A 60,948-nucleotide genomic window follows, 5' to 3' on the forward strand; every position below is an offset into this window, starting at 1 on the left:
GTAACAAATAACCCTTATAAAAATTTTAAAAAAGTACTTCTTACACAAATGCTTATTTTTACTTAAAAAACAAACATTAAAAAATGCTGATTAAACCTGTGAGCAAAAAAACTTTTTCTTGAGAATGACCCTCAAACATTGCAGCGTTAGATGCCAGTAATAGTATGTTAAATGTCTGTCATTTTCAGCCCGAGGTGCCGTAACACACAATTATCTGCACCTGTTCATGACAAGATAATAAGATATGATAAAAGACTGTCGTCTTTCCATCAAAGGGCTATTTCGCCATGTAAGAAAGGTGCCTTGGGGTAAGCATTTGATAATGGCCGTGTTTTTGCTTGAAGATATATGGATAGATAATATTACACATTCCCAGAGGTTCAAAACTCAGCAGTTTAATGATTTAGAGAGAAGGCACGATGTTATCTGCGGCTCTTGAATGAGTTTAAGAGTATGTGTGCGTGTTGACGGTGAACCCCAACGCCCCTGGCTGTCCTAGATTGACTCCTGAAACTTTCACCATCCACACTAAAGCAGTTCTGGACTTTGCTTTACACAGATAAACAGAATTCTTTCCCTTCTGTTTAACTCGGGCCACCCGAGGGAACACGTGGCCTTTTTTTAAAAAAAAAAGCTGTTATCGTAATGACTTGACCCGTGTTACGGTCATTCTAGAAAACCATGACCATCACTTTCAGATTGACCCGATGTACTGTAGTGCATGACTGTTACGTGCTTATTGATGACTAAATGATTACAAAATCTGCGTTCAAATTTGTGTCAACAGATGCATTTAGTATTAAACAAACTGAACAACAATAATAATTCACCTGAGCGTATATTAGAGCATTCTTCTAAAACATTTATCATTTTAGGGGCCATTCACACAGGACACATACAAAACAACTAAATGGAGCATAATAGAAAAAGAGCAAAATGTAGTGGTAGATGCTGTTGAACTACACTTAACTAAAAGTACCTGAAAGACTGTAAACTAAAGTCTTAAAGGGACTGTTCACCCTAAAATGAAAACTAAGTCATCCTGGTGTTGTTCTAATGCCGTATGCCCTTCTTTCTTCTTTTTGGACCACGAAAGGAAAAATTTTAAAAAAAATGTCCCGTTCAGCCACATACAGGCAGTGAACAGTAGGGATACACAATATATCGGCCGCCATATTAGAGGTTGACCGATATGTGTTTTTCAGGGCCGATGCTGATACCGATTATTCAATTCAATTCAATTCACATTTATTTGTATAGCGCTTTTCACGATACATATCGTTTCAAAGCAGCTTTACAGAGAATGCATATCAACATTACAATTTGGAGACTGCAGTTAGCTAATAATGTAATAATTTAGGCGATTAACATACAATCACTGTTATTGAGTGGAGGTTTATATATTTAATTGTTAATAATTTAATTGGAGGTAGAAGCAAAGAGCTCCTGGAAAAATGAATTACATATTAACAATAATTAGGATTTATAGAATGTGAATGTGCGTGTTGATCCAGATGTTGCATCTTCTGAAGTCATCGCAGGAGTTGGCGCCGTCTCTTCCAAAGATTACTACAGATCAAGTAGACTGATAACCGATATTTTGAACCGATATACTGTATAATGTCTGATTATAAATTAAATTATTTTATCGGCAAATCGGTTTTGAAAATGGCCAATACAGATAACCATAAAAATGCTTAATATCGGTGCCGATAATCGGCCAGGCCGATAAACATTCGACCCCTACACCATATCGGTATCGGCCGATATGTGTTAATTTATAAAAGACTGTACCGCTTCTTTCCGAAAACAGTCAAGCTCCTGGAGGTCACGAGTCAAAATTTGGATTTAGATTTATCGGCCAATATATCGGTTATCGGTAGGGCTGGGACAATAAATCGATGCATTGCGAATTGAGAAATGATTCTGGATCGATTCTGATATTTTCCGAATGCATTCTCTCTCGAATTGATTCTGAGCTTAGTTTTTAACAGCAGATGGCACTGTGTTATAGAAACAGCCGTACTCTGCTTGCTTCCAATTCCTTACACACACCACTTGAAACTTCTGTAAAATAATCATTCATAAAGTTTGAAAAGGTTTAAGCAAGTTACAAGAGTGTTTGCAGTGGGCTGTTTATATTAATCTCGTGTCATAAAAGAATTTGGAGGTGTAAGTACATTCTCAGACTCAGCCGAACACACGAGCGCTCTTCTTCATGAGCATTTCAGTATGCGGTTAAAAACTAGCCTATCTGCTGTTAAAAAATAAGCTCAGAATCGATTCGAGAGAGAATCACGATGCATTCGGAAAATCCTAGAATCGAGTGATGCATTGATTTATTGTCGCAGCCCTAGTTATCAGCTTTCAAATATAAAAATATAAAGAATTATCGGTTATCAGTATCCAAAATGTTCATGGGTCAATGATATGATGGGTCATTTTTTTTGTCTAAAGGACTTAATAATAATAAAAACAAAGATATGACATCCAAAGTATGTAAGGTAGTGCAACTAGATCTCTTTTATTGAATCCAAAAGGTTATATTTAGCTACATATAAAGGTATTTTAAAGATTTTGAAGTGTCAAAAGTTCATTCGGTTTAACTGTCCTAAGGCCAATACAGCCATTTCATTTGTGATAAAAATATCTTAAAACGTTATCCAGAGAGGAACGCACAGATCAACAAGCAACCTGCTAAGTTTTGGAACAGAGATAGCAACTTGATGTACCTTCAAAACATTTCGTAATTTGTGTTGAAACTGTGTCAACACACGTATTTAGCATTAAATGAACCGAACAACAATAACAATTGACTTGGTTGTATCAGAGTGAGATAAGACTGACAGAAGGTCGCAAGCAAAACACTCCCTCACAATTACGCAAATATATCAAACATCCCACAACCACATAACTATAAAAATACAACAACAACAAAAGAAAAACAGCATGTCCCTTCAAATTCACATGACGCACGATCATGAATTGCTTAACGTGCATGAGAGCGCGTGTAGGAGGATGGTGGGAGAGCACGTTGTTCATTAAGGCTGACGTTTTGGCGGCATTTCAAGAGGGAACTCCAATGGCATGGCTGGGCTCGATGCCCACAGGGAAACACTATCACTCAGTTTCATCTCACAGCTGTGTGAATCACACGTTCACCTTCAGCCACCTCAAAAACGATAAAGACAAACGCTGCATGGCATGATGCTTATATCTGACCTCCTGATTCTCATTTAAAAGCACAGACAACAGCGTTTTCTGAAAACATCAGGCAATCAAATGCTCCATGATCCTCTCCAGTCCAAAAAGAGCACATACTGAAAATAAACTTCGTGGCATGACAAACATTATTGACATACACTTACACGTCATCATCGCCTACTAGTCATAAGCAATAATGAGGAAGACGGAGGGATGCTGTTATTATAGTTAAAGTGATTTAACTAACAATAAAGTGAGATATCAGGGGCATTTTACTGCAGATTGTGTAACAAGCCAGACACAATGTGAAACATGGTTAACGCTTTAGTTTACGGTCCAATTCTCACTATTAACTAGTTGCTTATTAGCATGCATATTACTTGGATATTGGCTGTTATTAGTACTTAAAAAGCAGATATTAATGCCTTATTCTGCATGACCATATTCTACATCCCTTACCCAATACCTAAACTTAACAACTACCTTACTGAGTATTAATAAGCAGTAATTAGGAGTTTATTCTAATTCAAATATATCTTATGCATCAAATATATCTAAGAATATTGATAGTAAGAATTGGACCCTAAACTAAAGTTTGACCGAAACATGGTTTGCAGAGATGATAAATTATAACTAGGGCATTTTCAGTGAACTCAAAAAACTTATGCATACCTTGAAAACATTCCAGGATTTTTCTCCATATAGTGGACTTCAATGGGGACCAACAGGCTGAAGGTCCAAATGTCAGTTTCAGTGCAACTTCAAAGAGCTCTACATGATCCCAGACGAGGAATAAGGGTCTTATCTAGAGAAATGATAGGTCATTTTCTAAAAAAAAAATAAAAATTTATACACTTTTTAACCACAAATGCTCGTCTTGCACTGCTCTGCGATGCTCCACACATTACGTAATCACGTTGGAAAATCACGTGTGACGTAGGCGGAAGAACCGATCCAGAAGCGAACGTGCAAAAGACTAAGTCAAACGCCGTTTACAAAAAAGGCAAAACAACTAAAAGTAACTGAAATACTGTAAACTAAAGTCTTAAAGGGATTGTTCACCCTAAAATGAATACCAGGTCATTTACTCATCCTGGTGTTGTTCTAATGCCGTATGCCCTTCTTTCTTTTTTGGACCACAAAAGGAGAATCTTTAAAAAATGTCCCGCTTGGCCACATACAGGCAGTGAACAGTAGAGATACACAATATATCAGCCGCCATATTAGGGGTCGACCGATATGTGTTTTTCAGGGCTGATTCTAATACTGATTACTACAGATCAAGTAGACTGATAACCGATATTTTGAACCGATATATATGTCTGATTATAAATTACATTATTTTATTGGCAAATGGGTTTTGAAAATGACTAATGCCGATAACCATAAAAATGCTTAATATTGGCGCCAATAATCGGTCAGGCTGATAATTGGTTGACCCCTACACCATATCGGTATCGGCCGATATGTGTTAATTTATAAAATACAGATACAGCTGTACCGCTTCTTTCCGAAAACAGTTAAGCTCCTAGAGGATTTAAATTTAGATTTATTGGCCAATATATCGGTTATCGGTAGGTCTGGGACAATAAATCGATGCATCGCAAATCAAGAAATGATTCTGGATCGATTCTGATATTTTCTGAATGCATTACGATTCTCTCTCGAATCAACTCTGAGCTTAGTTTTTAACAGCAGATGGCACTGTGTGCTTTAGAAACAGCTGCTTGCTTCCAATTCCTTACACAACCTTCTATAAAATAATCATTCATAAAGTTTGAAAAGGTTGAAGTGAATTACAAGAGTGTTTGCAGTGGGCTGTTTAAAAAGAAATTAAGGTTTTATCTATCCATCACGCCATTGAACATGAACATTTTGGATACCGATAACCGATAATTCTTTATATTTGAAGGCCGATAACTAAAAAATAAGCTCAGAATTGATTCCAGAGAGAATCGCAATGCATTCAGAAAATCTTAGAATCGAGTGATACATCGATTTATCATTCCAGCCCTAGTTATCGGCCTTCAAATATAAAGAATTATCGGTTATCGGTATCCAAAATGTTCATGTTCAATGGCGTGACGGATAGATAAAACCTTAATTTCTTTTTGACTGAAGAAAGAAAGACTTAAACATCTTGGATGACATGAGGGTGAGTAAATTATCAGGAAATTTGAATTCTGAAGTGAACTAATCCTTTAACATTTTAATTGGACATCAGGAAAAATAATAAATTGGATAAAAAATATGTTATGATATGACCCATTTAATAAACAAATTAAATGTGGTTTGGTGTCAGTAAAACACTGAGATGTTCCAATAAAAGAAATTCACGTCAAAAGTAGATAGTTCATTTAGCGCACTGAAAAATACAGCCATTTCATGCATCTTGCAACTTCCAAAAAAATGCATCTTTTCCAAAAATGATTAAGTTATTATTGAGTACGTTTTGCAAGAACATACTATTTTTCTACACTCTTTCTACTTCACAATTTCACGTTTATCAAAATGCGTTAATTGCTATTTCTTTGTAATTATTTGTAAAATTTACTGGTAATTTCTGAGTTGAAATAGTGTAAATCCTAAACCAAATTTTTTTTACAGTGCTCTAAAACTCCATATAGTCTGTCAGAGATATCAATATGAAACATTTTGCATCAAATACACAACATCTAAGATACTTGAATGAAACACAAAATACAATTAACTAAAACTAAGCTTCCCTTAACTAGCTTTAAACATTTGTTTAAGGTGCAGAATAGGTGATTGCATCCTCTACTTTGCAATTAACCACCAGGAATTTTGCCTTTCCTCTTTCCCAGAAATCCTACTAGAAAAGTACATCACTGAAAATTAGGTCTGCACGTCGTCTTCTTGGTAGCCAATGCTCAAAGTGTACTGTGTTAATCGTTCATGGACGTACCCTCAAACGACACCTGTCCGCTCAACAGGTTTACCGCTCGTCCTGCGAACTAGCCATTCAGAGATCCTCATTCACACCACGACCAGAAGTTTTTCAGGACTGTATCCTGGGTGTACTAGAGAAGTACACTTCCTTACCGAGAACTAGTTAATCCTGAGCATTACCCTCATTGCTATTTTTAGAGACGTTGAACGGTGTTTGGATTGTCTGCGTTATGTTTAACGGTCTGATTAAGTGCGAGTTGTCAAAACACTTAGAGATCCTTCTGCTGGTTACATAATGAAAGTTTAACTCAGCGAGACATGTAAGGAAAACTCATTGAAATTGTTTAACTTACTGTGCATTTAACACACTCCACAATACCCCATATTCCGGTTTAGGCTCCACTCAGAAATGCTCTTTCCAGGAATAGGGATTTGATAGCATGCCTCTTATTGGCTATGATCTTAAACTGAGCACTGTACAACTTTATTAAGGTTGCTTTACAAGGGCAAGAGAACCGGAATAGCTCCAAGGGGGAGCGTTTATACAAGACGAGCAGCCAGACACTGAGGACTGCTCTACATGTACAAACTTCTCTGACAAGCTGGAGAAAACATAAGTGAATGAAAACAAAACTAAATGCAAACACTTTTTACATTTGTAATGAATCATTAGTGGTGTTTCCTAAGGCTAATGACACTCTTACTGTTGATCATACTGAGAGTTGGCGATATGAAATAACTATATTGTGCAGATTGTTTTATCATGATTCAAACTCAGCCATTTTTGCTTGGTGGACCCAAAACATATCTAGAGATCAGCTTCTGTTTTATAAAAACAACCTAAAGGACTATAACAATAGAGTTTTAATAATTGTTCTAATTATTTGCAAAGACTTTATATATAGAAAGATGGTGCATTTGTATTATTATGAATGGGAGAAAGTGCAACACACAAACGACTCAATATGGCTGAATAAGTCCCGCCTTCTAAATAAGAGCCAATCGCCGATTGGTAAAGTCATCGCGTCACTGCAGCGGCCATTAAAAGCTCCGGTTCCAGTCAGATGCGAACTTCCTATAGAGATGCCCACTTAGGACTGCACATGCGCATTAGCTTGATCCAACCTGTAAAATGCCGTTTTTTGTCATGATTCGAGTGTTTAGAAACAAAATTTATGAGACAGTTGTTGACAAATTTCAGATATGAAATTTAATCGAAAGCTTGGCCAACAGCTTTGGAGAATTTGACGTTTCCCCATTCAAACAGATAGGAGCTACATTTGCACGCCCGAGAGGCGTATCAAAGATGGCCGCCGAGTGAAATGACTTGCCTTAAAGGAACTTTGTTATTTGAAAATAGTTGGGGTCTGGAAGTAAAAACTCTTTAGACTTACTGTGAGCTATGAGGTTGTTAATCCATGGTATTTCCTTCTGTTAAAGCCGTCAGCCTGCATTATTTCAGCTTATTTTTAAAATAATCGTGTTAAACAGTGGAATTCCTGGTGAAAACTACATTACCCATGAGTCTGTAATGTTGTGATTCTCCTCGTAACGTTAGCTGCTTGGCTTGTTTCTTCAACAAAGACTATATTAAAATTTTTACATTATCATTTTAATTTAATGATTTAAACTGTCCTGCTGTAAAACTATGGACAAATAAGTTGTTTACTGTTTTATAATGTAATATTTTAACCTCTTTTGTGCACCAAATGTATAACATCGTTTCAAACAATTATATTAATTTTCATAGTGTTGTATGAGAACATTTGAAAAGATACAGAAAATTAAAATTAACTTTTTTTTTTGTCTCAGCAGAACAAGAAACATGAGTGAGTTTATCTCCTCCATTCATAAGTGATGTTCAAGACACGTATCCCAGACTGTGGAGGAAACCTCATCCACTCAGGGGAAAAACAGCTGGAGCGACTGTCAGTTTGCATCTGTCGCTCAACATGTGTGATTGGTTTTTAGCGAACGATGTGTGTAGTGATTCCAGCTGCTCGCCTCTTTGAAAATGAGAACCATTCATTAAACATACCATCTCACCAGGTGCTACTTAACGGAGGTTTGTACGGGCCTCCGAATTGAAGCCGTCACACCTGCCCGTACGGCCCACAATTTCCCCCTCCAAACTCCTCACTCCAACCGTGACCCGGTCTGACCCTCCTACTGCCGTCTGCTCTGGGATCCAGCCAAAGTGGCTGCTTTTAGATTAAAAGGCTGTTTCCCATCACCCCTTCCCCTCGCGTTCCCGACAGAGACCCACAGAGAGCTGAATTGCCTGGAGTCCTCATGCCGTCCTGATTTCCTCCTGCTCTCTGACTGAATGAGTGTATGAATCAACCGCTGATTCATTAAAGCTTTGATGAGTGATACCTATTTTATCCAGAATTGCCCAATGGTCTGTGAGAACAGTAAACCTCTGCACTAAAATGGAATTTTTAGCGTTTTCCAGTACAAATATCTAAACATTCTGATATCAATATACAGTGCTCAGCATAAATGAGTACACCCCCTTTGGAAAGTAACATTTTAAACAATATCTCAATGAACACAAAAACAATTTCCAAAATGTTGACAAGACTAAGTTTAATATAACATCTGTCTAACTTATAACATGAAAGTAAGGTTAATAATATAACTTAATTACACATTTTTCAGTTTGCAAAAATGAGTACACCCCACAACAAAAACTATTACATCTAGTACTTTGTATGGCCTCCATGATTTTTAATGACAGCACCAAGTCTTCTAGGCATGGAATGAACATTTTGCAACATCTATCTTTTTCCATTCTTCAAGAATGAGCTCTTTTAAAGACTGGATGCTGGATGGAGAGTGATGCTCAACTCGTCTCTTCAGAATTCGCCATAGGTGTTCGATCGGGTTCAGATCAGGAGCCACTGAATCACTTTCACACTGTTCTTCTTCAGAAATCCAACAGTGGCCTTAGATGTGTGTTTAGGATCATTGTCATGTTGGAAAAGTGCACGATGACCAAGGGCACGGAATGATGTTAGCATCTTCTCTTTCAGTATAGAGCAGTACATCTGTGAATTCATGATGCCATCATGAAATGCAGCTCCCCGACACCAGCAGCACTCATGCAGCCCCACATAAGGACACTGACACCACCATGTGTCACTGTAGGCACCATGCATTTTTCTTTGTATTCCTCACCTTTGCGACGCCATACAGTTTTGAAGCCATCAGTTCCAAAAACATTAATCTTGGTCTGATCGATCCAGAGTATAGAGTCCCAGTAGTCTTCATCTTTGTCAGCATGGGCCCTGGCAAACTCTAGGCGGGCTTTTTTGTGCCTAGGCTTTAGGAGAGGCTTCTTTCGTGGACGGCACCCATTCCTCTGCAGTGTTCACCGTATTGTGTCACGGGAAATAGTCACCCTAGTTTGGCTTTCTACTTCTTTAGATAACTGCAGTGAACTTGCATGCCAATTTTCTTCAACCCTTCTCATCAGAAGACGCTCCTGTCGAGGTGTTAAGTTCCGTGGACGACCTGGACGTCTCTGTGAGATAGTTGCAGCTCCATCTTTTTTAAATTTTTGTACCACTTTTGCTACAGTCTTCTGACTGATAAGTAAAGCTTTGCTGATCTTCTTGTAACCTTCACCTTTCTGGTGTAAAGAAATGATTTTCTTTCTCAGGTCTGGTGACATTTCTCTTCCATGTGGTGCCATTGCTGACAGCATGAAATGGGAAGGGGTTTTAACACCCTTTTATAGTCAACTGTCTGCTGGACACCTGTGTAATGAAGAATTAGACTCACCTGTGCTTGAATTCTTGTTAAATTAGACATTTGTAGTCTAAAATTTAGCTTTGCTCCAGAGACTTTCAGTGGGGTGTACTCATTTTTGCATCACCCTAATTTGAGTAAACTGAAAATTTTGTTCTCTAAGTTATATTATTAACCTTACTTTCATGTTATAAGTTAAACAGATGTTATATTAAACTTAGTCTTGTCAACATTTTGGATATTGTTTAAAATGTTACTTATCAAAGGGGGTGTACTCATTTACGCTGAGCACTGTACAAGCTAAATGACATTAGATATTAAGTCTTGTTTTTTCTGATTTTGATACATTTTTCAGAAAACAAGACTTAATATCTTAACCCTCATGTTGTGTTCGGGTCTTTTTGACCCAGAGAGGATTTTCTTTTTCGCAAAAATGCTAGTTGACCTTATCGCATTGGACTAAAACTTGCTGAATTTGCTCACACAGGGTATAACCACTTCCCCAAAATGTGAGAATTTTTGTAACTTTTTTTTGTGCGCTCGCGTTTTACTTTCACTTTCGCGATTGCGCATACTCTGTGAATAGGGAGCAGCGGTATTGAGCATGAATTCTACAAGATAAGACATTTATCAGACACTTTTAGGCTCTGTTGTGCAACGAATCCTCCGCCATAGTCTCGTCAGTCATCTCGTCACTTACTCTCGTCATGTGATCAGTGAACTCTGATTCCTGCTGCACTACGAAACCTGTCCTAATTGAAAAAAAAACAAGTTTGCAAAAAGATTGAATCCAATATTTGGTGATAATATAGCATAACGAGAGGCTATTTTTTTGTAGGCTGGTCATTTTTGACCAGGAACACAAGTGTCATTGTGCCATTTTGTACAAAATAAACAGGATTTCAAAACAAACTTCCTGGTTAAACATAAAATCACACTACTGTGATTAACAGTGCAATTTTTTTTCTTCCATATTTTGTTGAATATTGACAGATTTATCCACAAATATTAGTCAACATTTACTAATACATTATTAAAATCAAAAGTTGTACATTATTTAATAGACCTGAGTGAACATTTTTATCAACTAACGTTAACAAAGATTAATAAATACTGTAACAAATGTATCGCTCACTGTTAGTTATAATGTTAGTTAATGCATCAACTGGCCTTGTTACCATTACATGTCAAAATGTAATACTCAGTGTTCCAGTTTTGTTCAGATCAAACCAAACAACTGACTTTGCAAACAGCAGTAATAAGAAAAAGAAAGTGAAGGGTGAAAAACAGACAGATGTCGGAGTCAAAGATAGAAAAGCATGTGGCGTATCACCATGGAAACATTATGAACCGGTGTCTCTTTCCCCCGTTTTGGTTCACGTCATTATCTTGAAAGCATTTTCCTGGCAGCGCTTGTGACAAGCAGCTCTAGAGACAAAACATTCATCACAATAATTCCCAAAAACATTCAAAAACTGAAATAGCTGTCATTGCAGCAGCGAAGGCCTGAGAAAACCTTCTGACGATATGATGATTTTACCAATTAAACCAAAGACTCAATGGATTTAAAAGGCTATTTCGTTCGATTCTGTGGTACATGCATTAGATGTGGCCATCGAAAAAAAAAAAAAAAAAATTTATATCAGTCTACTATCAAACTTAACTTAATCTAACAAAATAAAAAACATTTTTCTATTCAAGAACATCCCTGTCTTAGAAATCGTCAGTCATGAATACATAAATTGCTCATATTATTGTATTGTAGACTAAAGCATTTGCGTTTACGGGCTTTCGAGTATTTCTACTAGAAAACACAACTCTCTCTCTGCGTTCTAGAGTGATTTTCATAGTTAATAGAGTTAAAAATGAAAGAACACTGTCTATCATGCAATATTCATAACATGGAAAATTCTCTTAAAATATTTAATATCTAACCATTCACTTCAAGTCCTAACACTGATCTAAGAAATTCTAAAAATGCAGTGGTGAAAACTGCGAATTTCAACCATGAAACATGCATCAAACCATAGAATCTTTCTAAGATTACAAATAATTCTGTCGAAAAGTAAAAGCTGTATTATTTCTCATGTAGAGTTTTCATTATTGTTCATGAAAGTCGGCATGAAAGGGAAGTTGTGCCCATCTTTTCTTCTCTATTGTGTCGTATATTCGAGTGAAACGCTTTGCAAACAAGAACAAATGTAGGGCGGGGCTTGATTTTGTCTGTGGGGACAACGTTGGGACATTTTTAAATTTGAATAAAATGAAAACTAAAAGACTTTCAAATCACATGAGCCAATATTTTATTCACAATAGAACATAGATAACATAACAAATGTTTAAACTGAGAAATTTTACACTTTCATCCACTAAATGAGCTCATTTCAAATTTGATGCCTGCTACAAGTCTCAAAATAGTTGGGACGGGGGCATGTTTACCATGGTGTAGCATCTCCTCTTCTTTTCAAAACAGTTTGAAGACGTCTGGGCATCGAGGTTATGAGTTTCTGAAGTTTTGGTGTTGGAATTTGGTCCCATTCTTCCCTGATATAGGTTTCCAGCTGCTGAAGAGTTTGTGGTCGTCTTTGACGTATTTTTAATATAATGTTGCTCTAATATACCTTTATATACCTTTCAGCATTCATAGTGCCTTCCAAAACATGCAAGTCGCCCATACCGTATGCACTTATGCACCTCCATACCATCAGAGATGCTGGCTTTTGAACTGAACGCTGATAACACGCTGGAAGGTCTCCCTCCTCTTTAGCCCGGAGGACACGGTGTCTGTGATTTCCAACAAGAATGTCAAATTTGGACTCGTCTGACCACAGAACAAACACTTTTCCACTTTGAAACTGTCCATTTTAAATGAGCCTTGGCCCACAGGACACGACAGGCGCTTCTGGACCATGTTCACATATGGCTTTCTTTCTGCATGACAGAGCTTTAGTTGGCATCTGCAGATGGCACGGCGGATTGTGTTTACCGACAGTGGTTTCTAGAAGTATTCCTGGGCCTGTTTAGTAATGTCATTGACACAATCATGCCGATGAGTGATGCAGTGTCGTCTGAGGGCCCGGAGACCACGGGCATCCAATAAAGGTCTTCGGCCTTGTCCCTTACGCACAGAGATTTCTCCAGTTTCTTTGAATCTTTTGATGATGTTATGCACTGTAGATGATTTGCAAAGCCTTTGCAATTTGACGTTGTTTTTACGCACTCTTTCACAGCTCTGCCCATCTTTACTTCTGAGAGACTCTGCCTCTCTAAGACATCCCTTTTATAGCTAATCATGTTACAAACCTGATATCAATTAACTTAATTAGTTGCTAGATGTTCTCCCAGCTGAATCTTTTCAAAATTCCTTGCTTTTTCAGCCATTTGTTGCCCCAACCTTTTTGTGACCTGTAGCAGGCATCAAATTTGAAATGAGCTCATTTTGTGCAAAAAAATGTAACATTTCTCAGTTTAAACATTTGTTATGTTATCTATGTTCTATCGTGAATAAAATATTGGCTCATGTGATTTGAAAGTCTTTTAGTTTTCATTGTATTCAAATTAAAAAAACGTCCCGACTTTTCCGGAATTTGGGTTGTAATTAAATACTGTAATCGTGTGACGCTAATATAGTCGTTGCTTTAGTTATCTTTATAAATATATTTCTAGGCGTGAATCGTTTATAGAATCTTCCGTATATGAATTCTGTCAAAAAGTAAAAGCTCTCAAATCACTTTCAGTTGCGTTTATACAAGTGAATCGTGGCGCAATATGGCACAAAAAACTATGTGACCCATTCATTTATTTTGCTGACAAATATTTTTGCAGCTGTTTATTGGGCAAGAGATGATAATTAATGTTTGTGCTTGTTGGTCACTATCTGGAAATCGAATAACACAATCAGCTTTATTTGCACACCATTTACAGAAAATTCATTCATGCAAGAAAAGCTGGAAAGTGTTTGTGAAGATGAGAAGTGTCCAGTTTCTGTGAGCCCGAGTCAATCTGAAACTAGACGACTGCCTGCCTGTTCCTGTTCAGATACAATACGAAACATTCCACTGGATCTGACAACAGGTTTACCATAACACAAGCCTGTGCGTGTGTGTGTGTGTGTGCGTGCACAAGTGTGATTTTCTGGGATGTCCTCCGTTGAGTCAACACATCACGTGACCTCACACGACCCCTGCAGGTTCAGCAGGACCGACTCTCTCTGACGCCGCTTGAAATTCAGAGCTGGCGGTTGGTGAACTTCACGCTCATTCCAGTCTGTTTTCCAAGAAATCAAATCTAGCCAATTCAGGCGCTCTTATTAACTAAAGCGAAGGCATGACCCTACAAATTTAAGGGATCAAAGACAGGGATTTTTGAAAATGACGTCATAGCAGGAGAAAACTGGGAAATATGTTCTTTCTGAAAACTAAAATGCATCTTTTCTTGGCGAACACACTGCATCAGGACAGATTCCTGTCATGGCGTCTCTGGAGTCGGTTTAGCCTCTTCCTCAAAAACAGCCTTTTCCAAAACAATCATATCAGCTCCCAATTAAATCTTAGTTTCCTAGAGGACTGTATTCCAGTTAGCTGTTTTCTACAACATCAGATAACCTGAGCGAGGTCAAACGAGGCCATATGTTCACTCTTCCTGTTTTCTGCTAGGTGAAATCACATCTTATCAGTCAGTAATCTCAGCTTTTCTTTGGCAAACAAGCTTCTTGCTCTATCACAAGCAATCATTACGCAATCCGGAGGAAATCATTTCTGCCACAATTAAGTAATCAGGTCCCTGGAGCAAAGAACGCTGAAATATTACATTTATAAGAGCGACTCATTAACATATCGGTATATCAGGCGTTTGTTTCTCTCGTAACCTGTGGCTATAAAACAATATGTGGGATTCCTCTAGAAAAACACACACACACACACACACATTTCTCTTTTTCTAAATGTCTGTGTGGGATGTTTATGATATTAGCACACGTGTACATGCATAACAATTATTGGTTTATTTCACTAACATGTCTTGTTTAGAAATGCTTTTGTTGGAGGCTTTAGGTGGGAAAAAAATTTAAATCATATTTCACTTCTAGAAAAATGAAAACGCTTAACAATTTACCATGTTTTCCACCCAAATTCTCATAAAAGTTAATCATACCTTTTACCTTTGATTTTTTTTTCCCATGGTGATTTTTCAACGCACTAATACATTTATATATATATAAATAAAAATAATTAAATCAGCATTTGAATAGTTACATTATTTCCTATTGTGATTTTTCAATGCACTAAAAAAAAAAAAAAAAAAAAAAAAAAAAAAAAATCACAAAAATAATTTAGCCCTTAAATCATTTCATTATTTTCAATGGTGATTTTTCAATGCACTAATAAAAATAAATAAATAAATAAATAAATAAATAATAAAAAAACAATAGTAATTCAGCATTTGAATAATTTCATTATTACCTTTTGTGATTTTTCAATGCATTAATAATAAAACTATTAAAAAAAAATAAATAAAAATAAAATAAATAAATAAATAAGCATTTAAATTATTTCAGTATTTCCCAATGTGAGTTTTCAACCCACTAATAATATAAAAAATAATTAATAAAAAAATTAAATCAGCATTTGATTAATTTCATTATTTCTTTTTGTGATTTTTCATATATAATAAATAAATAAATAAATAAATAAATATATATATATATATATATATATATATATTTAAATAGATCAGCATAAATGCAGCCTAATAACAAATACTTTGATGATATAAAAATATTTTAAAATTAAAATAATACATTGTTGTTGTTTTTTGCATCCCTGTAATAAAAGGAAATGTGTTTAAATGTCATAAAAATATAATCATTTCTTATTTCAGACTCAAACATGAACAAATGCACGCACACACACACACACGCACACACACACGTACACACACACACACACACACACACACACACACACACACACACACACAGTCATTTAAGGCCATTTAAAGAGTCCAGACACTGACTCACGACCCAACACAAGCGCAGCTCTACTCATGTTACACCGACCCTTAACCGGTTAATACAGTAAATGATGTCAGAATTCCTGACACTTCCTGACCGCTGATGATTTAACGCGGCACAATGCGAGTTGAGATCTGCTGCGGAGCCTCTGTTGTCTTTCCAGGTCTGCGGCCAAAGCAAACATCTGCTTGTGTTTTACCAGAGGCCACAGTGTGAGGCTATAAACTGACATGAAGCTGTCACAGGACTGTACTGCTCATTATTCAGTGTTAATGCGACTCCTGAAGATCTGTGTGTGTTTTTAAATATGTAGAAAATTAAAATGAAAAAAAAAAAAAACTATATTCCATAGGGCTCTGCTCTAAATCCTAGTGAGCCGTCTACATAGGCAGCTGCCTTCGAAGGCAACATCTTAACTGTGATCAAAGCTGAATTTTCACTTAAATTAAATTGATCAAAAGTGACAGTAAAGACATTTATAATGTTACAAAAGATTCTATTTCAAATAAATGCTGTTCTTTTGAACAGAAAAGAATCCTGAAAAATAAAATGAATCACAGTTTCCACAAAAATGTGACACTGAAGACTGGAGTAATGATGCTGAAAATTCACAGGAATAAATTACACGTTACTATATATTCACATAGAAAACAGCTGTTTTAAACTGTAAAAATATTTCAAAATTTTTACTGTATTTTTCATCAAATAATGCAGTGTTGATGAGCAGAAACAGAGTGTTTCTCTTTAAGTCTAACCTGTTTTTGGTTCGAGTTTATCATCTGCAGTGGATTCACACATCTGAGTCTGAGGTGAGACGGACGGGCCACACACACACACACACACACACACACACACACACAGAGGATCCCTGGATCAAAAGAGATTATGTAAATGTAATGCATAATTAATGCAGGGCCCTTCTGCGCCGAACCGCAGCGATGACACGCTCATTACACGCACTCGTCAACAGGGAAACACTGCGAAGAGTGTTATAAAACATGCGAGAGAGATAACGGTCGAGAAAAGAAGAATGATCTTGATGTTCTTATGCATTATAATTACGTATTTTATTATTATTATACTATTATTACTAGACATAAATAAAACATCAGTCCTTTATCGTATCACTGTTGCCGTCATTTTATAAAATCATGAGGCCGTGATTTCAACAAGGTTAAACTCACTGTCATGTGTTTTTAAACACATTTGACTTCTGTAGAAACTCTGAAAGAGGAACAGAATGACACGATTCACCAGCCACTGAGTTCTGAAGAACCAGATCAGTTCGATGAGTCATTTGTGAAGCACTTCAAACTGAAAGAGCGATTGAATCAGATATCATTACAGACTCATGAATGAAAGCAAAACTAACACAAAGTTGACAGACGTGTGTCTACTTCTCAAATTGTACAAAACATTTATGTAATTCTTTTGAATGTCAAAGCATCTATTTCATTTTTGTATATAGGTATTATTGTCTTTTATTTGATTCTAATTTCAATATTTTAATGCTTATTTTACCAGCAGAACTGGGACCGACAACTGATATTTTACCCAGCAAATTTGTGAAGGGTTTCACATAAAGTGCCCTATTACGCTATTTTAGAGGCTCCTACAACAGGTTTAAAGAGACGCTGTTCAGCCAATCAAGACCATAGACTGGCATTATGCAAATTAGTTACAAACCTACATAGGTTCAGCAGGAAGTGAGACTGAATTACTGACGACTCGTTTCAGAATCGCTTCGTTCGATTAGGAGACAAAAACTCCATTTATCTGCACTTTGATCAAACAGCTTTAGTACACACTACATGAAGGGTAATATCCCAAAAAGCACAATAGGGACACTTTAAATGCTCTGAATTAAAACTAGACATTCCTGAATAAAATATTGCAAAATTATGAGAATTTGTTAGCTATAACGCCTCGTTATTGGCAATACTTTTCTTTAAAATATCCTCATATCATCACATAAGTTTCATGAGATCTGGACTTTTTGTGTTCAGGCTGATTAAATCAATACGGTTCAACAATTCAGTGCAGATGAATTGAAATTCTATGCATATCTGTACAAAAAAAAAAAAAATCCTGGGTTAAAAATCCATTTGCTGGGTTAAAACAACCCAGTCACTGGGTTAAAACAGCCCAACTGCTGGGTTAAAAACAACCCATTCGTTGGGTTAAAATCAACCCATTCACTGGGTTAAAACAACCCAATCGCTGAGTTAAAACAACCCAATCACTGGGTTAAAACAACCCAATCGCTGGGTTAAAACCATGTTCGCTGGGTTAAAAATCCATTTGCTGGGTTAAAACAACCCAATCACTGGGTTAAAACCATGTTTGCTGGGTTAAAACAACCCAATTGCTGGGTTAAAAACAACCCATTCATTGGGTTAAAATCAATCCGTTCACTGGGTTAAAACCATGTTCGCTGGGTTAAAAATCCATTTGCTGGGTTAAAACAACCCAATCGCTGGGTTAAAACAACCCAATTGCTGAGTTAAAACAACCCAATCACTGGGTTAAAAATCCATTTGCTGGGTTAAAACAACCCAATTGCTGGGTTAAAACTATGTTCGCTGGGTTAAAAATCCATTTGCTGGGTTAAAACAACCCATTCACTGGGTTAAAACAACCCAATCGCTGGGTTAAAACCATGTTCGCTGGGTTAAAAATCCATTTGCTGGGTTAAAACACCCAATTGCTGGGTTAAAACAACTGAATCGCTGGGTTAAAACCATGTTCGCTGGGTTAAAAATCCATTTGCTGGGTTAAAGCAACCCAATCGCTGGGTTAAAACCATGTTCGCTGGGTTAAAAATCCATTTGCTGGGTTAAAGCAACCCAATCGCTGGGTTAAAACCATGTTCGCTGGGTTAAAAATCCATTTGCTGGGTTAAAGCAACCCAATCGCTGGGTTAAAACCATGTTCGCTGAGTTAAAAATCCATTTGCTGGGTTAAAACAACCCAATCGCTGGGTTAAAAACAACCCATTCGTTGGGTTAAAATCAACCCGTTCACTGGGTTAAAATCAACCCGTTCACTGGGTTAAAACAACCCAATCGCTGGGTTAAAACCATGTTCGCTGGGTTAAAAATCCATTTGCTGGGTTAAAACAACCCAATCGCTGGGTTAAAACAACCCAATCGTTGGGTTAAAATCAACCCATTCACTGGGTTAAAACAATCCAATCGCTGGGTTAAAACAACCCAATCGCTGGGGTAAAACCATGTTCACTGGGTTAAAAATCCATTTGCTGGGTTAAAACAACCCAATCGTTGGGTTAAAATCAACCCATTCACTGGGTTAAAACAACCCAATCGCTGGGTTAAAACCATGTTCACTGGGTTAAAAATCCATTTGCTGGGTTAAAATAACCCAATCGTTGGGTTAAAATCAACCCATTCACTGGGTTAAAACAACCCAATCGCTGGGTTAAAACCATGTTCACTGGGTTAAAAATCCATTTGCTGGGTTAAAATAACCCAGTCGCTGGGTTAAAACCATGTTCACTGGGTTAAAATCCAGCATTTTTAGAGTGTTCCAGCAGCTTCGCAGCGTAGCGCCGTCTGCAGTCTCCATGCACAAAATCTGACTTTCTCATTCAATGCTGCACTGTTTGGATGAACCAAAAGCATCTGCTAAATGAAAAGTATATACTCCGGCCTTTTGAACAGGATAATCCTGACTGGACCTTGATGACGGTTGCTATGATACTGCGATCCTTCTCAGCTTCTTCAGCCAATCACGTCATGGCCGTTTTAGACAGTAAGCGCAGGGAAGGAGAGTCTGTACAGCGGTGGGAAAGAACAGAGAGCTGTAGATGTGCTGGTGTCTGTTAATTAACCGTAGGCAGATTTCTGGTGGCCGTCTCACTGCTAGTCGAACGGTAGTTGCGGCTAGGATTTCCGCCAATCTCTTAAGTTTGCTGCAGGCGCTGGCTGTTTTTCCTATTCTCGGCTGTCCTGACGTGACCCAAAAGCTTGTGCCAAGTTCTTATCCGGGTTTACTGGAGGTAACGGGGTTAGGAGCCAGCAGCATATTTCATTTACATTTTTTTAAAGCGTTTTCTCGTGTCTGTCAGATTGTTAAAAATGCATAACTAGGAAGTATGAAGCATGAATATGTGATTAGAGAAAAAAAAAACACTATTAAGGTCACAATGAAAAAGAGACACAAGACGAGCCTCGGGGAAACAAAATCATGTGTATGCTGAAAAACACTGGTGTAGAAACCATTTCCAATCAGTAATTGATAGTAAATTTCACAAATAATTACAAAGAAATTGCAAGTAGCATTGAATTTTGAAGCAGTAAGACTGACACTGTGTTTCCTTGTAAAACATACTGCAATAATCTTTAATTGTTTTATTAAAAAACAATATATATATATATATATATATATGTAAATAAATAGATAGATATATTCTTAATTGTATTAGTATTAGCACCTTCTTTTAATACAATTTTTATTGTTGTTCGTAGTTGTTTTTGTATATATTTTTTTTCATTGCTTGTTTTGTGTAATGCTTTGGCAATATTGTATGTAAACACAATCATGTAAATAAAGTACTTTATATTGAAAAACACTGAAATTGAATATTAATATAAAATATTATTATTATTTAGATTCACTTATTAACAAACAAAAACATATTCCAGAACAAGAATAAAGGTAAATGTATCCATAAAGCTGAAATAAAAAATAAATATATAAATAAATAATATGAATGTAAATAAAAATTTAATATATATATATATAATATAAAGCGATACTGCTTTTATATATATATATATATATAAAAGCAGTATCGCTTTATATTAGATATAGATCTGATATACAGCCATATCGCACTTTATACAACAGCCACATGCGTTTATACAACAGTTCGAAAGCACAAGTGTGTAAATAAATAAGAACAACAATGGATTGTCTTTAAAAACCCTCTTTTGTGAGGAACTACTTCCTTCCGCCATGGATTCAAATCGTTGACAGTTTAACAGTTGAGCCCAAGCCTCTGTTACTAATTGTAAAACGTCACTTTAGAACTCGTAACGAAGGAACGTTGAGTCGCTTCATTGAAACTCACTGTAATATGTAGAGTATTATGAGAGAGAGATCACCTGAGCGAGTGTATGACCTGCATCTAGCTGATATTCTTCAGGTCAATCTTATATTCATAATCACTAAATCAGTTTGAATGTCCGCTGAGGAAAGCGATATCTTTGTCCTTTTAAATATAAGAGGATTTCCCATGACAGCGCTAGTCGATGCATTTGTCAGTTGCGTCTCGTAAGATGTTGTTTAAAGTAAAAACAACGTCCTTGTTTCCTTGTTTCAGTCCATTTCAATATAAAAGTCTTTAAGACTGACTCACTCATAAAGACAGTCTTTACCGCCATCTAATGGCGTATTAATGTAACTTTCACTGAAGTCGAAATCACTAATGGACTCTTTCTCAAAACCAAAAAACACAGCATGTTATTTATATAAAATATTATTTACTGAACACTAATATTTAAATGAACAACAATAGCCATTATAACAGTATAAGAAGTTAAACAGGAAATAAACACAAGCAACAGTTCAGTCAAACGTACAAAAGCAGCGCTCTAGTTAGTACAGGATTCAATGTAAATATAAAGTTATGAAACTTAATATAGCCCTTAAGCCAAATCTATTAGCTCTGGAACAAGTAATAGATTAATAAGACAAAAGATTGGCCGTTTGATATACCGAAACTGAATTATATCTCATGTTTCAACACTATCTACATAAGAGCCAGCAGCAAATACCTGAAGGACTGGCCGAGATGAAGCTGTTCTCGGAGGGTACACGAGCGCTGAACGAGCGCTGACGGCTCACATCTCCGAAAGTGTCTAAACAAATTGTAAAATAGGTGCCATGTTTATATACGAGTCACATATACAGTGATAACAGTGATACAAGCACAGTGATACAAACAGTGAAACGGTTCCAGTGCTAATACTGGGGGAATATCGCACGGCTCTCAGCCAATCAGATTCGAGAACCAGAAAGAACTGTTGTATAAATATATTTATACTACGGGGCTGTTGAATGCTTGAATCTGATTGGTTGACGAACGTTCTAAGGTGTGCAAGTATTTTCAGGGAAACGCACGGCTAAAGTAGTTCCAGGCAGGTCTTGACCGCATTACAGTTCACTTCGCCAAATGATTTGATTTGATTTCCAATGACAGTCTGTGAAAGAAACTGAATATGATTAATATTAGATACTCACCAAAAACAGCTCGTCACCTTATTTTGTAGTTTCGCTCATTGCACCGATCTTGACCTTGGTTTACACTGACAACACCAGAAGCAGGAGTTAAAATGAGGAGCAGATCCATCTATATGAGCATCTTTCACAGCAGGGGTTCAGAAGTTCAGCGGTGCGTCTCTCTGACACGCGTTACAAATGCTGCATTTTACTCTATTATTAGGACAGTTGACCCCAATGTTACACTCACGTCTCCTGGCCAGGCTCAGAGTTTCCCAAAAGGATCGCAAATCTACTCCACACATCCCTGTTTCTTGGAACAGCTGGCCTGCGTCCAGTCTACAAATACCTGCTTTCCTTCAGCTTCATGCTGGTGTCCGTCGAGTTTCAGTTTCAAGATCTTCGAGATGTCTGAATGTTTTGGGAGTTCATGTCAAGACGATTTTTACGGCCGGAATGATCAGCGTATTTTTGTTGAAATAAAACGTGGTCTTGAGTTGGCAGGAGAGACTGTCGAACTGTATAACCGTTTGTTTTCGATGATTTTTCGAGGAATGTGCCGCTTTGGCCTTTATAACGTGTGTTACTGACAGAACACATAAAAAAATCCAGATAGAAATCCAGATAGAAATCAGCTTTAAAACCTGATGTCTGCAGTCTACTTGTGTATCATATTTCAACATTTTGAGGCAGTGTTGGTAGTTTAAGGTAGTTTTCATGACACTTCTGCTCGATCCACTTACAATCAAGTTGTAATAATGTTATTTCTGAATTAAAAATGTCTTTTCTTGGTTATGTGAACATTTAGGAATCATTAAATTTATAGAATTATGGGAATGTTACTTTTGAATGTTCTCTGAATGTTCTGAAACAAGTAGTGACAAACGTTAAACAAACGTCCAACTAATACCCATTTGAAGTATTTGTAGTTCTGGCAACACACACACACACACACAAATGTTTCATTAGTCACATGATATATTTACAGCTCAGGTGATTGGCTGAAAACACTCAGGTCTCGGTTACGTTCCAATATTTTCTTACTATGATCTTCAAGTAATTACAGCATGTAGCATCTCTGCTCCGCTAGCACAACCAAATCAACCTGCAAAAATGATGACTGTTTTCAAACAGGTTCTCTGAACACTCCATTAGTTTCTGTTGTGATATTGAGGAAATCATCTGAATTACACATGCAGTGTTCAGTCAATCACACCAGTAATGTTCAGCAAAGTTATAGTGTTTTGACAACAATGGGGAACTTCTACAGTTTCCATGAGATTTTCAGACGTACAGAGGCCGAATCTCCCGCAGAGAGATCCTGTCAGCGTAACTCACTGGAATTACCTGATTAAAAACAATTTATCTGGAAAAACTGTGTCAAGCATTGAATTACAAGGATTACAGCGCCGGGATTGTGTTTACAAGGTATGTAGTGTTTCTCCCTGTAAATAGGTTTCTGTGGAATAGGTAAAGTTCGGATTTAGACTCATTAGCTTCAATGCAAGCAAATAAACAGGACATACAATACATTCAGGAGGGATCATGGAGTTTTGGCCGGAGCGCTTTGTATTCACACGTTAAGCCTTGTTTATTCTCCTGAGAGTCTGTGAGAGTCTCACACAATGCAACACACACAAAAACACACAATTCTATATTTGCTTAAATTCTCTGTCATTGGAATTTAAAGTGATCAACATGCACAGTTATCTCAAGACATAATTAGATCAAACTACAGAGCGTTATCTTTGGAACACGTCTTAATCTGTTTCTTCTGACTGCAACAAAAATGCATTACAAACAGAATAAAGAAAATATTTACAGGTGTAGATATACATACTGATTTCAATTGATTGATTGAATTAAGTTTGTGCATGCCTTGATTTACGCTTTACGTCTTTTGCTTTAAACGTCACACTGACTGCTCTGTGTGCATCAATGTCATTCCAGACTGCTTTCATAACACGCTGTCATGTGACATGCATCACAACCAATGCAAAAGTACAACTAACATTTGTCAGGAAAAGAAGCATTAATAAGCTGTTTAAGTCTAACAGCATGTTGCATAAAATTGCATCTGTGTTTTATGGACTCCATCATTCCATGTTTAATATATTTCATTAACACCACATAATGCAAGCCTCCATTACAATTAGTCCTCAAACTTCATCATCAGTGTATTTTCATTTCTTTAAACAACGCATTCAAAAGTGTCAAATAATCTAACAAACATCATGTTGTTGCTTCTTTACGCGACTCCACTATCACTGCAATCTCACTGAGACATTTCATGAAGCATTTCTTGACCTGATGCATTCAAATTTGTCAAATAATCATTTGTCATCTCTCTCGACTTCACCGTTGCAAGTTCTACCAATGTTTTTTTTATGAAGCATTTTATATAATGCACCACAACCACTAATCGCAACTGTCATGTCAAAACATCGCAGCATCTTTTTCTTGACTTAACCACGAGCTCATAAAGAAGCTCCTCCAACCAATGCACTAAAAAATGCCATTTGTCAAACAATCTCAGCACCGTCAATGTATTTTCATTAAGACAATGCATTACAGGATTAGTGCACTTAAGTTCCTGATAATTTACTCGCCCTCATGTCATCCAAGATGTCTTTCTTTCTTCAGTCAAAAAGAAATTAAGGAACACATTTTAGGATTTTTCTCCTTATAGTGGAGTACTAAATGGGGACCAACGGGTTGAAGGTCCAAATGTCAGTTTCAGTGCAATTTCAAAGAGCTCTACATGATCCCAGACGAGGAATAAGAGTCTTATCTAGAGAAACCATCGGACATTTTCTAAAAAAAAAAAAAAAAATTATATACTTTTTAACCACAAATGCTCGTCTTGCACTGCTCTGTGATGCTCCACGCATTACGTAATCACGTTGGAAAGGTCACGCGTGACGTAGGCGGAAGAACCGATCCAGTGTTTACAAAGTGAACGTACAAAGACTAAGTCAAACACCCTTTACAAAAAAAGGTAAAACAACGATGTCGGACGATTTTGAAGTTGGAGGAGTAAATGAGATGGAGTTTTTCGCCCTACCGTGGTACTTCTGCCTACGTCACGCGTGACCTTTCCAACATGATTACATAATGTGTAAAAGACGAGCATTTGCGGTTCACTTCAGAATTAAAATTTCCTGATGATTTACTCACCCCCATGTTATCCAAGATGTTCATGTCTTTCTTTCCTCAGTTGAAAAAGAAATGAAGGTTTTTGATGAAAACATTCCAGGATTTTTCTCCATATAGTGGACTTCACTGGGGACCAACAGGTTGAAGGTCCAAATGTCAGTTTCAGTGCAGCTTCAAAGAGCTCTACACGATCCCAGACGAGGAATAAGAGTCTTATCTAGAGAAACGTCATTTTTCTAAAAAAAACCCAAAACATTTATATACTTTTTAACCACAAATGCTCGTCTCGCACTGCTCTGTGATGCTCCACGCATTACATAAGTAGGCTAAGTCAAAGACTAACACACAAAGACTTTACAAAAAAAAAAAAAAAGTAAAACAACGATGTCAGACAATTTCGAAGTTGGAGGAGAAAATGAGATGGAGTTTTATGCTCTACCGCGGTACTTCAGCCTACGTCACGCGTGACCTTTCCAACATGATTACGTAATGCGTGGAGCATCACAGAGCAGTGCAAGACGAGCATTTGTGGTTAAAAAGATTTTTAGAAAATGTCCGATGGTTTCTCTAGATAAGACTCTTATTCCTCGTCTGGGATCGTGTAGAGCTCTTTGAAGCTGCACTGAAACTGACATTTGGACCTTCAACCTGTTGGTCCCCATTGAAGTCCACTATATGGAGAAAAATCCTGAAATGTTTTCCTTAATTTCTTTTCGACTGAAGAAAGAAAGACATCTTGGATGACATGGGGGTGAGTAAATGATCAGGAAATTTTAATTCTTAAGTGAACTAATCCTTTAAGAGTGCAACTCAGCATCTCTTGATCTCAAGTTTAATAATGCACCAGTGCATTAAAAAATGCAACTGCCATGTCAAACAATCTAAGGAGAAGCATTTTTAATGCAATGCATTACAAGCACCAATGCATTCGAAAAAGTGGAGCTGTCAAATAATCTAACAAGCAGCGTGTTGCATTGATCGCATCTGTCTCTCTCTCGCTCCTCCAGACAGGAGAGTTGACGGGAGGTAATCCCCTCCATGTGAGGAGGCGGCACGGGTGTGGAGGCGTGTTGTTTTTCATTCAAATCCTTACTAGTCCTATAAAAAGCGGGACTCGGAGCTCGAAAGAGAGGGAGAGAGAGAGATAGAGTGAGAAAGAGAGAGAGAGAGGGGGGAGAGAGAGAGAGAGAGAGAGAGAGAGAGCGAGAGAGAGAGAGAGCGCTAAACGACACGGCTGTATCTGTACCTGTCCGGATGGGGATGGAGATGCTGCATGGATCCGCAGGTGTCCAAACGGCGAAGGCGCTGAAAAACGCCGCCGTGTGCCTGATGCTGCTGCCCCGCTTCCTGCTCGCGGCAGTGATGCTGTGGCTCCTGGATTTCCTGTGCATCCGGAGGAAGGTGCTCATGAAGATGCGGGAGAGCGACGTCGGCAGCCCCGACGACCCGCCGCTCTGCGTGTCCGACTCCAACAAGATGTTCACGCTCGAGTCGCTGCGCGCCGTGTGGTACGGCCAGAAACTGGACTTCTTCAAGACGGCGCATTTGGGCGGCGCGGCGCCCAACACCGAGGTGGTCCCGCTGGACAGCGAGCGGCGGAGAGGGGCGCAGCGGATCCTGGACTACGCCCGCGGGAGGAGACCCCTCATCCTCAACTTCGGGAGCTGCTCCTGACCGCCGTTCATGACGCGCCTGTCGGCGTTCCAGCGCGTCGCCCGGCAGTACGCGGACATCGCGGACTCGCTGCTGGTGTACATCGAGGAAGCGCATCCGTCGGACGGCTGGGTGAGCTCCGACGCGCCCTACCAGATCCCCCGGCACCGCTGCCTGGAGGACAGGCTCCGCGCTGCGGAGCTCATGAACCAGAAGGTGCCGGGGAGCGCCGTGGTCGTGGACACCATGGAGAACTCGTCCAACTCGGCGTACGGCGCCTATTTCGAGCGCCTCTACATACTGAAGGACGAGAAGGTCGTGTATCAAGGCGGCAGGGGTCCGGAAGGCTACCGGATCTCGGAGCTCAGAGACTGGTTGGAGCGCTACCGGAACGATCTGGAAGCTTCTAAATCGGCGGTGGTGGTTCACGTTTAAAGCGGACGGACGGATGTTTTTTCCCCTCAGCCCTACTCTCGTGTCCTTATCATAAAGTCATTGGCTGTGTTTCAAAACATAGTGACTGTCTGCGCTCTCACCAACGGGGAAAAAAGTTCTTGATGTTCCATTATAGCTTTTGCAGATCAATGTTTTGGGTTCTTCAAACCTCATTGGTGGCGTTTCAAAACCTACACTCTCTTAAATATGCTATATGGCTCTTTGGGAATGAAGGAGCATCCACTCAATGAAACAGTGATGATTTTCCATGGAGCTTGAGCCAGGCTTCTCAACCAGGGGTCCATGCACTGTAAAAGCGTTTTCTCAGGTAACCTAAAGATGAGAATGACATTAGGTTACAGCATTTAAAGTCATTTTAGCAGTAGAAACAGATTCTTAACAGTTGCACATTTCACTTTGTTTACAGTGTGGACCCCTGGGGGCCCGTGAAGTGTGTTTTTACATTTCCATGTCATGTTCTAGAGCGGTATAAGATGGATGGATGTTTTTCCAGACCACTCTTGTGTCTTTATAATGAAGTCATTAGCTGTGTTCAAAACCTGTTTGCGATCGTTTCACACTCGTTACATCACACACTCTAAAAAATGCTGGGTTAAATACAAAGATTGGGTTGATTTGACCCAGGGGTTGGGTTAAATGTTTGACCCAGCCTGCTGGGTAGTTTTATTTAACTCAACTGTTGTTTAAAAAATTACTGTATTGCTTGATTAAATTGAACCCAAAATATGTTGGAAATTAACATTTATTAATATGTTTAATAAATGAACAATAAACATTTATTAAACTGCTTATTAATAAATGTTCACCTTTGTTTCCTCTAGTAATTATGTGTCTTATTTCTAATTTCCAACCTATTTTGGGTTCATTTTAAGTCAGATATATAGTCATTTTCAAACAATAGTGTTAAATAAAACCGCGCAGCACGTTGAGCAAACATTTAACCCAACCGCTGGGTTAAAACAACCCAGTTTTGTCCATTTTCAACCCAACTTGGGTTGTTTTTAACCCAGGGTTCTTGAGATCCTAAACGCTCTTTGAGAAATCAAAAAAAGTCCTTGATGTTTCATTATGATCTAACAAGCAGAAATAAATGACACTAGATCCAGGGTTTTCAACCAGAGGAGAAAAACATTTTTATGACATTTCCAACTGTTTGAATTGATCTGTTTAGAATTATATTATGCATTATTGCTTAAGTTCTGAAGTGTTGTCAAGCTTTTTATACCGGGTCTGTAAACGGCTGAAAACCCTTGAACTAGAGGATAAAACGTTGAGAAGGTTCATGCGTTTCAAACAGGCAGACACTAGGTTTTGAACACAGCCGTCAAATCTGCTGCTATACAGGCTGTCGACCACAATACTGCAAATGTTGGCTTTTAGTTTCATGCATACAGTTATCTAGACAGATGTTTATGTTGTCAGTGGCCATGCGACCGCATGATAGCTGTTGTGCTTTCGTCTCTGTTCTTTAGGCCTACTTGTTTTATGTCAATCCAACCTGGCATTTTATTTGAAATATTGCAAAGACGGTATATCTATCTATCTATAACATATCCTATTTTATTTTTGTATGGTATCTTTCCCTCGTGAGTGTGAGTGTGTGTGTGTGTGTGTGTGTGAATGTGCGGCCGGGAGGCCGTTTCATTGTACTCTGGAGTTATTGTGAAGATCGGTTTTTAAAAGGATTTTAACCAGAAAACCGATACTGATGTAATTTGACACTAGAGTACAGGACAGAGAAATGGCCTCCAGACGTATTGCCAAATGTTGTTTTGTATATGGTGTATATTTTATTGAACACTTTTTTTAAATAAATGGTAGAGCACCCTCTAAAATCGGGTTTATCCATAATTTCCAAGTGTGTAAGAAACCTCATCTGCACCTGAAATGTAAAACACAAACAGTCATGTGTGATACAGCGATAAAATGTGAGGTATAATAATTGATGTGCAAGTTAAACGATGCATTTCTGTAAGTCTTAACTATCTGGGACATTTTTACAAGCATACATAATCTCTCATATTCCCTCTCATTATGTTTATAGGAGTATAAAAGCAAGACATTTTAGCTTCAAAATCATAATTAGGCTTTGGGAAATTTGGTAACACCTTATTTTACAGTGTTATTGTTACACGTTACATGTAGTTACTATAACAATAACTATAATTACATGCAAACTAACCCTAAAACAAACCAAATCCTAGTCCTAACCCTACACTTAAAAAAATGCTGGGTTAAAAACAACCCAAGTTGGGTTGAAAATGGACAAACCCAGCGACTGTGTTGTTTTAACCCCAAACAACTCAATTGCTGGGTTTGTCCATTTTTAACCCAACTTGGGTTGTTTTTAACCCAGCATTTTTAGTGTATAGTAAGTACTTAATATTACTCAGTACTTAAATGTATAATTACGGTCTTAAGACACCTTAAAATAAAGTGTAACCAAAACATTTTAAAAATATAATTAAAAACGCATTTACACTTTAGTTTACGTTAGACATTCTAAGTAACTTTGCAACTACAGTAACTCACTGTTGAAATACTGGGTTAAAAACAACCCAAGTTGGGTTGAAAATGGACAAACCCAGCGGTTGGGTTAAATGTTTGACCAACGTGCTGCGCAGTTTTATTTACCTCAACTATTGATTAAAAATGACTATATGTCTGGCTTAAAATGAACCCAAAATAGGTTGGAAATTAAAAATCAGACACATAATTACTAGAGGAAACAATAACAATCAAAAGGTGAACATTGATTAATAAGCAGTTTAATAAATGTTTATTGTTTAATTCTTATTCATTAAACTTCCAACATATTTTGGGTTCATTTTAAACAAGCAATACAGTAATTTTTAAACAATAGTTGAGTTAAATAAAACTACCCAGCAGATTGAGTCAAACCGGGTTAAAACAACCCAATCGCTGGGTTAAAACAACCTGGGTTTCGTCCATTTTTAACCCAACTTGGGTTGTTTTTGACCCAGCATTTTTTAGAGAGCGGTTAGTAGAATAAGTTGACATGTATTTGCAAAGTTACTTATAGTCAGTTGAACGTCTGAAGTGGACTATCAGAATAAAGTGTCACACAAACTACCCGTATTTAATGTTGTTTGTTAAACCAAGCATCACTAATGTTGCTCATATGCATTTTAATAAGGACAACACCACTCACATTTCCTTCATATCTAGTTAAAATCCACTGAAATGTCTGGTGAGGTGAACTGTCTCTGGAGCTTTAACATGAGGAAGATGAGCGATCTTAGAGATGGTCGTCTGTCTCCTGGAGCGAGAGAGAGAGAGAGAGAGAGAGAGAGCTGGTAATAGTGTTTGATTGATCCCAATGACTACCATCAGGGACATTTCACTGAAAATATCTGAACTTCTGCATTAAACACTAAAGCACTCAAGCTCATGCGTTCCAGTGATTCATCACGAGTGATCATAGACATGATGTGAAATACACAAAACCCCCTGGTAAAATCACTGTAATGCACAACCTTGAGAATAAATAGTCTTATTTATAGTTATAGTTTATTAGTCTGTTTCCAGATGCATTAATATAGTAAATGTGTGGTTAAAATATCTAATCATCTCTTCGTCTTGAAGGGTCATTTTGAGCGCATGTATGAAAAATATTGTTATAATCAAAGGCAAAACAAGATAAGAACAATATTTATAATCTGGCCTGTTTTTATCGAATTATGTTCAGCAAACTTCACTGTCAAAGTTGCAGCAAGCTCATCTAAGCTGCTTTTTGAATTCAGACTGTCTATTTACACCAAGAGCAAATCACTCGCCTTGTTGGCAGAGGCTATTTACATTAACTCCGCCCACCATCATCTGATTCAGCCAGACAAAATTACAAAAAATAAATAAATAAATAAAAAATTCCAGCTGACATCAGAATTAGTGGCATGATACGGATACCTTAAAAAAAATTATAGACTTTTGCATGCTCATGCGTTACAATTTCCGGTTTATGTACACTATAACCTATTTCTTTTGTGCATCACTGCCATTTTACTATGAAGAAATTAAGTAAATATTCGAAAAGTGGAAATAAAGTGGGTATTTAATAGTGTGAATAAAGTGTTTATCGGGTATGGTTTTAGGGACACGGACAAATAATGTCCCAATAAAGCAGCATCCATTTATAACTCAATATGTTATGCATTCTGTTTTATAATATTTTACAATACACTGAGGTGCAAATAATATCTGTCACTAGTGGCACTAAATAGCATCTAACAACTATTTACACTTTTGTTGCCTTTTAAATTTGAGGTTTAAAGAGCTATTTCTACTTGATTAACCCATAAAAATGTGTTTTGTTGGTATAAATTAATGTATTTAGGTTGATTCAGAGATGACTTTTTAAATCTAGTGCGCAGCCTCGCTGTCTGCTGCCTACTTAGGCGACTAAAAAGGAACGTTCTACAGTCTGAAACTCGTACAAACAGTGAAATGAAACACTCAAGAGACTCGAGTTTGATATTATCATGCTGCTGATCTCTATCCTCCACTGTAGACAATAATCTAATAAGAATAAAAATACACTCACAGTTAAATTTAGGATTTTTAAAATGTATAAATTTGTTGGATGAAATTGGATAGATTTTTTTTCCTTTTTTTTTTTTTACTGAGCTTGTCGTGGTGCATTACTGATAGGTGTCTTACTGATACCTATCCACATACTACACTTTTTTAATGTCTTCTGCTCACCAAAGATGCATTTATTTGATCAAAAATACAGTAAAAATTGTGAAATATTTTTTACAATGTAAAATATCTGTTTTCTATGTGAATATATAGTAAAGTGTAATTTATTCCTCTGAATTTTCAGCATCATTACTCCAGTCTTCAGTGTCACATGATCCTTCAGAAATCATTCTAATATGATGATTTGCTGCTCAAGAAACATTTATGATTATTATCAATGTTGAAAACAGTCATATTTTTGTGGAAACCGTCATAAATTTTAATTTTCAGGATTCTTTGATGAACAGAAATTTATTTGAAATAGAATCTTTTGTAATATTATAAATGTCACTTTTGATCAATTTAATGTCCCTGATGAACTTTTGAATGATCATTCCTGATGGTTTCCACACAAATATGACTCTTTTCGACATTGATAATAATCATAAATGTTTCTTGAGCAGCAAATCATCATATCAGAATGATTTCTGAAGGATCATGTGACACTGAAGACTGGAGTAATGATGCTGAAAATTCAGAGGAATAAATTACACTTTACTATATATTCACATAGAAAACAGATATTTTAAATAGTAAAAATATTTCACAATTTTCAGTTTTTTGATCAAATAAATGCAGTCTTGGTGAGCAGAAGAGACTCTTTCTAAAAAAAACAAAAAACACCTTAATCATTCCAATCTTCCCTGTCCTTAAAATGCTTGGTGTGTTTGACAAAAGAACATCTACAGTGTTTAATCAGAGGAGAGATGTCTTCTCAGAGTTTCCATGATGTTCTTGTCCTTATCAAGCAGGACGACACTCATCTGCGATCTGACAGGATGAAGTCACAGCAGAGTTTGTTTGAGCGACGATCCCGTTCCTGCGCCCCACACACACTCCGGTGATTGTTTAGTCTGCGTTTGAGCGAAGAGCGAGAGAGATTGTTTGGGCCGGAACGAGGCCGGTTTCGGGGGGATGGATGGAAATACGTGAGACTTGAGTGCTTCATGATGGCTTTTGAATGAGCAGTCTCTCTCTCTGAGTGCAGAGCAGCAGGCAATGTGATTATGGCCCACGTGGCGGCCGTCCTCGCTGCTTGATTTAATGTATTCAGTCCTCTTCTTCTTTATCAGCTGTGCGAGTAGCCCTTTAATCTGCGCTGCGTGTTACTCTCACCTGTCTGCTCACTAAGAGGATGCTGCCGTCTGCCATCCACGATCCAGCGCTTTCCCTTCAGAAAAACAACACCACGTATCAATAACAGACATACACAGTAAATGGTGAGTTCTTTATAGACTCTTAAAAAATAAAGGACTTTCCCAGCAATGCCATAAAATTATTTCTCTTAAAAGAACCTATTTTAAAAAAAACAACAACATTCAAAAAATCTAAAGAAATTTTCGGAATGGAAAGATTCCATGTTCTTCACGGAACCATCAATGCTTTTTAAGAGTGTGACTTAATAAAGCGTTCTGCTCCGGTTCTGTCTTCTGATTGGTCAATCCAGTGTTCCAATGGTGATCTAACTATTGGGTCATTATGTGTCAAATCAACAAATTTCGGAAACATCCCCGGCTCAAATTTTTGATTTTGAAGTATATTTACTGAGTAATCCACTATTTTGTAGAGGAGGATCAAAATGACCATTTTCACCTGAGATTTGGAGCCAAATTAGAGGGGTGTAAAAATGACTTTAGAAAGATGGAGCATCATTATTTTATTTTCACACAGAGATTGGTAGATCTATTAGTAAAATCTGTTGACTTTATCAATCTTTGTTTCATTATATGCCAACGTTGACAGCTCAAAAATGGCAGAAAAGCACTTCTTGTGTTTTTTTGCCTCAAGTTTGCACGCCTGTAACTCAAGAAGTATTAAAGATATCTTAATATCCTTTTAGATTCTGGTTCTTAATAAACTTTCCTTTTGAAATCTTCATTTTAAAGGCCCTCGATGTTTCAGTCCCAGAGATCTTAATGTGGCTCCATGAGTAAATTGGTCAATTGTACACATTTTTAGTGGTCAAAAACCAAATGTGGGTCACGTTGAGATCCTCATATCTATTGGACTGAACTATATAGGGCCTTGAAAATGAAGATTTCAAAAGAAAAGTTTATTAAGAATGAGAATCTAGGAGGATATTAAGATATCTTGAATACTTTTAGAGTTACAGGCATATAAACTTGTATACTCTATGCAAATGAGTTGATAGAAAAACATGAGATACATTTCTAGTTTCAACATTATTTGTTCTTCAGATATTCCTCTTTAAAAGAAAAAAATATCAGCTGGATGAAAAGTCACCCACATTTGGATTTTGACCACTGAAAATGTGTACAATTTACTCATGGTGCCACATTTAGATCTCCATATCTCTGGGATTGAAACATCGAGGGCCTTTAAAATGAAGATTTCAAAAGGAAAGTTTATTAAAAACCAGAATCTAAAAGGATATTAAGATATCTTTAATACTTCTTGAGTTACAGGCGTGCAAACTTGAGGCAAAAAATGCAAGAAGTGCTTTTCTGCCATTTTTGAGCTGTCACTGTTGGCATATAATGAAACAAAGATTGATAAAGTCAACAGATTTTACTAATAGATCTACCAATCTCTGTGTAAAAATAAAATAATGATGCTCCATCTTTCTAAAGTCATTTTTACACTCCTCTAATTTGGCTCCAAATCTCAGGTGAAAATGGTCATTTTGACTCTCCTCTACAAAATAGTGGATTACTCAGTAAATACACATCTGTGACATTTAATATTTTGCCTTTCATTACTATTTATGTTTGTCTTTCTTCAGGGAAAATATTAACAAAATCAAAAATTTGAGCCAGGGACCTCTGGTTGAGTTGACACTGAATGACTCGATTAACATTAGTTTACATGACACCACTAAATCTTCTATTTCTTTTCAGCTAAATTATTTAGTAAAAGGACTCTCTGAACTTTCAAAACATAATGCATTTTTCATCTTTGTATGTCCATGTAGAATATCTCCAAGTTCTTTTTGTGTAATTTAATTCAGCACTGACATTTCTGCACAATCACAAGTTCACCAAACTTTCTTTGGGAAAAATCTGTTCTAGCAGCTGGATGACATTTCATGAATTTGCCTAATAATACGTCATTTTAATGAATGTGTGCGCATTTGTTTGTGTATACATAAACACCACAACACCAAATCAGCATATCAGAATGATTTCTGAAGGATCATGTGACACTGAAGACTGGAGTAATGATGCTGAAAATTCAGTGCAAATTTGATGTCTCTTCTGCTCAGCAAGACTGCTTTTATTTGATCAAAAATACAGTAAAAATTGTGAAAAATTTTTACAATTTAAAATATCTGTTTTCTATGTGAATATATAGTAAAGTGTAATTTATTCCTGTGATCAAAGCTGAATTTTCAGCATCATTACTCCAGTCTTCAGTGTCACATGATCCTTCAGAAATCATTCTAATATTCTAACTGTCATACTTTTTATTTTTCAGGATTCTTTGATGAACAGAAAGTTAAAAAAAACAGCATTTATTTGAAATATAAATGTTTTATAACATTATAAATGTCTTTACTGTCACTTTTGATCAATTTAATGCATCTTTGATGAATACAAATATTAATTTCTTTAAAAAAAGTTATATTTTAAATAGTTTCAGAGTAAAGGGAGACTCAATGATGCCATTTGCAATGCTAATGATTTATATGTTATCATTAAAATCTGCATTTCTATGGAGAAAATGAATGGGATTTTTCCTTCCAGTTGTGCTCAGTTATGGATCTGGGTCAGAAGTGAACATAAAGAAACGTTAACTACGTCAACAACCTTTTAATATCTCATAATTGCTATCTTAGTTTAGCTATATCTAGGTTTTGACCCTGTGAATGATAAATGTGTATTAGAAAATGTATAAAGTCTCACAGCCGATAGAAAAGAACTGAAAGGAGCTTCATAAACCGTCTCTCTCTCTCTCTCTCTCTCATGTGAGAGTCGTCCGCTCGAGCTCCTGCAGAAGAGACACAATATGAATTATTATGATAAAAGGTCACCAGATTAAAACAAAATGTCAGCGCTTCGGAGGCCTGCAACACTTTAAGCTCACTTCTGATTCTGTGGCAGGTTTTGCCATTTGACTGATTGTGTGTGTGTGTGTGTGTGTGTGTATGAAAAGAATATATATTGTATTCCACACTGCAGTTCTGGATACTGATTGGTCAAAATAAAAAATGTGTATGACAAAGAAAATTAATATTGATCAATGAAATAATAGCTAGCACATTTTTGCAGTGGGTAATTCCATTGATTTGTCAAACTGTGGTCAGAAGATACCAAAAAAAAGCCTGCAATCTACCTTCAGTTTTTCTACTTCGAAATTTCATGTTTAATTCAGTGCGTTACTTGCCATTTCTTTGTAATTATTTGTGAAATTTACTAGGAATTTCTGAGTGAAAAAGTTTTTTCTTCGGTTTACTAGTTTCAAGTTCTTTGCATTTCAATATAAACTATGAATATGAATATAATATAAATATATGAATATGAATATCAAATACCAAACACCCCAGATGAATTACAATATTAAAATAAATATTTTAAATAAAACTTAAAATAAATAAAATTTTAAATTAATACAATCTAAATTAAATAAATACACTTTAAAATAAATAAAATGTAAAATAAATAAATACAATTTAAAATAAATAAATAAAATTTAAAATAAAAAATAAATAAAATTTAAAATAAATAAATAACATTTTAAATAAATAAATAAAATTTAAAATAAATAAATATATCATAAATAATATTTAAAACAGATAAAATTTAAAATTAAAAAAAAAAAATGTAAACAAATAAATAAAATGTAAAATAAATAACTAAATATACACAATTTAAATTAATAAACATTTAAAATAAATACAATTTAAAATGAATAAACAAAAAAAATATATTATATACAATATATAATATATTGAAACAACCCAGAATTTCTTAGAGTGTATATATAGCCTACTGTATATATACACACACACTATGTTCAAAAATTGGTGATATTTTCTAATGTTTTTTTGTTTCTATGTTTAGAATAAAGTCTTTGATGAACGACTGCATACAGGTTATTCCCGCAAGGGCCGTTAGAGGGAATCTGTTATTTCGATCGTCTCAAAACATGGCAAAAACATGCTCTCGGTGCATTAGGGCAACAGAATCAATCAAACCCCGTCCAGATTCACCCCATGTTCAGGTCAGCAAACCAACAAAACATCTGAGGCTTGAACCAAATGCAGGATTACGTCCTTAAGAAAACAAGGTCTCTCTGTGTGTTCCACCTCCCCGTTTACAGATGCAAAAACTAGGGCAAGTTCTGGACAAAAGCACGGGCTCCGAATAACTCCAGATTGGTTGAAATGAGCTAAACAAATTAAGTGGCAAACGGGGCCAGATGATGTTGTTGTTTTTGGCTGGATTTAAGCTCAGGGATTGTGTTGAGATACTCAGGAGCGCCCTACATTTGCTGAAAGGTTTCTGATCTTGAACGGCTCCTGCGCTAGTCATATGATTACCTTGAGTCACCCCGCGTATCTTCCCATAATAGAGCGTTTAATCGGGTAATGCTTGTGTGATATTACATGCAAGAGCCTCTGAGAGACGGGGCAAGGTCAAGAGCTGTCACTCCTTTACATGTGACGTGATATATATATACCATATATAAAAACTACTGCTGTGGCTCCAGTCCAAATCATAGATGGCGTTTGACGTGAGGATTATTGCCTGATACCTTCTAGTCTAAAATATATGGTGGTGTAGAAACAATTTTCACTCAGAAATTGATAGTAAATTAAATATAGCTGCAAGCAGCAATTATTGGGGTTCAAGCCTTTAAGGCCTTTAAGCACATGCATAAAAAGATGTGTTTTATTTAGCAAACATGTATCGATCATTGATGGAAAAGACCATTTACAGCCAATTCAGACAATTTACAATGGTTTTTAGTGCTTTTTAACAGTTATAGCGCCACCTATGGTCTGATCTATATAAAATTTTGCATGCTTGTTTAGAACCATATGCTGCATGTTCTCACCTATTTTCGTAAAGTTCCGAGTTTTCTTTTAGGATTTATAGGCTTTTGTGAGCACTTGGCCATGCCCCTTTTCTAAATGATCCTGTTATAGCTATGCAAAGGGTAAAGTTGAACTTTTTTTTAAAAAAATTATTAACCTAGAGAGTCCATAGAATTGTACTGCACTGGTTTGGTTTTGATCGGGTAAAAAACCAAAGTTAAACAGGCCCAGCGAGTTTTGTTCCGATCGGCCTCCGTTAACCTTGTCTGATAGCTGCTCAAAATTCATTGGTCGATGACAGTCATGTTTTTTGAGATATGTCAATGTCCTCATAAACAATCATGGCACCTTGGACAAAGACACCACATGCCAATTTTCAAGTCAATCGGACTAACGGTGAAGCCATTTTCATGTTTTTTTTCCTGTTATAGCGCCACCAAGTGGCAAGTTGCTGCGTCCTTTTTCACGCGACCACAGAATGAGCTTTTACATAGCTGTGCTGAGTTTGGTGAAAATATCTCATTTCGTTCACGAGCCATTTTAGCAAAAGTGGCTCCGCCCACTTCAAATGTTTTGGCGGCTCTTAGGGAACGCAAATTTAAATTTCAACTTTTTTTTGATAATTATTGACAATCAGACTCTGGAGAATCTCGCGGCACTGGATTGGTTCCGATCGGGCCAAAAATTTAGGACTAGTTCGCAAAAGTAGGTTTTTCAAAAAATCCAAAATACCTGAAAATTTGTAAAGAAGCTTGTTTCTGCCACTGAATAAAAAATAAAAAGAATCATTTTTACTATTTATCTCAAAATTCTGACTTTTCTTCTTGCCATTCTGACTTTATTTCTCAGAATTCGACTTTATAACTGGACTTTACTATATTAATCACTATTTACAAGAAACTACTACACTGAAAAAAAAAATAGTAACATCTATTTTATTCTAGTCAAAATTATTATTTAACATCACTGAATCAACCTAAATACATTAATTCATACCACAAAAATTAATTTTTATGGGTTAAAGCAAGTATAAATAACTCTTTAAAGCAATAATTATAGTCTTTCTACTTCAAAAATTCACATTTAATTCAATGTGTCACTTGCTGTTTCTTTGAAATCATTTGTGAAACTCCGCAATTTCTACATAAAAATTGTTTCAAAGTAAATCTACACTGTTTTTGAGTGTAAACCTGCTGTCATCTCTCATTAATGTTAATCAAACAATGAAAGACAAAGAGAAAATAACTCGCTTCTCTTGACTGAGTAACTTTTGTAGCTTTAATAAGAATCAGTTTATATTTAATTCATACGGTGAAGAATATGCAGTTTTATTTTTATTTGATTATTCAATATCTGTAGTACTAAACATACTGTACCTAAAAAAATATTTATTTACAGTAAACTTAATTTAATTTGTATGTTTGTTCTATTATATTTGTCCATTTGTTCGTAATTTGCTTCTTTGATCTTATTTTTAATAACAAAAATAATACAACAAAAAATAACTACATTGTGATGTATATTGTTGTCGTGAAATAAGACTTTGGTCATAACGCCCAAGAAAATGTATTATTTTATATGATTTATATATTAAATATATAAGTATTTTCATTTAAAACAGACTTCAATCATCTTTTTATTTACAAGATTTAAAAACAATTTTTTGGAAAATCTTGTCACTATTATTTATGCACCGTAAAAAACTATTTTTCGAAGTTGTAAATAAAACAATTTACAAGAGTTTTTTTTTTTTTTTTTTTGTCAAGAGTTTTCACTATTTCATTCTTTATACTTCAAAATTTCACATTTAATTTCTTTGTAATTATTTGCGAGTGAAAACTGATTCTACATCACATTTTTTCAGTTTACTAGTTTCAAGTGTTTCAAGGTGTTTATGTAATATTTAATGTTACATGCGTGATCTAATGATGTAAACAACATTATCCTGAGCAAATAATTAAAGGAACGTGAAGCCTGAAGGTAATTTGCATCTGTAAAAACAGGCATCAGACAGCTTCGCTTGGCACAAATTCATGCAAAGTTACCAGAGTGTCGAGTGATGAGCTTCCAGGCATGAATAAGAACTTTCTGGAACTATGAATGTGTTCTGTTGTCTGAAAATATATGGTGCTGTTGAATGAGAAACTTCCGGGGGAAAATGAGCTTATAGCATTCTTGCAAATGCATGCATGGTTTGGTCTGCAGGCGTTTCACAGTTGTAATAGTTTGCAAACTGGCTTCAAGTGTGGTGATCTATTATTAAACAATACGATGTGCTAGTGTTATGTGCAACACCTCCACTTCCATGTGTTTATGTGGTTTTCCAGCCAGAGTCGGTTCCTTGTCACCAGATGGTATTATGTAATGCTTCCATCAGGAGGACAAATGACTAAAAGGAATCAAAGAATCTAAGATTTCATTCCGACTAAAAGCATTGGAAATCTTTGCACTGTAGCTTTTACCGAGTCAAAGGTGAAATTCCTCATTTGGTCTGTAATGAGCCGCAGGATGAGCTCATGACACCTGAGAGAAAATGATAGTTAGTGATGGCAGAGAGATGGACAATGATAGAGAGATTTTTATGTTTTTTTTTTTAACATTTTGAAGGAACTTTGAACACTGATCGTTCGCCAGATTTAGTGGTTAGGGTTATTATCATTAAATAAAACAAAACAAAATATATAAAAAACATTACATCAGTTTTACATTACATCAGTTAAAGCACTTATAACATAATAACATGGTTTATAACTTCTGAGCAGTAGGTGGCGCTATGACGAAACTCTGGATGCACCCTCAAGTCATGCCTGTGATGACATGTACCAAGTTTCGTGTCAATACACAAAACTTTTGCAAAGATACAACCGCATATCCATTTTGGCGTGCTCGCAGTCAAATTTGTTGACGCAGTATAAAACAACGATTGGGTCTATCAGAAATCTTTTAATAGATTTTTGTCATGAGTGTCTGTAGATGCTACATACCATATTTCGTACAAGTCGGACAAATTCGAGTTCGAAAAAGTAGGTTTTGAATAAAATTCAATATGGCGGACAATATGGTAGAATATGGCAAATATGGTATCGTACGACTCAGCATAAGCCAACAAATCTAATGATGTAAGTTAAATGAAAATATGTTGAATTTTTCATGTTATAAGCATTTTCATAAATTTCATAAACTTCATTCTTGACCACCAGGGACCTAAATCTTTACGATACGTTCATGCGTTTGTAAATCACACCATTTTATGACAAAATTTAAAATGGCCGACCAAAGAAAATTGGATATCGTTCAACTCAGCATGCCTCAAGGAATCTAAGAAGACCAGTAGGTGGCACTGTGCATGTACCCTCAAGTCATGCCTGTAATGACATATACCAAGTTCGTTGTCAATACATCAAATCATTGTGAAGATACAGCATCAAATCCATTTTTTCATGCTCGCCGTCAAATTCATTGATGCGCTATACGAGAACGGATTGGCCGATCAAAAATCTTTTAATAATTTTTTGCCTGGAGTGTGAGTAGATGCTCCATACCAAATTTCATACAAATTGGAAAAACGCTCTAGTAGGAATTTGAAAAAGTAGGTTTCTCTGAAAATTCAAAATGGCAGAATAATTTTTATGATGGAAATGGCGTCATAGCATAAACATAAGTGAATATTTGAACTGTTGGTGGCGCTAGAGGGTTTGACGTAGAGACTCCAAATTTGCTATGGTAACATTTCAGACTGTCCTCTATCTTTGTGCCACATTTCATAACTTTTTATCATACGGTTCTATGGGCCACTATAGACTCAATAGTGGAAGAAGAATAATCAGAAAACTAACGATTTCAATACATACATTCAAATACATTTAAATACATATATTCATAAATAACTGGGCATTATTTCAAAACTATCAAGAGTAAAACAGAAATAAATAATTTTGATCAAAGATAATTAAGTATTCTATATAGAAAATATAATAAAAGATATTTCATTAATCTCAGTTAACGTATTACATTTGGTAGTTCTAAAAGTATTGAATTAAAATTAAATACAAATTGAAGAACAAGAACAAGATTAAAAAAAATGCTGAAATAAACATTTTTTGCAGCTGTTATGAGAACCAGCATTATCAGTAACCTTTTGCCTCTGGTTGGAGTTCTGTTGCCCAACTGAAATAAGGTCAGAGGTCAAAGATCTCTAGAGCTGTATGATTAAAGTGACACAAAACAGGGTCAATATAGTAATTCGTTTGGCATTCATCAGGGGGCAAACAAACAACACAGATAACAGTAATGCAGGTACTGACTAAAATAGATTGAGCAAGTGTGGACATGTGAACGTTGTTTTATAATCTCTCGAACAGGCCCAAAATCATCATTATTCCATTTGACCTACAAATGCCATTTGTTTATCCACCATTTACCTGCTATAATCCTTTAAAAAAACGCAAAAGATCAGCCAAGGAACCAGCTAAGACCAGCAAATCAGCTTAGGCTGGTTTAAGATGGTTTTATTTCCCCCATGGAAGAGTATTCCTTAGAAACATGCTTTTAACCCTCTGGTGCTCTTTGGTCATTTTTGACCAAATTTTTTTTTATTTTTAGAATTTTTTTCTTGCTATGTGAACACAAAAAAGGTTAACTGGTCCTGAAAAATAGTCACACTTGTACTCCTTGCGGTCAAAAAGGAGCGCATTGGAAATAAATGGGAAACAAATTTTTTTTTGGAAAACATATATTTCATATAAAAATTGAAAATAGTATTTTTGCGCATTTTTTATTACAATAAATGTAAAATTCTATAACATCTTTAAAGTTCATTTTTTTAAACTTTTTTCACTTTAGCAATAATCTGTCTTCTTTAAAAAGAGAAGTCTGTGCTCAAAAGCATTCAAGATTCACTACATGTTTATAAAAAAAATACTGGGCATTTTACACCTTTTTAACAGTTATAGCGCCACCTAAGGCCCGATCTCCATAAATGTTTGAATGCTTCTTTAGAATCGTATGTCGCATGTTTTTGTTTAGGAATTATAGGCTTTTGTGTACACTTGGCCATGCCCGTTTTCTAAATGACCCTATTATAGCCTATTATAGACTAAAGTTAAACATTTTTGATAATTATTGACCTAGAGAGTCCAGAGAATTGTACTGCAGTGGTTTTATTGACGTTGAGTGAAACACTTAGGACTAGTTCGCAAAAGTAGCTTTTTCAAATATTTAACAAACGATTCGATTGACGGTGGTTCTTGAGGCATAGTTGTTCCAAGTAACCGAACACCGTGATTGTTTTACATTGACCTCAGATTGAGCTCATACACGTGTACGAAGTGTGGTGAAAATATCTCATTCCGTTCAATAGTTATACCCATTTTAGTAAAAGTGGCCCCGCCCACTTCGAACATTTTGGCATCCCATCGTGACCGTGAATCGAAATTTAAACTTTTTTTCAGTAACTATTGATATTCAGACTCCAGAGAATATTTTTGCACTGGTTTGATTCCGATCGGATGAAAAATCCAAGGTTCAGTTCACAAAAGTTAAATAATCGCAAATATTTAACAACCGATTCGACTGACGGTAGTAGTTCTTGAGGCATAGTTGTTCAGCAGGAGGAAATCTAACATATGATATGAATATTGTGTGTATGTGTGAAACACTGCATGGTCACAGAGGCCTAAAACTCGTTAGCGCCACACAGTGGCCGATTTCTTTCAAATTTCTTACAGACCTCTAGGACCATGAGTCAAACAGGCCCACCAAGTTTCGTTCCGATCAGCCATCGTTAACCTTGTCTAAGAGGTGCTCAAACTTCATTGGCCGATGGCGGACATGTTTTTCAAGATACGTGAATGTCATCAAACACAACCATGAGACCTTGGACAAAGACACTGCATGCCAATTTTCAAGTCAATCAGACAAACAGTTGCGTAGATATAACCATACAGCACCACCAAGTGGCAGAACTCTGCGATTTTTTTACTTTGACCTCAGATTGAGCTCATACACATGTGTACGAAGTTTGGTGAAAACATCTCATTCCGTTCAATAGTTATAGCCATTTTAGTAAAAGTGGCCCCGCCCACTTTGAACATTTTGGAATCCCGCCATGACCGTGAATCGAAATTTCAACTTTTTTCCCCTGATAATTATTGATACTCAGACTCCAGAGATTGTTTTTGCACTGGTTTGATTCCAATCGGCCGAAAAACCTAGGACTAGTTCACAAAAGTAGTTTTTTCAAAAAAATCAAAAATACTTGAGTCCGCGACTAACGATTTAGGAGTTATGAGGGATTATGTACTTTTGATCATACATAATGCCACAGTTCACTTCCTAACTAACCTGAAAGCAAAAGGTGTAACAATTTAATTTAAATGGTTATCTCTTCCATTTTTTGTAAAAAATGTGTATTTTGACAGAAATTTAATCTTCGTACCGTAAACGCTGGATTTTTTTTTTTTTAAATGCATGTACTTCTTCCGGGTCAAAGCGGACCCAAATGCAATAACAAATGCCTAATGTTACAAAAGAGCAAAATGCTTTTCATTAGAGAAAATTTCCTCCCAAAGAGTGTCCTATTGCTCACAGCGCTGAGAGCCGAAGGCCAAACGAAAGAGAATGAAATGAGCTTCCTTTTTGGGCGAGAGAGACAGAGACTCTGCCCAACAGACACGTAATCCCACTCGGACCACTTTGGTCTGACATCTGCATCCCACGTTGCCATGGCAACCATGTTGCTATGAGATCAATCTATTTGTGCCACCATAGAGCGTCTTTGTTAAAAAGGAGTGTGTGTATGGAAACAGTGCCACACCTCACACTTATCCAACAGACAACACTGTAGTGACAGTCCAGTCCGGCAGACCTCACTGTTTTGTAATAGCCCTTCTGAATTTGCATTTCTATTGCAGATGTTGATTCGCAGGTAAACCGAATGCATGTGTTTGACAATACTGTGATCATCAGGTCTTGAAAAGCTACGCTGCTCCATACATACTGAGTACAAGTGTGTGAAAAGAAAACAGTGCTAGCTACGCAAACTAGAGATGCATTATGAATGACAATTTTTGTAAATGTATATAATGCATTTATGCCTATTTAAATAAAATATGTGAATTATTTTATATATACACTGACGGTCAAAAGTTTGGAATAATTGAGATTTTTTAATGTTTTTGAAAGTTTATTCTGCTCACCAAAGCTGCATTTATTTGATCAAAAATACAGTAAAAATTGTGAAATATTATTCCAGTGTAAAATATCTGTTTTCTATGTGAATATATAGTAAAGTGTAATTTATTCCTCTGAATTTTCAGCATCATTACTCCAGTCTTCAGTGTCACATGATCCTTCAGAAATCATTCTGATATGATGATTTGCTGCTCAATTATTATTGGTAATAATAATTGGATAATAATCAGAAATGTTTATAATCATGTGAAACTCAAGACTGCAGTAATGATGCTGAAAATTCAGCTTTGATCACAGGAATAAATTACACTTTACTATATATTCACATAGAAAACAGCTGATTTACATTGTAATAATATTTCACAATTTTTACTGTATTTTTGATCAAATAAACGCAGCTTTGGTGAGCAGAAGACATTCAAAAACATAAAAAAATTTATAATTCCAAGCATTTGACCAGTAGTGCATAATTGTGTAAAGTTAAAGGAACTTCAGCAAATGCTTACATCATAAATTGCTTAATTTTTTTTTTTCTTTTAATAACGAATCACTGGAATGCATCCCAGAAGTGCATCTTATGTAGTTTTCTGCATCTGAGCTTCTCTCTAAGAATTATTTGGGTGCTGCATTTCTGGTGCAGTGTCCCGCAGACATTCACTAGTTTCTAGTTCCAGCGAATGCAAGCGAGCTCTTTTAGATGAGATATTCTCAGTTATGTAAAGTCCTAGATTTGCACCGTCAGATGTTACTGGGTTTCCCTCTGGGAGCTCTTTAGCATCTATTCAAAGAAACAGCATTCGCCTGTTCCATAAGGAATAAAGCAGCTCGTTTAATGGAAGCGGCATGATGCCCATAATCGAGACTCAAAGCTGGCAGCTCTTCCCATCCCTGTATCTTGCTCTCCTCCCACACGTCCAGAGGTTACTTTGCATAACTGTGACGCACTTCCTGTGGCAGCCGGCCGGGGATCCTGCAGAGGTGGAGAATCCCGGGAGAGTTTATGCTGCGACATGTTGTAGTCGAGTGCGTTCGGGTATCTAACGGCTTTAATGCCCTGAGGAAATCTCCTTATTTCCTCGGCCGACCCCACCGTGACCCCTGCATTTTATTCATTGCCATCCATCTGTAGCAGTGCTGCGTCCTCCGGCCGGCCGTGAGGATTAGCGCCGCCCACCCGCAGGACCTAACGAACTTCCGCCATACGGTCAGCCAGAATGAACCTGACAGGGACCTGATTTTATAAACATTGCGTAATGATCAATGACGCGCTCTTTCGTTTGATGGTCGAACGGTCCGTTGGCCGGTTTGAATAGGTCCGATGTTCAAGGAATATTCAATACACGAGGCCCCTGGTGTCAGGCGTGTCATGGTTGCACGCTAAGCACACCCAGGGCTTTTACTTGGCACAGCTGACAAAATCCTGTGTCCTGACATGACTGCGATGACTCACGAGCATCTTCACTGATGCATCATACAGCGGCTCAAGGGCTGCAACTTTGCATCGACCTTGAAAAAGATGTGATCAAAATTGCTTCTCTTTTTCTGACAAACTGTATTTGAAGCATTCTGTATATTATATATATATATATATATATATATATATTATATTTTCTGATCAAAGATATAATGTAGACTGCCTGTCAAAAGTTTGGAATAATTTAGATTTTTAATATCTTTGGCTCACCAAAGCTGCATTTATTTGATCAAAAATACAGTAAAAACAGTGAAATATTATTCCAATGTAAATCAGCTGTTTTCTATGTGAATATATAGTAAAGTGTAATTTATTCCTGTGATCAAAGCTGAATTTTCAGCATCATTACTCCAGTCTTCAGTGTCACATGATCCTTCAGAAATCATTCTGATATGATGATTTGATGCTTGCAACGCCAAGATCATGAATCATGTGTAAATGTGAATACAACATACTGCCAAAACTGCAGCGAAAAACAAGTATTATTTATTTAAAAATTGATTTGGATTTTAATTTATCCAGAAAATGGCTATATAATTTATCATTTAAACTATTTATAAAAATACTGTATATTTTGCAGTATGTCAGGGTAATATAATTTCCAAAAGTTTTCTTGGACATTTTGTTGTATATTTTATAAATTAATTTAGATTTTTTAATATCCAAAAAGAAAATGTCTATATAATATATAATTTAAAATATTTACATTGATATAAATATATTTTCACAATACGTCAGGGCAATATAATTTCCAAACATTTTCTTGGCCATTTTTTGTAGATTTTATATTTTGTAATATATATATATTTATTTTTGCCACGTGAGATTACTGGGAATAAAATTAAGGAGACACTGCGGAAATCCGGCTCTGTTTTAAGCTATAGTACACTGTGTAGGGAAAGGAGGTTTTCTGAGGTTAACTTCTGTTTTGCCGATAATATCCAGTAATCCAACAGATACGGGGAACAGCGCAGATCGTGATTAGTTCTTCATCCACTTCAAATCAAACTTATTTCTGGCCTTGAGGATCAGTCAGTGGTTTTATGGCGTAATCCAGCTGTGAGCGCGGGAATCACATTTGATCCTGTACTCGCACAGCTCCTCCTGCTAACCTGGACGTCACCCTATAATACCGCAGGCCTCTGAGGCCGTGACCTTAAACGACATCTACACACAAGTTCACTAATATGTCAGATGCTCTCCGCTGGGAAAGATAAAGACTGCCATGTGGTTCACTGCGGCTTTTTGTTAATCATTCCTACAGTGGTGACATTCGCATTATGTAACAAAATTTCAAAGCAAGTGGCACTGACTTTAAAGAAGTACACTCACCACCCCACTTTATTAGGTAGATTTGTCCAGGATCTGGGTAACACAAAAACTACCCAAACACTGGGTTGTTACGTCTGACCCAGGATCTGGGTAACACAAAAACTACCCAAACGCTGGGTTGTTACGTCTGACCCAGGATCAGGGTAACACAAAAACTACCCAAACGCTGGGTTGTTACGTCCGACCCAGGATCTGGGTAACACAAAAACTACCCAAACACTGGGTTGTTACGTCTGACCCAGGATCTGGGTGACACAAAAACTACCCAAACACCGGGTTGTTACATCTGACCCAGGATCTGGGTGACACAAAAACTACCCAAACACCGGGTTGTTACGTCTGACCCAGGATCTGGGTGACACAAAAACTACCCAAACACCGGGTTGTTACGTCTGACCCAATATCTGAGTAACACAAGAACTACCCAAACGCTGGGTTGTTACGTCTGACCCAGGATCTGGGTAACACAAAAACTACCCAAACGCTGGGTTGTTACGTCTGACCCAGGATCTGGGTAACACAAAAACTACCCACCGGGTTGTTACGTCTGACCCAGGATCAGGGTAACACAAAAACTACCCAAACACTGGGTTGTTACGTCTGACCCAATATCTGAGTAACACAAGAACTACCCAAACGCTGGGTTGTTACGTCTGACCCAGGATCTGGGTAACACAAAAACTACCCAAACGCTGGGTTGTTACGTCTGACCCAGGATCTGAGTAACACAAAAACTACCCAAACGCTGGGTTGTTACATCTGACCCAGGATCTGGGTAACACAAAAACTACCCAAACGCTGGGTTGTTACGTCTGACCCAGGATCAGGGTAACACAAAAACTACCCAAACGCTGGGTTGTTACGTCCGACCCAGGATCTGGGTAACACAAAAACTACCCAAACACTGGGTTGTTACGTCTGACCCAGGATCTGGGTGACACAAAAACTACCCAAACACCGGGTTGTTACATCTGACTCAGGATCTGTGTAACACAAAAACTACCCAAACACCGGGTTGTTACATCTGACCCAGGATCTGGGTGACACAAAAACTACCCAAACACCGGGTTGTTACGTCTGACCCAGGATCTGGGTAACACAAAAACTACCCAAACACCGGGTTGTTACGTCTGACCCAGGATCTGGGTAACACAAAAACTACCCACCGGGTTGTTACGTCTGACCCAGGATCAGGGTAACACAAAAACTACCCAAACACTGGGTTGTTACGTCTGACCCAATATCTGAGTAACACAAGAACTACCCAAACGCTGGGTTGTTACGTCTGACCCAGGATCTGGGTAACACAAAAACTACCCAAACGCTGGGTTGTTACGTCTGACCCAGGATCTGAGTAACACAAAAACTACCCAAACGCTGGGTTGTTACGTCTGACCCAGGATCTGGGTAACACAAAAACTACCCAAACGCTGGGTTGTTACGTCTGACCCAGGATCTGTGTAACACAAAAACTACCCAAACACTGGGTTGTTACGTCTGACCCAGGATCTGAGTAACACAAAAACTACCCAAACGCTGGGTTGTTACGTCTGACCCAGGATCTGAGTAACACAAAAACTACCCAAACGCTGGGTTGTTACGTCTGACCCAGGATCTGGGTAACACAAAAACTACCCAAACGCTGGGTTGTTACGTCTGACCCAGGATCTGGGTAACACAAAAACTACCCAAACCCCGGGTTGTTACATCTGACCCAGGATCTGGGTAACACAAAAACTACCCACCGGGTTGTTACGTCTGACCCAGGATCAGGGTAACACAAAAACTACCCAAACACTGGGTTGTAACGTCTGACCCAATATCTGAGTAACACAAGAACTACCCAAACGCTGGGTTGTTACGTCTGACCCAGGATCTGGGTAACACAAAAACTACCCACCGGGTTGTTACGTCTGACCCAGGATCAGGGTAACACAAAAACTACCCAAACACTGGGTTGTTACGTCTGACCCAGGATCTGGGTAACACAAAAACTACCCAAACGCTGGGTTGTTACGTCTGACCCAGGATCTGAGTAACACAAAAACTACCCAAACGCTGGGTTGTTACGTCTGACCCAGGATCTGGGTAACACAAAAACTACCCAAACGCTGGGTTGTTACGTCTGACCCAGGATCTGAGTAACACAAAAACTACCCAAACGCTGGGTTGTTACGTCCGACCCAGGATCTGGGTAACACAAAAACTACCCAAACCCCGGGTTGTTACGTCTGACCCAGGATCTGGGTAACACAAAAACTACCCAAACCCCGGGTTGTTACGTCTGACCCAGGATCTTGGTAACACAAAAACTACCCAAACACCGGGTTGTTACATCTGACCCAGGATCTGGGTAACACAAAAACGACCCAAACGCTGGGTTGTTACGTCTGACCCAGGATCTGAGTAACACAAAAACTACCCAAACGCTGGGTTGTTACGTCTGACCCAGGATCTGGGTAACACAAAAACTACCCAAACGCTGGGTTGTTACGTCTGACCCAGGATCTGAGTAACACAAAAACTACCCAAACGCTGGGTTGTTACGTCCGACCCAGGATCTGGGTAACACAAAAACTACCCAAACCCCGGGTTGTTACGTCTGACCCAGGATCTTGGTAACACAAAAACTACCCAAACACCGGGTTGTTACATCTGACCCAGGATCTGGGTAACACAAAAACGACCCAAACGCTGGGTTGTTATGTCTGACCCAGGATCTGGGTGACACAAAAACAACCAAACACTGGAAAAATAACCCCAAAAATGACCCAGAAGTTTCAACCCAGGATTTAATAATAATTTTTTATTATTATTTTTCAGAGTGTGGAAAAGCTTTGCCTGGTCTGATGAGTCGATTTCTGCTGCTACATTCAGATAAAAGGGTCAGAATTTGGTGTAAACAACATGAAAGCATGGATCCATCCTGCTTTGTATCAGCGGTTCAGGTGGTGTAATGGTGTGTTATATATTTTCTTGACACACTTTGAGCCTCTTATTACCAATTGAGCATCATGTAAACACCACAGCCGACCTGAGTATTGTTGCTGACCATGTCCATCCCTTTATGACCACAGTGTACTCATATTCTGATGGATACTTCCAGCAGGATAACACATGTCACAAAGCTCAAATCATCTCAAAGTGGTTTCTTGAACATGACAGTGAGTTCAGTAAACTCAAATGGCCTCCACAGTCACCAGATCTCAACCCAATAGAGTAGCTTTGGGATGTTACAAATCTGCAGTAACTGTGTGATGATATCATGACAATATGGAGCTTGATGAATCTGTGCCACGAAGAATTAAGGCAGTTCTGAAGGCAAAAGGGGTCCGACCCGGTACTAGCAAGTTGTACCTAATAAAGTGGCCGGTGAGTGTATATAACAAGAGCACAGTTCAATTAAAAAATGGTTAGGTTTCAAAATTTGAAACCAAAATATTGTTTAAAAAGAAGACAAAAGGTCTTGTACACTTCCGAGTGTCAAATTGCCAGAACATATTCATACAGTATGTTAATATGATGAAATCCACCAGTGGTTATTCTGTTAGAGAATCAATAGAGATGTGAAATTAATTCTGAGAAAACCTGTTTGCAGTTGTTGCTTGGTTTGATGTCTAATGCAATGCATTTTAGACATTTTAGGTTTTCCAAATACTTTCTGAGGCCACTGTATATCCTCTAAGCAGAAAGAAAAGCAGTCATGAAAATGAAACAATAACAGCACGAGTGAGTTCCAGTGTGCAAAACACTGAGGGATTTCACCCGAAATAAAGGAAATAAGGGAACAAAACTGAAAGCAGTCATCATTTACTCACCTTTGTGTTGCTTTTATTAAAGTACGTGGGTCAATTCTGAAGAATGTTCATGCAGTTCTTTTCCATTTCAGGACAGTTCATGGAGAGCAAGTCTGTCAAGCTACAGAAAAGACAAAAACGTCACCATACAAGCACATCAAAAGTATCATAAAATAACATATTACATACAATTTATGCACTACAAGTCATAAACATACAATTTATGCACTATATTCCAAGTCTTATAAAGCCACATGATAACTTTGTGTGAGGAACAGACTGAAATGTATTCATCTTCAGGTTTGATTGATGGCAAACACCATTGGTTCTTCCGTGCCCGCATGGAAAACCTCTGAAAAGATAATAAAAGTATATAATATATGGGTTTGAAATGACACGGTGTGTAAATACATGACAAAATTTCCATTTTTGGCTTTACAGTTCCTGGCAGTAGTGGCCAAAAGTGATATTTGTTTTTATCGACCCTACAAGTTCGATTAAACCATGTTTATGAGTATTAGTTCAGGGGGGTGAACACTTATGCAGTTAGTTATACCAAGATTTTTTTTCTCTGATATGCGTCACTTTGGTTTTCAGTGGCATTGCATGGTTGTAATTTTTACATTAAAGGTGCAAGAGTTGTGATATGATTTATCTTTAACAAAAACCAGCCGTAGACTTTTTATAATCACTGTAGATCTAAATATTTGTTTGTGCAAAGAGGTGAAGGTGACACTTTCTGTTGGGATCAGTATCGCACACAGTGCATTGACAAAACATAAGTGCTGTTGTCATTATTTATTTACCTCATCATAAATTTATGAAGTACATCACAAAACACTTGCTAAAAACGAGAGTTGACTTCTGGCTAAATGTGCTGGGCAAAACACCATTGGGATTGTGTGAGACAAACCTCAACAGATTGCAGATTCCCGACTGTGTTATCAAGCGGAGTTGAATGAACACAGAGTTCCCTGGTCTCTTCCCCCCTCCTTCCTCTGGCATTGGCTTTTGCCTTCAAGACAGCTGTTCTGACCTCCCCTGATGATTGGATTACCGAAGAAGAGACGGCAGAAGCTTTAGTGCTTTTCTCATTCCTTAGCTCACCTACTCCTGACCCAGCTTCACCTCATTAAGCCAAATGCCTCACCATTCCCTAACCTCCACCCTTCACGTATTCATCTACGTATTCCCTCCATCGTTCTGCTTGTTTTTCAGGCATCTGCTCTCTTAAAAATAAAGATTCTTCAGCAGTTCAAAGAAATTATTTTATATTTTCCAGTACAAATATCTAAACATTCTTATATCAAGATATATTTACTTGAGAAGCAAAATAATCTTAAGTCTTGTTTTCCATGTGAGTTTGTACTTGAAACATAAAAAATATCTGTCTATTGGGTAAAAACAAAAATTTTCCATTTTAATTAAGTTTATATTTTTTACTCTATAGACAGATATGTTTTCTTGTTTCAAGCATAAACTCAATTAATTTTGATCAGTTTAAGAGTTTATGCTGTCCATTGGGTAAGAAATATACACTTAATTCAAAGGGAAAAATATAAAGATATTAAGTCTTGTTTTCTGAAAATCTTATCAAAATTGAGTTTATGCCTAAAACATGAAAAAAAATCTGATTATTGGGTAATAAATTTAAACTTAAAGGATTAGTTCACTTCAGAATTTACTCACCTCCATGTCATCCAAAATGTTAATGTCTTTCTTTCTTCAGTCGAAAAGAAATTAAGGAAAACATTCCAGGATTTTTCTCCATATAGTGGACTTCAACAGGTTGAAGGCTAAAAAGTATAAATGAAAAATGACAGGTCGTTTCTCTAGATAAGACTCTTATTCCTCGTCTGGGATCATGTAGAGCTCTTTGAAGCTGCACTGAAACTGACATTTGGACCTTCAACCTGTTGGTCCCCATTGAAGTCCACTATATGGAGAAAAATCCTGAAATGTTTTCCTTAATTTCATTTCGGATTAGTTTCCTAATCCTATTCAGAAAGCAAAACTTAAGAAATCAAGTCATTTTGCTTCTCAAGTAAATGTATCTTGATTTAAGAATGTTTAGATAGTTTTACTGGAAAAGAAAAAAATTATTTTTCTCCAGTGAAGAATATTTTTTTTTTAACTTTGAATTGGCTATATGCTTCTTTGGCGGTTAAAGACTTGCATTGACCCAACAACAAACGGCAACATTGTTCACAATTAATCCACCAAATCTGAAAACTAATTACTGAGTAAGAACTAACCACCAACATTGTGCGTTTAATGGAATCATTAAAATCATTAAATCATTAGAATAAACTGTATCTCCACAAGCATAATTGTGGATTCTGCTTTGTTTTTTAGTTTTATGATAAACGGTCAACACACAATTTTCCAATTTTCTACCTTTGCAAACCAGTGTAATTACTTAAATTATGTTTTCCCCCACACTGGTTTATTATTTTGGTGTCATGGATATTCACCTGTTTAATCACAGCAATATAACTGACTCGTTTTACATGTCGGGCAGTGGTAACTATAGTCTTACAAAGCTCTTAATGTTACATTTTAAGTTCCCTAGATCAGTATATTGGGTCGTCCAACAGTGGAAACTGAAGCTCTCTCGGGCTCTTTGCTGGTCTATGTGCTTCATAAATGGTTTTCTAAACAACCACAGTTTGTTTAACCCATTTAAGAGCTTTATAGTTAAGAGTACACCTTCCCTTCTTAAAACCCATAAACCTCCCTCACACAGCCTAACCACACTTGATTGCTTGATACTCATTTCTTTAGTCATCTGTCAAAAGCTAATTTGGCATATAACATGTCATGACCTCCACCAACAAGGACACCAGTGGCGCAATAAATAAATAAGAGACATAAATGAAGTAATTTACAATTGACTCACTGCTGCCAAATTGCCAGCCTTGTTACATCACCTACCTCTCATTAGGCCTTTGCAAAACTTCTGGGAAGTTGCATATTCTGGGAATGGGCATCACAAGTACACTGCAAATGGGAAGTTACAGCATTCTGAGAAAACCACCGACTTCCAAGATTTCCACTGTCTCTTAGATATAGCAATAGACAGCTCTAGAAAATGGTGCAGCCCAAGTGCCAGAAAAACTCTAGGAGACTTTACAGGAATATTCAAATAAAGCAGCACTCTTGAGCAGCAGGTGGACACATAAAGAGCTAAAGGTGCTAATGGAGCGCCTCCTAGTGGAAACTGCAGAATTAGGGCATGTGTTTCTGATGTGTCTTTGATAATTATCAGTTGTTTTGAAAGTCCCTTCAAAGGCCGTTCACTTGATAGCAACTGTGCAAATCTTCGTCAGAGGGTTTCAAGGCCTACAAAATATTTTGTTTGAAACGATAATGCTGCCTTGAACTAGGCATCCAGAAAATTAAAATACAGGGCATGTACATTATTTACTGAGATATGCTATGGTGCATGAAATGAGGTGATTAGATAGAAAAAAATTGAAAATGACAAGCTACTTAAGAGGACACAAGCCTGAAAGAAAGCTAAATGAGTGAATTCATAAAGCTTCGCGAGTCTAATCGGACATTATGTAAAGCCAAATTGCTTTGGTTACATTTTCCGCTGTTGCAACTGTAGATTGTTAATGTGGAGATCAATGGAGTATTATTGCTCAGAAGTTGCTCCTTCAGGGCATTAAGGAAGTGTCTGATAAAATTCTTAAAATGAATAAAAAATTTAATAAAAGAAATTTAATAAAAAATTGGTGTAGAGAAACTTTTCACTCAGAAATTCCAAACAATTCCAACCTTTCAAAAGTAACAAATAACAACTATGTATAAATAATGTTTTTGTGCTAATGTTTTGAGAACATTGTTAAATACCAGATAACTATGAAAGAACATTCTGTTAACGTTACTAAAGACCAAAAAAAGAACATTGCAGAACGTTCGGAGAACATTCCCTGTTAGCTGTGTATAAGAAAAAACTGGGATACTACTGAGATCTCATTAAGTTCTGACGTAACTGGCGCAGGATGATAGGTCCTTAACTCAATCTGCTTGCAATCACATCATTCTCTATAGGGCTGATTGGTTCCTGCTGTATCAGTAGCCAATGAGCTCACTGCTCTTGGTTAGCATTTGCTGTAGCATTTGCATTGTGCTTTCAGAAACCCTCCACCTTCCCCAGCTCCACCTGTATAGATTTGCTATGAGTAATTCATGTATGCTATACTGTACAGCAGAAACATGTCTTACTTGCTCAAAGCAGCTCGTCTTGTATGTATTGAATTGGCAAGTCCCATACTTGCTCTGCAGCAGCAGCAGCAATAACCAAAAGCTGCAGCAGCAATAACCAAAAGCACCACCACCAGCAGAAATAACCAACAGCAATAACAGCAGCAGTAGCAATAACCAAAAGCAGCAGCCGCGGCAATAACCAACAGCAGCAGCAATAACAGCAGCAATAAGCAATAACAAAAAGCAGCAGCAATAACCAACAGCAGCAGCAGCAGCAGCAGCAGCAGCCAATAACCAACAGCAGCAGCAATAAGCAAAAGCAGCAGGAATAACAGCAACAGTAGCAATAATCAAAAGCAGCAGCAGCAGCAATAAGCAATAACCAACAGCAGCAGCAATAACCAACATTGTGCGTTTAATGGAATCAAATCTTTGAAAGACTTTTTCGAGGCACTTGGTAGAATAAACTGTATCTCCACAAGCATAATTGTGGATTCTGCTTTGTTTTTTAGTTTTATGATAAACGGTCAACACACAATTTTCCAATTTTCTACCTTTGCAAACCAGTGTAATTACTTAAATTATGTTTTCCCCCACACTGGTTTATTATTTTGGTGTCATGGATATTCACCTGTTTATTACAGCAATATAACTGACTCGTTTTACATGTCGGGCAGTGGTAACTATAGTCTTACAAAGCTCTTAATGTTACATTTTAAGTTCCCTAGATCAGTATATTGGGTCGTCCAACAGTGGAAACTGAAGCTCTCTCGGGCTCTTTGCTGGTCTATGTGCTTCATAAATGGTTTTCTAAACAACCACAGTTTGTTTAACCCATTTAAGAGCTTTATAGTTAAGAGTACACCTTCCCTTCTTAAAACCCATAAACCTCCCTCACACAGCCTAACCACACTTGATTGCTTGATACTCATTTCTTTAGTCATCTGTCAAAAGCTAATTTGGCATATAACATGTCATGACCTCCACCAACAAGGACACCAGTGGCGCAATAAATAAATAAGAGACATAAATGAAGTAATTTACAATTGACTCACTGCTGCCAAATTGCCAGCCTTGTTACATCACCTACCTCTCATTAGGCCTTTGCAAAACTTCTGGGAAGTTGCATATTCTGGGAATGGGCATCACAAGTACATTGCAAATGGGAAGTTACAGCATTCTGAGAAAACCACCGACTTCCAAGATTTCCACTGTCTCTTAGATATAGCAATAGACAGCTCTAGAAAATGGTGCAGCCCAAGTGCCAGAAAAACTCTAGGAGACTTTACAGGAATATTCAAATAAAGCAGCACTCTTGAGCAGCAGGTGGACACATAAAGAGCTAAAGGTGCTAATGGAGCGCCTCCTAGTGGAAAAGTTTCTCTACACCAATTTTTTATTACATTTCTTTTATTAAATTTTTTATTAATTTTAAGAATTTTATCAGACACTTCCTTAATGCCCTGAAGGAGCAACTTCTGAGCAATAATACTCCATTGATCTCCACATTAACAATCTACAGTTGCAACAGCGGAAAATGTAACCAAAGCAATTTGGCTTTACATAATGTCCGATTAGACTCGCGAAGCTTTATGAATTCACTCATTTAGCTTTCTTTCAGGCTTGTGTCCTCTTAAGTAGCTTGTCATTTTCAATTTGTATAAGAAAAAATAAGAAAAATAAGAAAAAACTGGGATACTACTGAGATCTCATTAAGTTCTGACGTAACTGGCGCAGGATGATAGGTCCTTAACTCAATCTGCTTGCAATCACATCATTCTCTATAGGGCTGATTGGTTCCTGCTGTATCAGTAGCCAATGAGCTCACTGCTCTTGGTTAGCATTTGCTGTAGCATTTGCATTGTGCTTTCAGAAACCCTCCACCTTCCCCAGCTCCACCTGTATAGATTTGCTATGGGTAATTCATGTATGCTATACTGTACAGCAGAAACATGTCTTACTTGCTCAAAGCAGCTTGTCTTGTATGTATTGAATTGGCAAGTCCCATGCTTGCTCTGCAGCAGCAGCAGCAATAACCAAAAGCTGCAGCAGCAATAACCAAAAGCACCACCACCAGCAGAAATAACCAACAGCAATAACAGCAGCAGTAGCAATAACCAAAAGCAGCAGCCGCGGCAATAACCAACAGCAGCAGCAATAACAGCAGCAATAAGCAATAACAAAAAGCAGCAGCAATAACCAACAGCAGCAGCAGCAGCCAATAACCAACAGCAGCAGCAATAAGCAAAAGCAGCAGGAATAACAGCAACAGTAGCAATAATCAAAAGCAGCAGCAGCAGCAGCAATAAGCAATAACCAACAGCAGCAGCAATAACCAACATCAGCAGCAACCAATAATCAAAAGCAGCAGCAGCCAATAACCAAAAGCAGCAGGAATAACAGCAACAGTAGCAATAATCAAAAGCAGCAGCAGCAGCAGCAGCAATAAGCAATAACCAAAAGCAGCAGCAATAACCAACAGCAGCAGCAATAACAGCAGCAGCAATAACAAAAAGCAGCAGCAGCAGCCAATAACCAACAGCAGCAGTAGCAATAACCAAAAGTAGCAGCAGCAGCAGCAGCAGCAATAAGCAATAACAAAACGCAGCAGCAGCAATAACAGCAGCAGTATCAATTATCAAAAGCAGCAGCAGCAGCGCAATAAACAATAACCAAAAGCAGCAGGAATAGCCAAAAGCAGCAACAGCAGCAATAACGAACAGCAGCAGCGCAGCAGATCTATTTCACCAAGGCCAAACATATCAACATTGTCATATCCATTACCATGCCAAACACTCTTTTTTTTTTTCTGTCTTTCCTCCAGGCATATATTCAAAGAAAAGCTTGTGCAAACATACTGGTGCCTTCTGCATTTTATGACAAGCAAAAGAAGCATGAATGCTAATGTGTGTTGAGCGATGACGTGTCACTTAATTGTGCGTCTTTTTTTCGGCAACACTTTATGAGTCATCAAGAGCAGCACTAGCAGCATGCAGGTTTTTCCACTTGCTGTATCTTTTGCAGTCACGTTTTTCTCCCCACCCTGCCGCTCTGAATTCACCTAAAAAGACCCAGTGTTAGTGTCAAGGTCCAAATAACCACGTCTAAAAGCCATCGCATAAGCAACAAGCTGAAAGTAGGTCAAGATAACCTCATCTGACTGAGATACAAGGCTCACTGCTGGGCCGGCGTTTGGTGATTGTGCAGGTCTGGGTCACAGAGACTCGAGGCCGAGGCACGTTGGTGTAACCTAAACTGAACCTTCGGCTCCCCAAGGCCGAAGCCATACAGAGACTCTTCGGCTTTGTCTCCGTGTCTCTCCCCATGGGATGCTGCCTCTCTCCCGTCTTTCATTCGAACGTGGAGTGTGTCACGCTGAGCCACAGAGAGCGAAACGTTCTTATATGTGAGAAAAGGAGGAGAGAGGAAAAAGGAGACATTGAGACGGAGTCGTTACTTCCTTTTTCCAAAAATTTAACATTGGTAAAATGTTGGTGGATCTTACCTGAATCTGATTGGTCAAACAGGATTCTGATGCTTGTTGCCATCCCATTGTGATGAACGAAAATTTTGTCATCATTTGCACCAGTTATATTTTAGTATCACTGATATACACTTACAGTATAGTTTTTGCTTTGAATTGGATTTTATTTTTTATAATTTGTTTTCATTTTAATTTTAGCTAGTTTTAGTATTTTTTTTATATGTCTGTATAGTTTTTAGTTTTAGTTATTTTAGTACTTCAACCTAAAATAAACAAAAATGATAAAAAAAAAATAAATAAAAAAAAAAGCTGAAATAAAAGAAGTTTAAGGTTAATATTTTTTTTATGGTTTTAGTTATGTATAATAACCTTTTTTTTTTTTGCAATATAATTTTTAAGCAAATTTTTATGAGTAGAGATCCCCTTTTCGCTCTTTTTTTCTCTGAACACAATGTTGTCAAACCTTTTTACGGAGCAGATTGAAAACCCCAAAATTGCACATTACAAAAATAAAAATTACAAACGAAATACTACAAATGTAAATGTTTCAAAAGACATTTACTAAGCTTAAATGATCTGCACTTGGTGAGACTACATTGTAAAAAAGAATTAGTAAGTTACCTGGTTGCCTTAAAAGTTTGAGTTGGTTTAATCAAAATACTATGTTATCTAAACTACATTAATTACCTAATTTGATTTGACAAAAGAAAATGTTGTGATAACAAATCATGAAAATAATTTTTTTACAGTGTAGCTTCACTAAAACTGCTGGCAATCAGCATGAAACAATACATCTGACCTCAATCCAAGCTATAAGAATGAATTCTTAAGGTCTTTTTCACACAACAATAATTTATTATATAATTTATTGACCCCAACTATCTATCAAAGCTCTAAAAAGGACCAAAACACCAACAAATGCATCATAACAGTAGTCCGGGACTGCTTTGTGTCAGAAACACTTACATAAACTCACACTGTTTGATTGACAGCTCCACCGATCACAAAGAGAGCGTTCTTTGATCACTTTCTATTAATAATTGAATCACCTTTTAAATAACGGTTTATTTTCATCCTACTAAGACAGTTGAGCGTTTAGTCTACTTACAGGACAATGGTTATGAAATACTAATAAGAAACAGGGGTGTATTTAACAAGCAACATGAACAACTAAAACATGAATAAATCAAACAAGGAGGTTAACCGTGAGATGGAGATAATAAAGGAATTACGTTAATAAGTCAGTTTTTATGTGTGCATATTAATGAATGTGAAGAAGACAGACATCCTTTCAGGTATCTTGACTGGTAAGGG

At 37.1% G+C, this 60,948-nt stretch overlaps 1 protein-coding gene and 2 long non-coding RNA genes across 3 annotated transcripts in view; 1 reads left to right on the plus strand and 2 right to left on the minus strand.

Annotated features, from left to right (window-relative positions):
• LOC127501978 (uncharacterized) overlaps positions 1-6,251 on the minus strand; it is a 38,578-nt gene extending 32,327 nt beyond the window's left edge. The window contains exon 1 of the long non-coding RNA XR_007926744.1: positions 6,131-6,251. This is a non-coding gene — a long non-coding RNA (uncharacterized LOC127501978). The remainder of the gene's footprint in view (positions 1-6,130) is intronic.
• A 20,128-nt stretch (positions 6,252-26,379) lies between these two features.
• Positions 26,380-29,220, plus strand: dio3b (iodothyronine deiodinase 3b). Its single transcript, XM_051874334.1, has one exon. The coding sequence runs from the start codon at positions 26,531-26,533 to the stop codon at positions 27,362-27,364; it is 834 nt and encodes a 277-aa protein (XP_051730294.1). The 5' UTR covers positions 26,380-26,530; the 3' UTR covers positions 27,365-29,220.
• Positions 29,221-29,700: 480 nt separating this feature from the next.
• On the minus strand, positions 29,701-52,290 carry LOC127501982 (uncharacterized). Its single transcript, XR_007926749.1, has 5 exons — positions 52,154-52,290; positions 51,957-52,056; positions 36,007-36,091; positions 33,260-33,314; positions 29,701-30,665 (listed from the first exon to the last, which is right to left on the minus strand). It is a non-coding gene; the product is annotated as an uncharacterized LOC127501982 (long non-coding RNA).
• Between the last annotated feature and the right edge of the window lie 8,658 nt (positions 52,291-60,948).

The sequence above is a fragment of the Ctenopharyngodon idella genome, chromosome 20, assembly GCF_019924925.1.
Source record: "Ctenopharyngodon idella isolate HZGC_01 chromosome 20, HZGC01, whole genome shotgun sequence".
NCBI lineage: Eukaryota > Metazoa > Chordata > Actinopteri > Cypriniformes > Xenocyprididae > Ctenopharyngodon > Ctenopharyngodon idella.